General features: G+C 38.3%; 1 protein-coding gene and 1 pseudogene across 1 annotated transcript; one reads left to right on the top strand and one right to left on the bottom strand.

Moving 5' to 3' along the window:
• Nucleotides 1-36,709: 36,709 nt before the first annotated feature.
• On the bottom strand, nucleotides 36,710-39,025 carry LOC110864117 (annotated as a pseudogene).
• A 5,662-nt stretch (nucleotides 39,026-44,687) lies between these two features.
• Nucleotides 44,688-47,704, top strand: LOC110865759 (cytochrome b-c1 complex subunit 7-2, mitochondrial). Its single transcript, XM_022115072.2, has 4 exons — nucleotides 44,688-44,964; nucleotides 45,026-45,183; nucleotides 45,945-45,992; nucleotides 47,402-47,704. The coding sequence occupies exons 2-4, from the start codon at nucleotides 45,055-45,057 to the stop codon at nucleotides 47,468-47,470; spliced, it is 246 nt and encodes an 81-aa protein (XP_021970764.2). The 5' UTR covers nucleotides 44,688-44,964; nucleotides 45,026-45,054; the 3' UTR covers nucleotides 47,471-47,704.
• Nucleotides 47,705-72,089: the final 24,385 nt, after the last annotated feature.

The following is a 72,089-nucleotide window of genomic DNA, read 5'->3' as shown; positions in this document are numbered from 1 at the left end:
TCACTTCGATCGACACACACGATTCGCATTGCTCTTCTATCTCAAAATGGTAACAAGTCGCTGCAATCTATACGACATTATGTTACGATATACGCTTATACTATGCTCGACATGCCATACGATTATACAATACTACTTGATATGTTATACTATTCGATATATTACACGCAATTGACACGCGAACTTTGAATGATAGGTTTCTGTATTCTGACCGCATCTGTGATTAAATGGGTATGTGGTTATGTGCATCCGTGCCCTACGTGCCTATGTGCTTATGTGCTTTTGTGATTCTGTGTCTTACGTGATTATGTGCGTATATGAATCTGTGACTACGTGCTTATGTGTTATGTGATATATGTTTCAACGTGTTCCTGAGCTTTAGTTAGAACTAGACGTGTGAGGAGAGATTCGATCTTGATGTGTCTGAGACCTACGACGATGTCTGTTGCAGACCATGTCGTCATCTGGACACCAAAACCCTCTTACTCGCCAAGAAAAGAGAGACAGACGTCTTGCTGCTATCATCATCAAGCAAGTAGCAAAGGCTGTGAGCGAGGTGTATGAGAACGTCAGCAAATCATCCGAGGAGTCGCGAACGGAAGCTCCCAAAGATGCTACCAAGACTGTTTTCAGCTTTAAACAGTTCAAGGCATGCGGACCAAAGGAATTCACCGGAGAAGATGGCCCAACAGCTATGTTTCAATGGTTTGATTCCATCGAAGTCACTCTGCGCCAAAGCGGCTGTCCAGAAAATCTCCGTATCCTAAACGCAATCGGCGTCTTCCAGTCCCGAGCTCTAGACTAGTGGACGGCCGAGCGAAACAAACGCGGGAATGATGCAGCTTATGAGCTGACATGGAAAGAGCTGAAAGCCATTATGATGGACGAATTCTGTCCTCCCCATGAACGCCAAAAGCTGGAGGACGAGTTTTGGAACATTAAGCAGAAGGATGGAGACAACGCTGCCTTGACTGCTCGCTTTAAACAGCTCAACATCATTTGTCCTGATCAAGTCAAGACGTCAGACATGGCCATCAAGAAGTACATTCGATCTCTACCCGATTGTGTTGCCGATTTTGTTCACGCCGTGAAGACCTCATCAATTGAAGAGACTTACTTGCTTGTCGCCGAGATCAACGACAAGCGAGTGAAAGCTGGTTTCTGGGATAAGCCCTCCAAGTCTCTGCATCAAGCCACCACTGCATCGACCGCCAAAACCACCTCTGCTCAACCATCCAAGTCATCACGCCGCAGAAAGAAGCACAACAACAACAGCAGCTCCAGCAACAAGAACTGTGCTGTCACTAGCACTGCTGCTCCTCTGCAAGCCGTGCCGGCTCAGCAGCAGTCTCATCATCGACTAGCACCAGTTACTCAAGCGCCGCCAACAAAGCGCGCATACACAGGTCCCCACCCGCTCTGCCCGACATGCTCATATCATCATCCGGTGGGTCTTGCATGTCGTTTCTGCGCTCACTGCAATCTGTATGGTCATTTTACTGCCAACTGTCGCTATGGTCCCCGTAACACCGCAGCTCCTGCCACTTCACAACAAGCCCTACTCCCAGCCCCGCAAGGCCAACACGCAGCTCAAGCACCCGTGATCAATGCTCGAGTCTTCTTTGCATGTGGTAATCCTAACCCTAAGCGCAACCGGCGTCTTCCAGTCCCGAGCTCTAGACTGGTGGACGGCCGAGCGAAACAAACGCGGGAATGATGCAGCTTATGAGCTGACATGGAAAGAGCTGAAAGCCATTATGATGGACGAATTCTGTCCTCCCCATGAACGCCAAAAGCTGGAGGACGAGTTTTGGAACATTAAGCAGAAGGATGGAGACAACGCTGCCTTGACTGCTCGTTTTAAACAGCTCAGCATCATTTGTCCCGATCAAGTCAAGACGTCAGACATGGCCATCAAGAAGTACATTCGAGCTCTACCTGATTGTGTTGCCGATTTTGTTCACGCCGCGAAGACCTCATCAATTGAAGAGACTTATTTGATTGCCGCAAAGATCAACGACAAGCGAGTGAAAGCTGGTTTCTGGGATAAGCCCTCCAATTCTCTGCATCAAGCCACCACTGCATCAACCGCCGAAACCACCTCTACTCAACCATCCAAGTCATCACGCCGCAGGAAGAAGCACAACAACAGCAGCAGCTCCAGCAACAAGAACTGTGCTGTCACTAGCACTGCTGCTCCTCTGCAAGCCGTGCCGGCTCAGCAGTAGTCTCATCATCGACCAGCACCAGTTACTCAAGCGCCGCCAGCAAAGCGCGCTTACACAGGTCCCCACCCGCTCTGTCCAACATGCTCATATCATCATCCGGTGGGTCTTGTCTGTCGTTTCTGCGCGCACTGCAATCTGTACGGTCATTTTACTGCCAACTGTCGCTATGGTCCCCGTAACACCGCAGCTCCTGCCACTGCACATCAAGCCCTACTCCCAGCCCCGCAAAGCCAACACGCAGCTCAAGCAACCGTGATCAATGCTCGAGTTTGCTTTGCATGTGGTGATCCTAACCACTTTGCAAACATGTGCCCGAACAGGGTTGTGAAGCAAGAGCCCCAGCAGCAGCAACAAGCAGCATGCGCCAGAACCTTCAACATCAATGCTCGCCAAGCCCAGGCTGACAACAACGTGGTTAATGGTACGTTCCTTGTGAATGGTATTTATGCATCGTGTTTGTTTGATATTGGAGCCGATAACTGCTTTGTGTCATTTGAATTTGAGAAGCTCCTTAGTCGTAAGCGCTTTTATCTCCCCTCGTCATTCGAAGTTGAAGTCGCTACTGGAAGAACTGTCGCCGTTAATTCTGTTCTTCATGATTGTACTCTCGAGCTCAACAATCACATATTCCCAATCGACCTCATTCCGATGCAACTCGGAAGTTTTGACATCATAGTAGGCATGGATTTTCTTCACGAGAACCATGCTGAAGTTGTGTGCTTGGACAAAATGATTCGATTCTCGTTCGCGAATGGTGACTTATTATGTGTCTATGGCGAAACTGCTTCGAAAGGTCTCAAGCTCATGTCGTGTGTCCAAGCTAGCAAGTACCTCCGTAAGGAATACAGAGCTTTCTTGGCCAACATTGTAGTAGCGGAGAAGGAAAAGAAAAGGAAGACAGAAGTGAAAGACGTACCCGGGGTCCGTGAATTTCCTCATGTGTTCCCTGATGATCTTCCTGGACTACCGCCAAGTCGTGATATCGATTTCTGTATCGACCTCATTCCTAGAGCTAACCCCGTAGCCAAAGCCCCTTATCGACTCGCGCCATCCCAAAATGTGGGAACTTTCGAACCAACTCCAGGAATTACTTGAAAAAGGCTTTATTCGCCCGAGCACCTCTCCTTGGGGCGCACCAATCCTTTTCGTTAAAAAGAAGGATGGGTCGTTTAGGATGTGTATCGACTATCAGGAATTGAATAAGTTAACCATCAAGAACCGTTATCCTCTACCTCGCATCGACGACTTGTTTGATCAACTACAAGGTGCTACGTGTTTCTCGAAGATCGATCTACGCTCAGGCTATCATCAATTACGCATTCAAGAAGAAGATATACCCAAAACCGTTTTTCACACTCGATACAGCCACTATGAGTTCGTTGTTATGCCTTTTGGTTTAACCAACGCACCCGCGGTTTTCATGGATCTGATGAATCGCGTGTGTAAGCCATTTCTAGACCGTTTCGTCATCGTGTTCATCGACGATGTCTTGATCTATTCCAAAACGAAAGCCGAACACGCGCAACATCTACGTTTGGTTCTCGAGTTACTCCAGGGGAATCAACTCTACGCCAAGTTCTCCAAGTGCGAATTTTGGTTAGAAGAGGTTCAGTTTCTGGGTCACATCGTGAATAGCCAAGGTATCCATGTCGATCCTGCGAAGATTGAAGCAGTTAAGAGCTGGATTACGCCATAGAACCCGTCTGAAGTCCGTTCTTTTCTCGGATTAGCAGGATATTATCGACGATTTATCGAAGGATTCTCCAAGATCGTTGTGCCGCTTACCGCTCTTACTCATAAAGACATGTCTTTTGTTTGGGGAACTGAACAAGAGTCTGCTTTCCAAACCCTCAAGCACAAGCTTTGCAATGCTCCTGTTCTCACATTGCCCGACGGAAACAACGACTTCATTGTCTATTGTGATGTTTCCAACCTTAGTCTTGGTTGTGTTCTCATGCAACGGGACAAGGTTGTAGCTTACGCTTCTCGACAGCTCAAAATCCACGAGAAGAACTATACAACCCATGACCTCGAGCTAGGCGCGGTTGTTTTTGCGTTAAAGATATGGCGACACTACCTGTATGGTACCAAGTGTACGATCTTCACCGATCACAGGAGTTTACAACACATCTTTAATCAGAAGGAACTTAATATGCGTCAACGCCGATGAGTAGAACTTCTCAACGATTACGACTGTGAGATTCGTTATCACCCGGGTAAAGCAAATGTTGTTGCCGACGCGCTCAGTAGACGGAGTTATATGCTCAGCATTCGTAATACCCAAGCCCAGTACGATCTCGAAACCCTCATCCGCGAAGCCCAACATGCTTGCTTTAATGAACGCACCTTGAAGAAGGAGAGAATCTATCACGATGGAGCTCAGCTTGTAAGCAAATCGAATGGGATCTTCTATTTTCTGGACCGAATTTGGATCCCTAAGCGGACCGAATTGCGAAAGATTTTAATGGACGAAGCCCACAAATCCCGATATTCTATTCATCCCGGTGCCGATAAATGTACCAGGATCTTCGCTACAAGTACTGGTGGCCGGGCATGAAAAGGGATATCGCTCTATATGTTGGAAGATGGCTGACTTGTGCAAGAGTCAAGGCGGAACATCAAAGGCCCTCTGGCTTACTCGAACAACCGCCAATTCCTATATGGAAGTGGGAGAGTATAGCTATGGATTTCATTACGAAGCTTCCGCCCACGTCATTAGGCTACGACAGCATTTGGGTTATTGTCGATCATTTGACCCAATCAGCCCACTTTTTGCCAATACGGGAAGACTACAAGGTAGAACGATTAGCCCGAATCTACACCGACGAGATCATTTGTAATCGTGGTACGCCTCGTGACATCATCTCTGACCGTGATGCTCGGTTTACCTCGCGATTGTGGGAAACGTTTCAAGCAGCTCTTGGTACGTCGCTTAACTTAAGTACCGCATTCCATCCTCAAACCGACGGACATACTGAAAGAATGATCCGTACTCTTGAAGACATGCTCCGTGCGTATGTCATAGACTTCGGCTGTAATTGGAACAAATATCTGCCGCTAGTCGAATTCTCGTACAACAACAGTTATCATACCAGCATCCAGATGGCATCATTCGAGGCCCTATATGGAAAGAAGTTGTCGATCGCCTATTGTATGGCACGAGATCGGTCATTCGCAATTAACCAGTCCCGAGCTACTACAAGAAACGACTGACAAAGTCCTTCAAATCCGAGACAACTTGTTGAAAGCTCGGGATAGACAGAAAAGTTACGTCGATAGAAGACGCAAGCCCCTGGAATTTGACGTTGGCGACTACGTACTCCTAAAGGTATTACCTTGGAAGGGTGTGGTCAGATTCGGCAAGAAAGAGAAACTATCGCCTCGATATGTTGGACCTTTTAAGATTCTGGAAAGGATCGGAAAAGTCGCCTACAGACTCGAACTACTGGAGGAACTTAGTATCGTCCACCCGACTTTCCATGTGTCAAACCTCCGAAAATGCCTGGCTGAGCATGATCTGATTGTACCTCTCGACGACCTTCAAATAAACGAAACGCTACACTTCGTGGAAAAGCCTGTCGAAATCATGGATCGCCAAACCAAGCAACTCAGGCGCTCGCGCATTCCTATTGTGAAAGTCCGATGGGAAGGCAAACGAGGCGTAGAGTTCACTTGGGAACTCGAAAGCGACATGAAGGCGAAGTACCCGCAGCTGTTTAAGTGAAAGTCCAGAGAGAGAAAGTTCTCAAACGTAATTCACGGTGTTGTGCAGCCTAATTTCGGGACGAAATTCCCTAAACAAGGGGAGGCTGTAACACCCCGTGTTACCGAAAGTCAAAGTCAAAGTCAAGATTGACTCCTTTGACCGTAGTTAGTCTATTTTGTGTTTTTATGTTAGTTGTATTATGTGGAGTATATGCTAAAAATCGAATTAATCGAAGTTTATTTATCGACGCGAACCGCTTTACAACTGTGAATGATAGGAAGTAACAATGCGATAAAGTCAATCAATCGATAATCAAGCTAAACTAATCATCACCGAACTCGAGACTCAAATTACGCGAATTTTGGTTGTTATTATACGTGTGTGTGTGCCTTATGTGTTACTTGTGCGTGTTTACTTTATGTTGTGTGTGGAAATCAATCGAAACTTGAACCGAACTCGAAACTCAATCGAACTCAATCAAAATCGAATCATGATAATTGGGGGAAAAGAGATGGCGTAAGATACAGACGCTTGTATGTTGATATAGTAGTTGGGATTAAAAGTAATTTGATTAGGAAACTCTATTGTATTCTCATAAATCGCAATCGAAATCGAAATATCAAAAATCGTTGCACCGAACACTCGAATCAGGCAGCTGAACGATCAGGCTCTCAGCCGATCAAACAGCCCAGCCGATCGGACTACTGTCCGATCGGACAGGCTGTCCGATCGGGATGCCTGGCCGATCGGCCAGCCCTTTCCTCTTTTGGAAGCCTATAAATACCCCTGTCATTGTCATCTTTACCACTTTTGGAAAGCTCTAACCGACCAGCTCGTGCTCTCATCCTTTTTTTTCAGATTCCTTCCAATTCTGGTAAGATTTCATCCTAAATCTTGTACTTTCTTGATCTACACGCACTACTACACCTTTCTATCTTTCAAATCTTGATTTCTAACCGTGAAATCATCAAGATTCAAGTACTCTAGGATGATGTCATCATGGTGTTCTTGAAGAACTTCATGTTTTGGCTTCAATCCACCAAGAATCACTTGGATCTATCCGATTTCCACATAAACAAACAAGGATCTTTCGTAGATCTAAACAATTACACGGTGAAAAGGATTGAAAGATGGTTTTCCAACTTTCTTTCAACTCTTTTACACTCAATGCTTTCAAAACTGATAGGAACGGAACTTGTGCCGACTTGCAACTCATTCCGGTGACTGCATGACTCAAGATCTGGAATTCTATCCAGAGGTTCACCGATTTCGGGTTGAACGTTAAACTCTGTTCTGAACAGTTCACCGACCGGATTTGGGTGATTCCTGTCCGAGCAGGAGAAACAAGTAAGAACGAGGGTTCTATGGTTCAACTTGTTGTCAAAACACCTCGATATAACGACAAACAATCAGAACAGCCAAGTGTTAGACGAACAGGCCGACCAGGTCAGGAAGCTGACCGATCGGACTGACTGTCCGAACGGACAGCCTAGCCGATCGGACAAGCCAGCCGATCGGCTAGCGCATGGCCCCACACTTAAACAAATCAATGAAGTAAAGTATTGAACGAAGTGCTTTAGATCGGTCAAGCCGTCTGATTTGAATTACTCTTCGGATCATGAGATACTATGCTTCAACACCTGATCGATTTCCGACATGTTCAACACGTTGGAATGCCACCCGATCGGTCAACCCGTCCGACCAGGTGACACCCTGATAAGAACTTGTTTGCTGAAGTGCCTAACCGATCGGGCAGCCGACCGAATGGACAACCGTCCGATCGACCGACCTGAAAGGTAAAGATACTTCAATGTTTTCAAATGCTATTCAGGCTAACCCTACTCTCAAGTGCTCCCTTCAATCCATCAATCACTGTGAGTATACTCGAACCCTTTTTGCTTTAGCACTTTTGGGTGTTACATACGTTACTTATTCTAAATCACAATTGAACACACTACTCAATTACTTGAACGCTAACTGTACCGCATGTATTACGTGACTAAATGAATGCTTGTTGTTATGTTTACACGTGGAATGCCGTCTACCTGCCTTAACGACGATAGTCTATAGTTTGGACACAGCACCCGTTCACCCGGGGGTTGTTAACGACAATTACTTGCATGGATTACGGTGGTAATCATGTATTGCGAACTGCCTCGGGCAGTCAACCCACAGTCATTGGTATCGATAGATCCATGTCGATAATTAACATGCTTCGTTTTCCTCTGTGTACGTGCTGGTTATGCGTAAACTATTTCGAACTCTATATGCTATTATCAAACTTGTATGCTCAACTTTACATTTTATGTATTGACTTTATTTTAACGTATGTAACAGGTGTTTAGGATGCTTATCTGCTAGGGAATCGAGGCTAGAATAAAGCTCTAGGGCCTAACAAATAGTTGTCTGTAGTGGTCAAATTATGGGTCTCTAGAAGCAGATAAACAATTGCTGTATTTATATTTAAATCTGAGTTGTCGGAACAGAATATTTGACTAGATGTTATCTGTAATAATTTGTTTGCTATTTGAGGTACGGTATGGGACGTATTATATAAATTGAATAGTGATAATAGTTGTTATGGAAACTTCTGGACAATCTGTTTCGCTCAGTGCCATGCCCCGATGATTCCGCCATCGGTTGGGGTGTGACAGGTATAGTTGTAGAATCCAGAGATGTGGAATTCTTTGAGAACAAGTTTTCTAGAGATGACGAAAACTCAAATTACACCACAGCTTCTAGTACTTCTGGAAGAAGAGTCCAGCCTTCACCAATAGTTGAAGAACCAAGAAAAAGTACTAGAGTTAGAAAAGAGAAAAGTTATGGAGATGATTTCTTTACTTACCTGGTTGAGGGAACTCAAAAGAAAGTGACGAGAGAGGTCATTTTCGCTGTAAATTTGGATGATGATCCTAAAACTTTCAGCGAAGCAATGTCATCTAGAGATGCTCCTTTGTGGAAGGAGGCAGTCAATGATGAAATGGATTCCATTTTGGGAAATGGAACTTGGGAGTTAGCTGATCTACCCAAGGGAAGGAAACCTATTGGATCCAAATGGATTTTCAAAAAGAAGTATCATCCAGATGGATCCATCTCTGCCTATAAAGCGAGATTAGTTGCTAAAGGGTATAGGCAGAGAGAAGGGATCGACTATTTTGATACCTATGCACCTGTGGCTAGAATTAGTTCTATTAGAACTCTAATAGTGGTGTCTGCTTTGAAAGGGCTGTACATCCATCAAATGGATGTAAAGACAACATTTCTAAATGGGTATCTAAATGAGGAGATCTATTTGGAGCAACCAGAAGGATTTGTGATGCCTGGACAAGAGAACAAAGTGTGTAGACTTATTAAATCTCTGTATGGTTTGAAGCAAGCTCCTAAACAGTGGCATGAGAGATTTGATACCACTGTGACTGCTTTCGGGTTTCGACACAATAGTGATGACAGATGTATTTATACTAAGTGTGAACCTGGTTATACAGTCGTGATTTGTCTCTATGTTGATGATATGTTGATCATTAGCACTCACCTTGAAGGTATTTCTGAAACTAAGAAATATTTGTCCTTGAACTTTAAGATGAAAGATCTAGGAGAAGTTGATACCATTCTTGGGATCAAGGTGAAAAGAACTGGAAGTCAGATTTCTCTAAGTCAATCTCATTACATATAGAAAATTCTGACTAAGTTTCAACACTTAAATATTAAAGAGTATAATACCCCGTTTGATCCAAGTGTGAAACTTAAAGTGAACTCTGGAAGAGCAGTGGCTCAACTGGAGTATGCGAGTGCTATTGGAAGTATGATGTATGCAACACATTGCACTCGTCCTGACATTGCTTTTGCTGTAAGCAAACTGAGTCAGTATACTGTCAATCCAGGGACAGAACACTGGAAGGCAATGGGTAGAGTACTTAGATACCTGAAAAGGACCAGTAACTTAGAACTGACATACACGTCTTCTTCCAGAATACTCGAAGGTTATTCTGATGCAAGCTGGATTGATCACACCAGTGATTCAAAATCTATAAGTGGGTGGATTTACACTCTAGCAGGAGGAGCAATTTCTTGGCCGAGCAAGAAACAGACGTGTATTGCCCACTCAACTATGGAAGCTGAGTTGATAGCACTAGCTGCGGCTGGTAAGGAAGCGGAGTGGATTAGAGATCTACTTACTGACATCCGTCTGTGGGATGTTCCAATGCAGTCCATTCCCATGTATTGTGATAGTGAGGCCACACTATCTAAAGTATACAACGCCAGTGTATAACGGGAGGTCAAGACACATAGGTCTTCGGCACAATTATGTTAGACAACTGCTTGAAAGTGGTACCATCAAAGTTGTCTATGTCAAGACGAGTAAGAACTTGGCAGATCCGTTTACTAAACCTCTGACGAGAGATTTGGTTGTGAATACCGCGTGAGACATGGGTATAAAACCACAATAGAATCGTTAGTGATGGAAACCCAACTTGAACTTAGTGCTCCTATTTCTCAAGTTTAATGGGTAAAAACGAAGTCACTTAACGATAGAAGGTACTATCAAAATTTGATAGATCCATGTGAGGTATGATAGTACGTCGTTGCCGAGAACAAGGGTGAGCTTATGCTCTTAACAAAGTTTTGGAGGCATCCAAGCAACGTGGATGATGTAAAACTTCGCCTATATGATCTAGGGGTGGTGCCGCCTCAAGTGAAGATTAGTGGTTTGTCTTCTAAAGGGTCATGAAAAGGATTTATAGCGCACGACCATATTTGCACTCAGTGAGAACGCAAAGTCAGCTGGTGATGTGTGGGGGTAAACCGAAGGGGGCTATCAGGTTAATGGTTTAATTCCATAAGACACCATCAAATCTGTCTCTTCTTGTTTATCAACATAAACTGGGTTTAATCTTCGTGACACCTAGTGACATCATCAGTCTAAGTGAAAGGAAACATTCCAACTTGGTGGGGGATTGTTGTAAATTTTATAGGATAACATACAAGTTGGTATGTTTCTTCCATCCCACATTGGTGGAGGGAATGAAGTTTGAGTGGTTTATAAGGGATTACTCCTTATGGGTCACCAAAGTGTTAAATGGGTTGAGAAGTGGATGAAGCCCACATGCGAGCCGAGCCGAGCCGCGAGCTCGCGAATGGTCGCGTTTGAGGCGCGAATGGGCGCGTTTGAGGCGCACTTTCCACTTCGCACGTACGCATCATCCTGAGGAGCTTTTATTTTTAGCTAAGGTCCGGTTCAGGTGGGTCAGATCTGTGGACCGAATGAGATAAGAAGGAGATAGAGGTGAATTCGAAACAGTGGGGGTTATCCCATTATCTCTAGTAATTCGAATTCGTGTGGGATATCTCCAGCAACCGAATTTGGTTCTGGATGGTTATCCCACTCCCGTTTTTCTCATTCTCTGGTATGATCACAGACAATAAATAAAAGCCTCCTGCTAATCATTCGCATACACATATTTTCGCAGCCTCCTCCCACCTTTATGTGCTCGATTTCGTTTCCAGCTTCTGTGTTTTTCTGGTTTCCATTGCTGTTGGAATACCAGATCAGTTCTGCATTAAATCCTGGGAGTTTACGCTGCAGCTCACAGCAATACAAGCGCGTAAAATCCTTTAAGGACAGGAATCATCTGTGCAGTTCAAGGATCTTCTTTCTTAATCGCCAGGTTGGTTTTAATTTTTGCGTGTTCTTTAAATTCGTCCGAGAACGGGACAGTCTCCTTCTACCTTTCTTTAATTAATTTGTTCAAGTTGGAACAAACTGGTTTGGCTGATAACTCAATAATTCATAAAGTTTGTATTAATTTACTGTTTGATTGAAATATTTTCAACATGATGAAGATGAGAAAATAAGAAAACTTCAACACTTGGAAAATGCTCCTAGAATGCTTCCAACACTTGAGTATGCCTTAGATCATCTTCATATGCACTTGTAACTCTTTAGATTTGTTATAAATAGAATATAGCTCAACAGCCTGCCTCTAAAAAGGTATTACGCATCATTTGTTTTTTTTTTTCTTTTGCAATTTGAATAGCCCATAACGAAAAGGTAATTAATAACAAATAGATGTTCGTAATGAAAGAAATGAAGGAAATTAAGGTGAACTCTTTTATGTGGGTAAAAAAAATAGAGTGAAACTATCCTTTTTAAATGGGATACATTTTGTAATTTTAATTTTTTTAAATTTCCCAACGTAGTGGTTATGTACTTCATGCTTCTAACTCTTAGAGCATTCACACTGCTGATGGTGTGGCATGGTCCAGAAGAGGGCACCGCAGACCACCCCGCAATGTGGGTGGTGTCTGAGCTATGCTTATTATATATTAGCCAACACCCTATGATCTTATTCAATGAAATATAATAAAGCTATAGAGAAATTTGTAGGAACTAAGTTTACTTTTTATTAAAATATATTACAAAATATATAATAACGAGACTATCGTTATTTGTGGGAAACTATTCTAGTACAATACCGGTTACATAAACCAAGTAAATAAAAGTAATATACAATTTAATTGTATCAATCTTGATCCAAGTCGATGTCTTTAGAAAAACTGCAACCGCACCTTCTTGTACGAAACTCCGCTGCAAGACAAGCAAAATATGGTTGACGCTTTTGGTTGAGGCACGTGTTCGACACGCTTCCCTTAAAACAGATTCCGCGCCTCCTCTCAGACGGTCTGTCTCCCAGGGTACAACAACCAGAACAGTATGTGTACTGCCGGAGATGGCACTCACGCCCGAGATCACACCGGGTATCAGGGTGTTTAGAATTGTTGATGGAAATATGAAGTTGTGAATAATTTAGAGAATGCTCTTCTCTAAAATCTCATAAGATGTAGAGATTGCTCTTGAGTATCTTTCCTTATCCTCAAATGAATAAACAATATTCATTTTATAAAGAGATACATCAAGACTCATTCAACCCCTTAATGTTTGTCATAAATAAGGTCATTAATCTTGTAATTAACAAGATAATTAATCTTGTAATAACAAGAGTTTAAACTCTAAATTAATGGATATTAAGTGGTAGTAAAAACAAAACTGTCATTCAACTTATGGCACCAGTGGAAACCGTCTAACATTAACTCTCTAGTAAGTAGACTGGTTTGAACGGTCTAGTGCGCATGCAGGCGCGCTGTGACACTCTAGGTTTTCCGAACGAACACCTTGTAATATTTTTGTGTATATATATGATATTAAATGAAAACGTGATCTTTGTGCTTGATATGTGTTGTATGTATGTATTATATATATATGTATGTGAGTCGAGACCATGACTCGCAACCACTCGGTTGCGAGTGGGCCACTCGGTCTCGAGTGGGCCGTAACCGGTTTGGGCCGAAACCCCCAAGCCCAACTCGTGATCCCTTGTATAAAATCCCACCCTTCCCACACTTCCTTCATTTTACACACACAAACACTCCTATTTCTCTCTCACTAGAAAACCCCAAAACAACAATCCTTTCTCTCCCAAATCTCGGTTCAAGCTTGGATCTCGGTCAAGGAATCTCGGACTAGAAACTCGGTCAAGATCATCACTCGGACACTCCATTTTCTCGGTTCCTTTCTCTTTGTTTTCGGCTTCTTCTTTACAACCGGTTAGTGTTACATATGTGTAATGGATGCCTTGTATGTTTGATGTATGAAATGTTTATGAACTAGAAAGTGCTTGGTTAGAAACATTATGCATGATTTTAGGATGATTTGTGAAGTTTGACTATATGTGAAAACCATTTATGTATGAATACTTGCTAACATGTTTAAAATAACTAACAAATGGTAGTCTAAGAATGATTATGGCTAACCATACTATGCTTCTTTATTTCTTGCAAAAATGATGATGTTAAACATAAGATTTCGGCTATATAATGTATGTTTTCTTGTTTTGCATCATGATCTTGTCAAAAATATGTGATTTTGGTTCATAAATGGATGGTTATGTTGACATGAAGACCCTAGAAATTTTGAATATAGGATGAACTTGTTGAATGTGGTTTGAAGATTTCAAAAATGGCAAAGTTTGATCTATTTTTACTAATAGTCAGATTAGGCAAAGTGTTAGTAGAAACCTTATTGGCCATTTCTTGATTTGGGTCTGATTACATGGTACTATTTGGACTGATGTATCTGCATCATCACGTGTACATGAAAGGGACAGCATTCTGACTCGCAACCACACGGTTGCGACTCGCAACCAAAGCATGACAACTCGAAACCACACGATTGCGACTCGAGACTACGACGGTTGCGACTCGTAATCACAGCGTGACAACTCGAGACCACACGGTTGCGACTCGCAACCACAGCGTGACAAGCCGAGACCTCCTGGTTGCGACTCGAGACCATCTGGTTGCGACTGGGCTGTCCATTTTGGTTATTGGGCCATAGTATGCTTGATATGGGCTACCTGTTGACTGATCTGCGTGTTACTGTTTGACTGCTTAAATGCTAGGGCCGGCCCAATAACCCACTGTCTATATTTCTATGCATGCAACGTGATAGTTATGTGTAAGTTCTTACGTGATTGCTTGTACGCCAAACCTGACCTATACCGGTAACCATGTTAGGACGTGGTGACCAACGTGTTTGACAAGTAACCCAATCTGCCGAGCAACCCAAGGTGAGTTCACACACTAAAAGCATGCGTCCCGCGGAGGGACACGAACAACTACCAACTTTGGGAAAAACATTTTGGACCCATTACTCCGGGGGAAACAGAATGGGTAATTACTATCTCCGGGGGAGATACGTTTGGATATTATTTATAAATCACAACTAGCCATGCTAAACGAAACTCTATCACCTTAAGTCCCTGCTTACATTACCGATTAATCGCCGGGGGCGAACGGGTTATTAGTTGATAGCGCTATTAGGTTTGACAACCTCACACCGTGACCGGGGGAGATCGGGCGTGAACTAGTAGACCTTGCAACATGGTCAATGACGATAGACATTGACTCGGGGCACGAATATTTATATTCCGTCAACAGTTTCGGTATCTACAGTTTAGTGAGCTTATAGGTGGGGTGGCTCCCCACAACGTGATTATAAATGCTTTATCTAAACAACTTAAGTTTTTGGTAAACTAAAACTGGACAACTAGTGAACTCACTCAGCATTATTGTTGACCCCCTTACTGCATGCTTTGCAGGTAACCAGTGACTCAGGAGCTGCCGCTTGGGGATGTGTAGTGTTCGTCAAACCCGTGTGTTGGGTTAATTATTTTGAACTAAGAACTATCTTTAAAACTACTTTGGTTTATGCTTCCGCTGTTTTGTTAAACTAATTATCGAACTTAAACTACGATGTTGCCAACTACTTTGGATATTAAATATTTCTACTATTAATTCAATGCTCAGTATAATTGGTGGCTGGATCCTGGTCAGTCACGCCCTCAAAGCGGGTGTTATCCGCAGGTGGATTTTGGGGGTGTGACAGATTGGTATCAGAGCCATTGGTTATAGTGAACTTGGTTTTAAAAAAAAAAAAAGGGGGAAAAATCTTTTGGAGAAAACCAGACTATAACCTGTGACTCGCGACGACACTACACTCCAAGTGCAAGGCTCGACACACTTGACCTCATAGCTCGGACCAGTGTTTACTTGTTTGCTTACCTTATGTTTCCTGTTTTACTATACGTACTGGTGTGCCTAAATTAGATAGATACACCTCTCTCTTCTATCTCATTCTCGCTACATTACGACATCACACTCATACTGTGTTTTCTGGTTATGAAGACAATGAGTGGACGGGGAAGAGGAAACATCAACATGACGCAGGCTCAGTTCACAAACCTGCTCAACACAGTGGCTGCAGCTTTCGCAGCTCACCCTATAGGTAAGCTCGTTGTTTTAGGATGTTTAGATCCTACCGCCACATCGCCTTTTATCCCTAAACCTATACGCTTCGCTTCTCACGAACAGGTCAGCATGCACCTGCGCAACCACCCGTGTGTACTTTCAAAACTTTCATGGATTGCAAGCCTCTCCCTTTCAACGGCACTGAGGGTGCCATAGGTCTTCTGCATTGGATTGAGAAAGTTGAAGCTGTCTTTGCTGTCTGTGAGTGTCCCCCTGCGAATTGGGTGAAATTTGCTACTGCTACGCTTGAAGGAAACGCGCTTTCTTGGTGGAAGGCGCAAATTCAGATGTTTGGATTAGAAACTGCTAATGCTACTGCGTGGGAGGATTTCAAGGACATGATTAAAGAGGAGTACTGTCACCGGGATGACATCCACAAACTTGAGAACGAGTACTATGCGCTTAAGATGGTTGGGTCAGAAATTGAAACTTACACCAAGCTGTCCAATGACTATGCTGCTCTTTGCCCAAACATGTCTCGACCTATGTATCGCAGAATCGAACTGTACATCAAGGGTTTGGCTCCAGAAATTCGAAGCCATGTAACTTCAGCCAACCACACTACCATTCAGCCGATCGTTCGACTTGCTCACAAACTCACTGATCAGGCCGTAGAAGAGGGCAGGTTGCCCAAAAGGATCAGTGCTACTGTCGGGAGTTCTAGTGACAACAAGCGTAAGTGGGAAGGAAATCAAAGCAAGGATGCTAACCCCACTCAGGCCCCAGCACAGCAAAGGAAAACTGAAAGCAACAAGGGCACTCAACAACAGGGTGGCTATCGCGGTAACCACCCCAAGTGCAACAAGTGCAATCGACATCACAGCGGGCAGTGTGTGAAAGGTCAGTGTCAGCGATGTAACAAAATGGGGCATGAGGCCAAGGACTGTAGGAGTCCACGTCCCGTGGGGCAGAACCAGCAGCAACAACATCATGGGAACGCTAAGGGTTGTTTCCAGTGTGGAGCCGAGGGGCACTACAAGAAGAATTGCCCTGAACTGAACCAGAACCGCAACAACAATCAGGGAGCTGGAAACAACGATCAGAACAACAATGCTGGGAATGGTGCTAGAGGAAGGGCTTTTGTGATTGGAGCTGGGGAAGCAAGGAATGACCCCAATGTCGTGGCGGGTAAGTTCCTACTCGATGATCGTTATGTTTCTGTATTATTTGATTCCGGTGCCGATGCTAGTTATGTGTCCCTACGTATTAGTAAGAAGCTTAAGCGTCCGCTTTCGTTACTAAGTTCTCCTTATATCGTCGAGTTAGCTAATGGTAGAAACATCGAGGCCTCACACGTTATCAAAGGCTGCAAACTAGAGTTGTCTGGTCAGACATTTAGTATCGATCTTTTCCCTGTTACTCTTGGAAGCTTCGACGTCGTTATTGGTATGGATTGGTTATCCAAGCACCGCGCTGAGATCCTCTGTCAAGAGAAAGCAGTTCGTATTCCCCGTCGTTCTGGCAAACCCCTCATTGTACAAGGTGGCAAAGGCGGAGAAATCTCCGGCGTTATCTCCTTCTTGAAGGCCCAGAAGTGTTTACGAAAAGGGCACACCGCTATCTTAGCACTTGTCACCAACACGCAGGAAAAGGAAAAGAGGATTGAAGATTTTCCGGTAGTACGTGACTATCCCGAGGTATTTCCTGAGGAACTACCTGGACTCCCTCCCCACCGTCAGGTCGAATTCCAAATCAAGCTAGCTCCCGGAGCAGCGCCTATAGCTCGTGCGCCTTATCGACTAGCCCCCGCAGAATTGAAGGAACTCTCTACTCAACTACAGGAACTATTGGACAAAGGGTTTATTCGCCCTAGTTCATCACCCTGGGGAGCACCGGTACTCTTTGTTAAGAAGAAGGATGGCACGTTCCGAATGTGCATCGATTATCGTGAGCTGAACAAGGTTACCATCAAGAATCGTTACCCTCTCCCGCGCATCGACGACCTATTCGATCAGCTGCAAGGATCGAGCTACTATTCTAAAATTGACCTGCGATCAGGCTACCATCAGCTAAGGGTCCGTAATGAAGACATCTCCAAAACTGCATTCAGAACTCGTTATGGTCATTATGAATTCCTCGTTATGCCCTTTGGAATGACCAACGCGCCCGCGGTATTCATGGATCTCATGAACCGAGTGTGCAAACCCTACCTCGACAAGTTTGTGATCGTGTTTATAGACGACATCCTGATCTACTCGAAAAGTCAAGAAGAGCATGAACAGCACCTACGCCTTATCCTCGAACTCCTTCGCAATGAGCAACTGTATGCCAAGTTCTCGAAATGCGACTTCTGGCTTCGAGAAGTCCATTTCCTTGGACACGTGGTTAACAAAGATGGAATTCACGTTGACCCTGCAAAGATCGACTCTATAAAGAATTGGCCTACCCCTAAGACTCCGACCGAAGTCCGCCAATTCTTGGGACTAGCAGGGTACTACCGAAGATTTATTATGGGATTCTCCAAGATCGCTCAGCCTCTCACGGCTCTTACTCAGAAGGGTATGGTTTATATATGGGGTGAAGCTCAGGAAACCGCGTTTCAGAAACTAAAGGATAATCTCTGTAGTGCTCCTATTCTCTCATTGCCTGAAGGCACTGACGACTTTGTGGTTTACTGCGATGCATCCATCCATGGGCTCGGTTGTGTGTTAATGCAACGCGACAAAGTTATTGCTTACGCCTCTCGACAACTTAAGACGCACGAAAGGAACTACACTACGCATGACTTGGAACTAGGAGCAGTGATCTTTGCGCTTAAGATATGGAGACATTACCTGTACGGTACCAAGTGCACTATTTACACCGATCACAGGAGTCTCGAGCATATCTTCAAGCAAAACGAATTAAACATGCGACAACGTCGATGGGTCGAACTTCTGAATGATTATGAATGCGCCATCAAGTACCATCCGGGCAAGGCCAATGTCGTGGCAGACGCCCTCAGCCGAAAAGACACTACGCCCAAGCGCGTGCGAGCATTGCAACTGACCATCCAGTCTAACCTCCCTACCCAGATTCGAAATGCTCAGATTGAAGCTCTGAAACCGGAAAACATCAGGGCTGAGTCCCTGCGAGGATCGAGACAACGACTAGAGCAAAAAGAAGACGGCGCCTACTATGTGGCAGGGCGCATTTGGGTCCCACTTTACGGAGATCTACGAGAACTAGTGATGGACGAAGCCCATAAGTCCCGTTATTCAGTACATCCTGGTTCAGATAAGATGTACCACGACTTAAGGACCACTTACTGGTGGCCTGGCATGAAAGCCCACATAGCAGCATACGTTAGCAAATGTTTGACCTGTGCAAGAGTCAAAACTGAGTATCAGAAACCAGCAGGCCTACTCCAGCAACCGGAAATCCCAAAGTGGAAATGGGAACAGATCTCCATGGATTTTGTCACAGGACTACCTAGATCCCAACGCGGGAATGACACTATTTGGGTGACAGTAGATCGATTGACTAAGTCTGCACACTTTCTGGCCATTAAGGAAACAGACAAGTTTTCTACCTTAGCAGAAATCTATTTAAAGGAAGTAGTCTCCAGGCACGGGGTGCCAACTTCTATTATTTCCGACCGAGACGCTCGTTTTACTTCCGAGTTGTGGCAAGCTATGCACAAATCCTTTGGCTCACGTTTGGACATGAGCACCGCTTATCACCCACAAACGGATGGGCAGTCTGAACGCACCATCCAAACCCTGGAAGACATGCTTAGAGCATGTGTGATCGATTTTGGCAAGAACTGGGAGAAGCATCTACCGCTGGTGGAATTCTCCTACAATAACAGCTACCACACTAGCATTCAGGCGGCACCTTTTGAGGCATTGTACGGACGTAGATGCCGATCACCTCTTTGCTGGGCGGAAGTCGGTGATAGTCAACTCACAGGCCCAGAACTAGTGGTTGATACAACAGAAAAGATTTCACAGATCAGGCAACGCATGGCGGCAGCTCGTGACCGTCAGAAAAGCTACGCTGATAAGCGTAGGAAACCGTTAGAATTCCAGGTCGGGGACCGGGTTCTACTTAAAGTCTCACCCTGGAAGGGTGTGGTTCGTTTCGGTAAACGAGGCAAGCTGAATCCGCGATATGTTGGACCATTCGAAATTACCGAGAAAATCGGTAAGGTTGCTTATAGATTGAACCTGCCTGCAGAGCTGAGTGCAGTGCACAATGTTTTTCACGTGTCTAATCTGAAGAAGTGTCTGTCAGATGAAACACTCATAATTCCTTTCAAGGAACTCACTATTGATGAGCAGCTACACTTTACTGAGGAACCGATTGAGATCACGGATCGAGAGATCAAAACCCTCAAACGTAGCCAGATACCTCTTGTGCGAGTTCGTTGGAACTCACGACGTGGCCCAGAGTTTACCTGGGAGCGGGAAGACCAGATGAAGTCTAAGTATCCCCAGTTGTTCCCAAACGAAACCCCCAGCACTGAAGCTACAACTGAATTTCGGGACGAAATTCCAAACTAACGGGGGGATGATGTGACACCCCGTTGAAACACGCTAGCTTGGCAGTGGCTGCCTTAACTTTCGGGACGAAAGTTCTTAAAACTTGGGGATAATGTGACACTCTAGGTTTTCCGAACGAACACCTTGTAATATTTTTGTGTATATATATGATATTAAATGAAAACGTGATCTTTGTGCTTGATATGTGTTGTATGTATGTATTATATATATATATGTATGTGAGTCGAGACCATGACTCGCAACCACTCGGTTGCGAGTGGGCCACTCGGTCTCGAGTGGGCCGTAACCGGTTTGGGCCGAAACCCCCAAGCCCAACTCGTGATCCCTTGTATAAAATCCCACCCTTCCCACACTTCCTTCATTTTACACACACAAACACTCCTATTTCTCTCTCACTAGAAAACCCCAAAACAACAATCCTTTCTCTCCCAAATCTCGGTTCAAGCTTGGATCTCGGTCAAGGAATCTCGGACTAGAAACTCGGTCAAGATCATCACTCGGACACTCCATTTTCTCGGTTCCTTTCTCTTTGTTTTCGGCTTCTTCTTTACAACCGGTTAGTGTTACATATGTGTAATGGATGCCTTGTATGTTTGATGTATGAAATGTTTATGAACTAGAAAGTGCTTGGTTAGAAACATTATGCATGATTTTAGGATGATTTGTGAAGTTTGACTATATGTGAAAACCATTTATGTATGAATACTTGCTAACATGTTTAAAATAACTAACAAATGGTAGTCTAAGAATGATTATGGCTAACCATACTATGCTTCTTTATTTCTTGCAAAAATGATGATGTTAAACATAAGATTTCGGCTATATAATGTATGTTTTCTTGTTTTGCATCATGATCTTGTCAAAAATATGTGATTTTGGTTCATAAATGGATGGTTATGTTGACATGAAGACCCTAGAAATTTTGAATATAGGATGAACTTGTTGAATGTGGTTTGAAGATTTCAAAAATGGCAAAGTTTGATCTATTTTTACTAATAGTCAGATTAGGCAAAGTGTTAGTAGAAACCTTATTGGCCATTTCTTGATTTGGGTCTGATTACATGGTACTATTTGGACTGATGTATCTGCATCATCACGTGTACATGAAAGGGACAGCATTCCGACTCGCAACCACACGGTTGCGACTCGCAACCAAAGCATGACAACTCGAAACCACACGATTGCGACTCGAGACTACGACGGTTGCGACTCGTAATCACAGCGTGACAACTCGAGACCACACAGTTGCGACTCGCAACCACAGCGTGACAAGCCGAGACCTCCTGGTTGCGACTCGAGACCATCTGGTTGCGACTGGGCTGTCCATTTTGGTTATTGGGCCATAGTATGCTTGATATGGGCTACCTGTTGACTGATCTGCGTGTTACTGTTTGACTGCTTAAATGCTAGGGCCGGCCCAATAACCCACTGTCTATATTTCTATGCATGCAACGTGATAGTTATGTGTAAGTTCTTACGTGATTGCTTGTACGCCAAACCTGACCTATACCGGTAACCATGTTAGGACGTGGTGACCAACGTGTTTGACAAGTAACCCAATCTGCCGAGCAACCCAAGGTGAGTTCACACACTAAAAGCATGCGTCCCGCGGAGGGACACGAACAACTACCAACTTTGGGAAAAACATTTTGGACCCATTACTCCGGGGGAAACAGAATGGGTAATTACTATCTCCGGGGGAGATACGTTTGGATATTATTTATAAATCACAACTAGCCATGCTAAACGAAACTCTATCACCTTAAGTCCCTGCTTACATTACCGATTAATCGCCGGGGGCGAACGGGTTATTAGTTGATAGCGCTATTAGGTTTGACAACCTCACACCGTGACCGGGGGAGATCGGGCGTGAACTAGTAGACCTTGCAACATGGTCAATGACGATAGACATTGACTCGGGGCACGAATATTTATATTCCGTCAACAGTTTCGGTATCTACAGTTTAGTGAGCTTATAGGTGGGGTGGCTCCCCACAACGTGATTATAAATGCTTTATCTAAACAACTTAAGTTTTTGGTAAACTAAAACTGGACAACTAGTGAACTCACTCAGCATTATTGTTGACCCCCTTACTGCATGCTTTGCAGGTAACCAGTGACTCAGGAGCTGCCGCTTGGGGATGTGTAGTGTTCGTCAAACCCGTGTGTTGGGTTAATTATTTTGAACTAAGAATTATCTTTAAAACTACTTTGGTTTATGCTTCCGCTGTTTTGTTAAACTAATTATCGAACTTAAACTACGATGTTGCCAACTACTTTGGATATTAAATATTTCTACTATTAATTCAATGCTCAGTATAATTGGTGGCTGGATCCTGGTCAGTCACGCCCTCAAAGCGGGTGTTATCCGCAGGTGGATTTTGGGGGTGTGACACGCGCCTTAGTTGAGCCTACACTACGCTTCCGTGGAGACACACCTTTTTGCACCACGCGCTAATTGGATGCCACTACGCATACCAGGACGCCACCTGGTTATGTGCCATCCATATTCGTGCGCCACTTGCAGTCTTCGCCATTGCCAATGACGTGCGCCATGCGCCATGCCAAGGCATCCACCTACGCCACCCAAGGGTGCGCTATAAGCGGACCCGCCATGTATCTGACCACGCGCTCATGGGCAAAAATACAAAGGCGGCGTGCGAAGTTCAAAACGCACCACATTGGGCTTATAGCCCACATCACGCGCGCATATGTGCAGGTGTGGTGCACCCTTTGGTCCCCACTAGTGTTTGCCTTCAAGGAGTGCTCCTCCTTATATACCACTTTAAGTTTTGTCATTCCACCTATGTGGGACAAGGTGACAAATCTCAATCCATTTTTCTCATCTTTGTTTGTTCCAAACATACAACTTCAAGCTTCGATATCTCATTCATCTTAGCTCTATTTGGACATAGTTTGAACACAAACCCATAAATAATTATTTATACAACACATATATAAATATTATTGATGTCCAAAATATTTAGTGAAAAACTCATTTTCACTAAATTTCCAACAATCCCCCACATTAATGGAGATCGATGAAAACACCCAAAATTCCCCGATAAAACCTCGACAGTCGAGTATTGCAGGATAGGTAGGTTTTGCCTTTGAACCTTCCTTTGTGAAGCATACTTAGTCTACTAGGGTTTTGTAGACGTGATGTCCTTGAACAACCCCCCATTTGTGTAAACGACAATATACATTCACACAATACTTTCCCTAGCCGGGCCATCCCCTCACTATCGTGTCCTATAATGGTCATGGAACACTTTCCTGGTTCTGCGGGAGCTCTAGGAATTATGCCCTAATTCCATTCGAAGCGACCACACTTCTCTCCAACATAGGTGATTTCCCTTTAAATCATTAAAAGCATTATGGTTTACTATATGATTTACACAAATCATAAAACCACATATTATGCTTAACCTCACAACAATGTCACTGAATATTATAGGAATGGACTAGGACGTATTTAAACACCCTTTTATAGTTTTAGGGGGATATATGAAACATATAAACTAGCTCATATATAAACATATATATTAGCTACGCCCCCACAGTGACTACCCTTCGGTTCATGATTAAGTTGGCCTATTGAACCTAGATCTTGGGATCTCCAGTCAACTAGGTTAGGTTTCCCTCATGTCCCTTTTTCCATGGCTTTAGTCCCATTCCACAACCTGATCTCTTATAAACCCACTGGTTGTTGGATCCAAAATTATCTTTGACTTCGCTAAGTCACCAACGATAATTTAAATTGCGATCAGTTGTTCTAACGTGTTCTTGACTCACTAGTCACTTTTGCCTTTTAGTCAATTCATAAGACTTATAACTCGTGATCTCAACCTGGATCCAGTTATGTACCTTGTCTTAGAATGACATGAAACTCAATTCATGGCTGGACACGTTTTCACCATGCCTTTGGTGTGTCATGACTGACATCTTACTAGATTTTGAATCTAACCAATTGGCATTCGAGTCCAATCTACTTGATTGACTCCATATAACCATTGTGTACTCCACTTGGTCATGCATTTGCAATATATGCAAGTCACCCCCACATTTAAGTGTAACTGGATAGCATCCAAATGGGGTGATGAAAGGTTCTCCCTTTCATTTCGAGTTTGAGAAAACTTCTCAACTACTATTTCCACATTCAAATGCAAGTCACCCCCACATTTAAGTGTAATTGGATAACATCCAAATGGGGTGATGAAAGGTTCTCCCTTTCATTTCGAGTTTGAGAAAACTTCTCAACTACCATTTTTTCATACCCTAAAGGGTTTGTTTCTTAAATGGTTCCTCCCCCCACATTGCTTGCATTTTAATGAAGTTATATTTATAGTTTTGTTTATCACAAAATTCGTTCTTGTGTCATCACATATTTTGAATGTTTAAAGTTAATTTAATCTCCGTCGAGCATATAAATTAACAAGTATTAGTCTAGCATGCTTTAGACCACAATACTCTAGCATGTGAACAGAAGATGCATCATTCTGAATCTTCACAACCTTAAGAGATAACGCACTATCTCTTTCGAACATTCGTTTCTTAGTTTAGACACAATAATGAAATTTATTTCACCATTCCAAAACCATCGGTTTTTAGGAAGGCCTCAAAACCATAGTTAACTCCATCCATTAGGATCATAACTCGTTTGCCTTTTTATCTCCAAGGCTTCACCATTGACTTCCTAAAGACTTAAACATAAGTCTTAATCCAAGTCACTTTGATGAAAAATCTTTGTATAAAATCACTTGAGTCTTGAGATATTGCCAATTAGATTGACTCTCAACAACAAAGCATTCACGTATGCCTATAGTGATATATACATTTACATTGTTGTTTCATTAATACCATGTATTGGGATACTCTCTCAAATTGAGGACCAAGCCTCCACATAGTTTAAACAACATTGATGGTGGTAGAAGCATCTACAAGTCCATCACTATTGTAAATTTCCGTTAATAAATTTGCTAAATTTATTAAAATCATTTACAATGATAACATATATTTCTTTCATATGTTATATTCTTTGAAAACTTACATGTGCATTTCCATGTTGATGCTCTCAACTTAGATGACATATCTTGTTTTCGTGCATTTCATCTCAAACCATGCACCGCGTTTCTCACGAACTCGTTATACGTTTGATGTTTGATGTTTGATTTGTGACTTATTACATATCATGATCACAACCCGCTCGTTGTGTCCGTGTAAATTAATTTTTACACTTTGTACCAAAATGTGTATCCTTTTGACAACTTATTAGTAGTCAAAATAACGGATACACCAATGATATCTAAACATCAAATCCCAAAGTGTTATTATTTTCAACACACTTTAGAACGAAATAAACGCAATTACATCGTTCTGTCATGTTTTAAGGTACTCCCCCAATGGAACACGTATAACTTGTTTCGTCTTGAAACTCTAAACTTGTATAATCACAAGTTGTCCAAAAAATATAAAGTTGTTTACAATTAACTACTCGGAAGTAATTGAGCAACTTATTATATTTATAACAACATCGAGTTGTTTTTCCCCAAATAGTCTATTCGAGACTATTATATGGTTGAAGACGTTATACTTCTCGTGGAAGTATCGAATCACTTATACTTTGCAAAGACATGTTTTATTCGTTCAAAACATTTCTCATTTTTGCAAGTGTTTTAATATTAAACTATATATTTACGTTTTGATTACAAATCAAGACAATAAACCTTATAATAGTTTAATAAATAAAACAATTTCAAACTCGCTCGTTTGAAAATAAAATGAATACACATCGTTTTAATAAATGGTTTATCATATTCAAACCATTTCTAACCGATGTTAGATAATAACGATTACCAATCGTTAAAATGAGTGGTTTGTATGATAACCAATTCTAATATGCTAATTAGAATTTAAATGTTTAACAAACATTCAAAATATTCGGTTTTTATAAAGTAAACCGGTTCTAACGCGCTCGTTAGAAATAAAACGAATACAATTATTCACTTTTGGTTTAAATGGACGTTTTCTAACACGCTCGTTAGAAATGAACACAAATCTTTTCTAACACGCTCGTTAGAAAATATATAAAACGATTACAAATCATCTTAAATAGTTTATCATAGTTAACCCGGTTCTAACCCGCTCGTTAGAAATTAACGATTGCAAATCGTTAAAATAGTTGGTTATAAGATAAACTAATTCTAATACGCTCATTAGAAAATTAAACGATTATTTATTGTCATAAGCCGTTTTGGTTTATATAAAATAAACGTTTTCTAACCCGCTTGTTAGAAATAAATAATTGACAAAGTCGTTAAATCGTTTCTAACACGCTCGTTAGAAAATAAACAACTATCAAACTCTTTAAATCGTTTCTAACACGATCGTTAAAAGTAATCGATTACAAAATTTGTTTCGAAGTTTATAAAAAATATAAACTATTTCTAACACGCTCATTAGAAATAAACAAATAAAAATCGTTTAAACGTATGTGGAAAAAATTCCGTTTCTAACTCGCTCATTAGAAATTAAATAGTTTAGACAAAACCGTTACAAGGTTTATTATCCAAAATAACTGTCTCCAACACGCCCTCGGTAATTAGTTGAAATAATAATATTTTCTAACACGCTCGTTAGAAAATCTAAACATATATTTTCTAGCACGCTCGTTAGAAAATCTAATCGTCTTTTAACAAGTTAGTTTTACACAATCATCGTATCTAACACGCTCATTAGATATAAAAGATGATATTAAAACTTATTATTCTATAAAATTCTAACACGCTCGTTAGAGATAAAAAGTTTTAATCTTGTTATTCTTTCAACATCAACATTTATTTCTAACACGCTCGTTAGAAAATATTAAAACTTGTTATTTTATAAAATAATTACTTTCTAATATGCTAATTAGAAAATCAATATATTTCAAGACATTTGAAACCAAAATTAATATACCAATTAAAGTTTCTAACCGTTTTAAAACAAAGTGTAAGAATACATAAATGTTTTAAAACTTGTAATTTTTTTTAAATAATTATTTTCTAATACACTCATTAGAAAATATATGTGTTTCAAGACATTTGAAACCACTATTATTTTACCAAATTACATCTAACATTCTCCTTAGAGAATTTCCAAGGTTCATACACATTTTATGGGCTTACAAAAATTACCAATTTCTAATTCGCTCATTAGAAAAATTAGTATTCCAACCATTCAAAATACATATTAATTTTTGTATAAAGTTCGTGTTATCTAAACATGAACAAAACCCATTATCTTCTTGAATCGAATTGTACGGTTTTATAACACGGTATTCGGATTAAAGATTGTACTCCAATCATCAAAATTAATCCGACTCATTGTACTAAATAAATATTTCCCAAAATATTTATAAGATTTTAGCAAAATCTCAATTCAAATTTTAACTTTCGTGAACCTAAATTCTCGTAGAGAAGGGATTTAAGATTGTAGCAACAATCTTCACGAAAGTCTGTTTTAAGATTGTAGGAACTAAGTTCACTTTTTATTAAAATATATTACAAAATATATAATAACGAGACTATCGTTATTTGTGGGAAACTATTCTAGTACAATACCGGTTACATAAACTAAGTAAATAAAAGTAATATACAATTTAATTGTACCAATCTTGATCCAAGTCGATGTCTTTAGAAGAACTGCAACCGCACCTTCTTGTACGAAACTCCGCTGCAAGACAAGCAAAATATGGTTGACGATTTTGGTTGAGGCACGTGTTCGACACGCTTCCCTTAAAACAGATTCTGCGCCTCCTCTCAGACGGTCTGTCTCCCAGGGTACAACAACCGGAACAGTATGTGTACTGCCGGAGATGGCACTCACGCCCGAGATCACACCGGGTATCAGGGTGTTTAGAATTGTTGATGGAAATATGAAGTTGTGAATAATTTAGAGAATGCTCTTCTCTAAAATCTCATAAGATGTAGAGATTGCTCTTGAGTATCTTTCCTTATCCTCAAATGAATAAACAATATTCATTTTATAAAGAGATACATCAAGACTCATTCAACCCCTTAATGTTTGTCATAAATAAGGTCATTAATCTTGTAATTAACAAGATAATTAATCTTGTAATAACAAGAGTTTAAACTCTAAATTAATGGATATTAAGTGGTAGTAAAAACAAAACTGCCATTCAACTTGTGGCACCAGTGGAAACCGTCTAACATTAACTCTCTAGTAGGTAGACTGGTTTGAACGGTCTAGTGCGCATGCAGGCGCGCCTTAGTTGAGCCTACACTACGCTTCCGCGGAGACACACCTTTTTGCACCACGCGCTAATTGGATGCCACTACGCATACCAGGACGCCACCTGGTTATGTGCCATCCATATTCGTGCGCCACTTGCAGTCTTCGCCATAGCCAATGACGTGCGCCATGCGCCATGCCAAGGCATCCACCTACGCCACCCAAGGGTGCGCTATAAGCGGACCCGCCATGTATCTGACCACGCGCTCATGGGCAAAAATACAAAGGCGGCGTGTGAAGTTCAAAACGCACCACATTGGGCTTATAGCCCACATCACGCGCGCATATGTGCAGGTGTGGTGCACCCTTTGGTCCCCACTAGTGTTTGCCTTCAAGGAGTGCTCCTCCTTATATACCACTTTAAGTTTTGTCATTCCACCTATGTGGGACAAGGTGACAAATCTCAATCCATTTTCCTCATCTTTGTTTGTTCCAAACATACAACTTCAAGCTTCGATATCTCATTCATCTTAGCTCTATTTGGACATAGTTTGAACACAAACCCATAAATAATTATTTATACAACACATATATAAATATTATTGATGTCCAAAATATTTAGTGAAAAACTCATTTTCACTAAATTTCCAACAAAATTTTAGCTGAAATATAGTAAAGCTATAGACTTATTCAATGAAATACAGTAAAGCTATAGAGAAATTTTAATTGAGTTATTCCATTTTCTTCTTTCTGGTCTAATCTATGTTTATTATATATGAGCCAGCCAACGCCCTATGATCTTTAAACAAAATATGATGGTAGTTTGAGGTTATTAGAGTATGGAATTTTTGAAGTTAAGTTTTAGTTTAATACGAATCTAATCAAGGTTTGATTCACTTTATTTCTTTCAATCTCTTGTTTTATCTTTTAATTACCTTCTAATTTTTATAAATAAAATATTAAGCTTTTGAGTGTGGTGCGTGGAAAGGGGCATGGTCTTACGTGGCCTTGAGCCACGACGTGGAAAACCATATAGGCCTTGGCGTGAAGAATTCCACTGCTAGAGAAGTGATGGGTAAGTGTGCCATGGAGGAGGTGGACGGTGGACCATGCTTGAAGGTGCCAAGCAAGGAGGCGTATTCAACAGGAGTACTAGAAAGCAAAACAACCTGCACCGCATATGTGAAAATCATGTGACGCCTATGTGGCGCTTTCACACCCGTTCTACAATTAGAGCACACCACATAGCCTTATACTTACTTACATACGAACATTCTTTTACGCTCAAACTTAAATACCTAAAATTCTTATTTGTATAAGCTCACATTAATCTATACTACTATATAATAAAAGAAACCATTTTTTGGACACGTGTCATCATATTAGGCCATGTCTTATGGATAATTATTATTTTAGTTTAATTTCTTCTAATTAATTATAGATAATTCTCCTACTAAATATTATTTAGTTTAATTATTACTTTTATATTTATCTATTTACTTCAAATTCAAACTTAGTTATCTAATTTGATATTAGAGTAAATTACGATTTTGGCTCCTGTGGTTATATCACTTTTACTCTTTTAGCCAAAAAAAAAATTAACATCTGAGCACTCAACGTCTTTTTTTCTAACCCTTTTGGACCCCAACGTCATTTTTTCTAACCCTTTTGGCCCCTAAAAGTAAATGGATGGTGTTAGTGTTTGGGGCCAAAAGGATTAGAAAAAAAGACGTTGGAGGCTCAGACGTTAAAAGATTCATTTTTTGGCTAAAAAGGTAAAAGTGTTATAACCATAGAGGTCAAAATCGTAATTTACTCTTGATATTAACTATATATTTGAAAGTTTTGTTTAGTTTAGTATCAAATAGATTTTACGAAACTTAAAATAAAATTAACTAATATTATTTATCATTTCTACATTTACAAGTTTTAAATAAATGATTAAATTTGACTTCGTTACATTTACAAGTTTTAAATAAAGGGTTAAATTTATTGATACTTCGTTAACAAAAAAATTATTATATCAGTTTTATTACATAATTTATAAATAAATTTGTCGGAATTGGTACCGACATTTTATCACTCAAAAAGATGTTGATTTACTTCTTGAATAACATATCTTCTTTTCAAGAACCATCTTCACAATCACCATATCCATCGCGTACCGAGTATTATCCATTAGTATATTGAAAGATATGATTTTTTTTATTATTGGTATATAAAATTAGATTTAGTAAACCCGTGTAATACACGTGGTTTTTTAAAGATATATTTTTTATTATTTACTATACAAAATTACATTTATTCGACCGGTGTAATACATGAGATTTTTTAAGATATAACTTTTTATTATTTGATATATAAAATTAGATTTATTCAATTCGTACAATACACGGGGTTTTTTAAGGATATATATTTTTTATTATTTAGTTTAGAAAATTACATTTATTCAACCCGTGTAATACACATATTTTTTAAAGACGTAACTTTTTTATTATTTGGTATATAAAATTACATTTATTCAACTCGTGTAATAAATAAGTTTTTTTTTAAAGATGTATTATTTTATTATATTTAGTAAACAATATTACATTTATTCAACCCGTGTAATACACATGATTTTAAAGATATAATTTTTTTATTTGGTATATAAAATTATATTTATTCAACCCGTATAATATGATTTTTATAGATATAACTTTTTATTATTTAGTATATAAAATTATATATATTCAACCCGTGCAATAAAGGAGTTTATTCGACCCGTGTAATACACGAGCTTATAACCTAGTTTAACTTATAAAAGAATTTCTACTTGCATTAATTAATGTAATATATACAAGCATTTCTATTTCTATTTACTTGACGATACAGTTTCAACAAAAATTCTACTGATAACCAACAAATATTTCGATGATTTAAGCAAATTTTGATGATTTAAGCAAATAGAATGAGAAACCAGATCTGTAACTAACAAGCAGGCAATTAATTTAATTTTTCTAACTGGCGAAATTGCTTACAATTTTAATAATAAGAAAATAATTGGATGTTTTAAGGAAAGAGAACTGAGGCTCAGATCTGTAGTTTGAAGATCAGGCAGGCAAGAGGGACGATCACCGCCATGGCTACAACACCGGTTGCACCGTAAGAGCAAACAAAATAACTAAAAAGCCCTTGTTGTTCCTCTCACATACCATCCGGGTTGCCCCGCCAAGATACGGGTCGAAGTTAACCAACCCCATGGCTGATTACGATGCTCGGATATACAGAAATCATTATCATCATCGCCTTCTCATATTCATCTTAGAATTTGTGCATACACAAACAAACAAACAAACAAACAGTAACATACATACATACTTTCATAACAGGGATGGTAGATACCAAAGGAGATGTGGACAAAGGGATAATCAATTAAAGGGTCATCTTATTGGTACACCACAAGATCGTAGCAGGTATATAAAAAAAGAAGGAAAAGAAAAGGACGGAAAGGGTTGTTAATTTTAAGTCAAAATGGGGATGAAATCATGGGCTCAACATCATAAGATCAGATCAGATCCGATGATGACGTGGCAAGAGAGGGGCAACAACCCTTAGAAAACTCCCCGTCTCTCTCGCCGGAGCCTCGTTTCTCCGAGCATCTTCTTCAGATCCACATTTTTTGGGTTGCTTGTCTTCTGTAACTGTGTTTTTTATGGAAGTACCATAAAATTCCATTTCTGTCCTTGAGATACTAACGAACGTGGGTTGGGGGTGGGCTAGGACTGGGCTGGGCTGGGCTGCACAAGAAGCGTTTCATAGTAACCTTATAAGTCAACTAATCTATTTGTGATGGAAAATGAGATAATTTTTTCAGAATAAATTAGGTTAGAACCCTGTGTATTACACGGGTTGAACAAATGTAATTTTATATGTTAAATAATAAAAAGTTATATTTTTATGCACCTTATATATTGTACGGATTAAATAAATGTAATTTTATGTATCAAATAATAAAAAAAGTTATATCTTTAAAAACCATGTGTATTACACAAATTAAATAAATGTAATTTTGTATACTAAATGCTAAAAATGCCGTATCTTTAAAAAAACCCGTGTGTATATATATATATATATATATATATATATATATATATATATATATATATATATATATATATATATATATAGAGGCCGGTTAACGTACAATACCGCTTATCATACATTATGTACGCGATGCCCTCAGCCGTACGATCTTCAATCGATCAAACGCGAGCGAAACTAATTTAAATGATTAAATTAATCATTTTAATATATCTAAATCATACCAGGAAGGTTAAACGTCATTGCGAGGTCATAAATCTCTGTAATTGACCGATGATAGTTCAAAATCAAACCCTAAATCAAATTCAAAAACCTGAAAATCTTCTTCCCCAACCTCCCTTCGTTCCTTTTAGTGCGATATCGATAATAAGAACTACTAATTTGGGAGTTGTAAGGGTCAAACGGAAGAAGACTGACAATGATCGACCAACAATCGAAGAAGATGAACAGTAATACACACACAGATTTTTCACATGCGATATTCAATTTTCCACATGCGATTCTACACACCCCATGCCATTTTTCACATTACCCCATGCCATTTTTTCACATGCGATATTCAATTTTCCACATGCGATTCTACACACCCCATGCTATTTTTCACATTACCCCATGCTAGCCATTTTTTCACATGCGATATTCAATCTTCCACATGCGATTCTACACACCCCATGCCATTTTTCACATTACCCCATGCCATTTTTTCACATGCGATATTCAAATCTTCCACATGCGATTTTGTCCATCTACACACCCCATGCCATTTTTCACATTATCCCATGCTAACCATTTTTTCACACCAGATCTGCACCTGATCGAACGGCTGGGATGATCGCGTACGTATCGTATGATAAGCGCATTTGTATTTTACTCTTTACCTATATATATATATATATATATATATATATATATATATATATATATATATATATATATATATAGGGTAGGGTTCATGCGAGAACTACCCTTATTGCGAGAACCGCGAGAACCAATACGAACAGGGGCAATTTTGTAAATACCAAACAACTTTTAAAATATTGGACTTCAAGCACAAACTAAATTACATTTAATACATATTTTCACATCCACTCTCTCTAACCTCTGATTACATCCAGATCTCTCAACATTTTCTCAACATTCAACCTGAATCTCTCAACAATTATCAACAGTCCGTCCCTAAATCTCTCAACAATACTGAACAGTTCATCGATTACATCATCGTCTCGAATACATCATCACTTCACCGTCATCAGTTCGGGATATTGAAGCATCTGGATTGAGAATTTATCCCAGATCTGATATTTTACCAGCAGATGGTCATATAATCGAGGTTAGTTCCCAAAGTTCATCCAAAATTAGTCCTATAATATATATTATGAACTTGATCATCGATCGTACATTCTTCATCCATTCGTAGTTAGGGCAACATGATTATAAGCATTGTGCATTTTTAATCCTTTCGTAATTAGGGCAACGTGATTATAAGAATAGATGATTCAATGAATGTGTCATAGTAAATTTGAGCAAATAAAGTTAATAATGTCATTCATGTGCATAGTGAATTTGAGTAGATTTGTTTAGGATACATGTAGATGATTTTGTGTAATTAGAATATGCTGGTGTTGTTGTTTTAGGTAATGCACACGTGCATAGTAAACTTGGGCTGTTTTGTGTAAGATACGTGATTTTGTGTAATTAGGATTTGATGGTGTTATTGTGATTTTGTGCAATTAGAATATGATGATGTTACTGTTTCATGTGATGCACATGTGCATAACAAACATGAGCAGTTTTGTTTAATATACGTGTTTATGATTTTGTGTAATTAGATTCTGTTGATGTTGTTGTTTAAAGTGATGCATATGTGCATATTGAATTTGAGCACATAACATTGAACTTTACGTATGGATTGATTTTAAATATCATTATAAGAATATGTGATGCACATGTGCATTTTGATTCACAAGTGCATAATGACAATGACATGTGATGCACATGTGCATACAGATGCACAAAGTGCTAGATGCACAAATGCATATCGTTTATGATGATGAAAAAAAAGGTGTTTAATGAACATACTAATTGAAATTACATTTTGGTTGTATTATATTTCAATTATTACTGTAGGTAAAAAACGGAAACAAGCGAAGAAAGTAACATTTGTGTTGAGATAGAATGACGAAGGGGCAACAAAACTACCTGATGATAAGGAAGGTGAATACAAAAGTGTTTAAAGAAAAACCAAAAAAGGTTGGTTATTAGTCGATGATGCAGTTGGTAGTATATGCACATGTGCATCCAATTGTTACTTTCATGTTGAGCAATGTTGTTTGATGTCATGTGCAGTTATTCCGGGAGAAAGAAATACAAGGAATAGGACAAGTAAAAAAAGAAATACAAGGAATAGGACAAGTAAAAAGCACGATGTGATGGATAACAAGGGCGACGAGACGGTGGAAAACTTCCACCATTAATGAAAGAAAGTTGCGTAGAACGTGTTATATTGAAAATTATGGTTGTTTTTGTATGGTGATTTATATATTAGTTATTTTTTATTGATAATTTAAATTTGTTTATTAGATGATGACAACTATACGATCGTTAATTCATTAATTTGATGTAATATGGTATAGTATATGTTGGAAATGCACATGTGCATAAGGTGAATTAGTATGCATAGTGGTGATATATGATGTGTTTCCGGATGATTATAATCAGTTTACAATGTTCTCAAATGTTATATGGTGGTTAGTATAGTACATATTAGACATACACAAGTGTTTATTGTTGTGACATAAATGATTATGTTGCCAATGCACATGTGCATATTTATATATTATTATGCATAGTGGTAATGTATGATGGTGTTTGGTATAGGATATGTAGTTTACAATGTTATATGGTGTATGGTATAGTATATGTTGGAAATGCACAGTTACCTATTGATGCGATATGATGAGTGGCATAGTTTATGTTGGCATTGCACATGTGCATAACGTGTAGAGGTAGTAATGTATAATGTTGTTTGACATATTATATGGTGGGAATGCACATGTGCATAATGTATACGTTGCGATGTATAATAGGTGGGTTGAAAATGGAGTACATGTAGTTAAAACATAATGGAATAAAAAACCATGCATCGATAAGTTTAGATGGTATGGTTTCAATGTTGAAAATGCACGCGTTGGGTAATGCACATGTGCATGATGTTGAAACAGTGGACATGTTGGTAATTTATGTTAATTGGTCATGAATACAACAATGAATACTACACCGCTAAGTAGATAAAAAATAAGTCTAAACAAGGAATGTAAAAAAAAAACAAGTGATACTCAATTTATAAGTAGTTCAAGTATTTTTCGGTTGTCCTTCTTTTGAACATAATATGTACTGATGTGTACAATGCTCAATGTAGGATTGTTCCTATATATAAACAAAAAATAAAATGAATAAAAAGAGGATATAAATATCATAAGTAATAAAACATATGGAATGTGTACGCACAATGTTTAAACGGTCAACGAAGTATACATGGTCAACAGTTTATCGGTGATGATCCTAGTGGGTCAACAGTTTATCAGTGATGATTATAGTGGGTCAACAGTTTTTCAGTGATAATTATAGGGTGTTGGAGTAATAATTATAGGGTGTTAGCGTTACGATGCACATGTGCATAGGAAATGTGCTGATGGTTAACATATGATTATAGGGAGATGATTAAAGGGTGTTGGCAATGTGATGCGCATGTGCACGGTTGTGTATTAATGGTTAACAGTACTATTAGTTATGATTATGGGGTGTTGTTAACGTGATGCACATGTGCATGTTCATGTTAATGACGGTTAACAGTTTACGGATGACGAGTATGGGTGTTATCAACATAATGCACATGTGCACGATCAGTGACGTGCACAATCGGTGACGGGTATGGGTGTTATCAACATAATACACATGTGCATGATCGTTGTATTGATTCCCAAGAACCATTACAATATACTCTATTGGTTTCATTAACGGATGATAACAACACAAACCTTTATCAACAAAAACTCGCATTGTGTTCAGGTTCTATTTTTCTTCAATCTACATAGAGAATGATTTACATGCACTTAGTTCCAAAAGACACGTTTGAATATCTCACTGTACAAAATACTTGTGACAACTAAATAGAATCTCTACGAGGTCAAAAGCAACATATTCATTCATCATAATCTGAGTTTGAATCCTCATCAACTCGTCATGTTCCCCATTTTCCTGCAATTAAGGTTTTGCTTGGTGAGTATAAACACAGTTGCTGCAATACCTATATTATATAATATGGTAAAATAAAACTGATGGGTGGAAACAGTATTCTACATTAGCAAGAATCACTATGGGTATGAATGAGTTTGATAGTAAGTTGGTACTGCAACAAGTATAATTAGTTAATTTCTTGATACATGTTGCTTGGGTAGGTCAGACACAACGTGTAACGGGTCAACACAGGTCGGGTTAAATGCTGATTCTCATATATTTTCCCTAAAATCTGACACACCCTTTTACTATCAATCTATTTTTACTCCATCAAACCAAACACCACTATGTTTCAAAGTAAAGAACAAGAGTTACGGTGAGAATAAAACATGCGCACCTTTCTCTTAGCATAGTCTGCCAAAGCTTTCTCAAACTTTGCTCGTTGTTCTGTCACAACGTTATAGTACTACACCTTCTCCTATAATAAAATACCACATGCCAAAAGATATTAATACTGAGGTGTCGTTGCTCAGCTACACCCAAATTTGATGGAAATACCAAGTACGTAGACACAATTTATAACTAAATAATAAAAGTAATCAATATATGAATACACACGCAAAAGATGACTCTTCAGCTAAGTTACAAGATACTACTTCAAACCACTCTACTTTACTTTTTGAAACAACCACCAAACTACCAAAATGCAAAAACAAAAACTATAGTTTAGAAGAATAAACAATCTGGAACTAAAGTCTAAAAGCACCAAATCCGGTGGTCTTTTTAGAATGTAGATTCCCACAATTTGTTCAAACTTAAACCCACGTGTTCTTGCAAATTGTGCGTAAAATCATGAAATAACTTTGACAAACTGAACATTTTGATGTTGCTTCCTGTCACTTACATAATCCATAACCAAATCTAGCATTACCATAATTTATCAAAATTTCTCAATTTTAAGGAATCCATATTTTTTGTTTATATGTAGAAAGTACCTCATTTGACCTCGTGTGAGTGACCATGATAATCTCTAAACTTATCAAAATTTCTCAAATAATTAATAATGTAATAAACAACTGAAGATACAAAATTTAAAACAATACAAACCTCATAAGTCATGGTCTTCCACTTCTCTCCACAAGCCTTGCCAATCTGCAAAATGAGTTCGTAGGCACATACATGTCAGGTGGCAGAACAAAGAATACGATTTTGTTGAAAAGTTATGTAAAAAATAGTCGGATGATGAAGAATAGGTTATAGTGAACACCTCATGCATTGACTTGACATCTGGATTTCGCTCTTCGCATTGACTTGACATCTGGATTTTGCTCTTGGAATTCCTTACGAAAATCCTCCCTTCAATATTTGAAATCATAATGGTTACACAAAAAAGAAAACCATGATACATTAACGGAGAGCGTTATGAGAAAGAATCAAATGGTTATGTAATCCTAATTTTTTTTAATGTAGAATCCATTCAGAAAAATATTAAGATTATTCAAACACATGTTTAACTATTTGTGACAAATGACCGATAATTGCACTTAAAGTAATCCATTCCAACAGTATCACTACTTTCGCTACTATATCCTCTGGGATCAAAGATTAGAAAGTTCAAATTCTTATTACTACTGATCATGCATCAGAATGTAATGGGTGCAAAGGACCCCATAGTATTACTTTACTTTCATGCATTGCAAGTGGAAAAAGATTGAAAGCTTATATCAAATGAGTTGACCTTATATAGGATCCACTCATGTTCCACAAGGGCCACTAACCTATGAGTACTATTTGTGTTTGCTTTTTGATTAGCACAACTTCATAATTGCTGTTGGTTTCATTCTAGGGTTTAGGGAAAGTTTATATACATCCAACCAATCTCTTTCTTCAAGTCACTAAACCCCAGAACACCTAGATTTTTCCCAATTTATACATAAATCTATACATCCAATTCAGTTGGAATTTAAAGTGCACACACATACACATATGCAGGGGATTAAATCACAAAACTAAAAGAACACATACAGGAAATAGAAGAAACCATTAACTTTAATAGGGACCCAGTTAAGCCACTCGAAAACCTTAAAATCCGACCCAAAGCAAGCTTCTTCCAGGACTTTTCTAGCCGCTTGAACTGTGAGCCCATCAGATTGACGAGGAGGGTATATATGTGATGAATCAGAAGATGCCATATGTATCACAAAGGGGTTACAAGTGAAATTATGTTTATTTGTAAGTGATAGAACAAATAGCAATATAATCAGAGTGAGTAGACGTATAAGGACACTTACAGTGGGAATTGGTAACAACATAGAAATTGGTAACAGAATGGATGTAATAAAAAAGTATGTAATTTGTTGTGATTACCGGATAAATGATGTATTCAACCGAGTAATCGTAGAAGGAGGAGCCGAATTAGTTATTGCAATGGTGACTTATTAGCAGATGTATGAATGTCACTGGATGAGTTGTCGTCGGAGGAGTTGTCAGCGAAGGAGTTATCACGGTGGTGGTGCGGTGGTGTCGGTGGTGTCGCGGTGGTGGCAGAGGTGATGTGTCGACGCGGCGGGGTTATCAGGGGAGTGGTAGCAGTGAACGATGATTTGAATGAGGATGTAAACCCTAACTATTTGAACAGAACGAAGATGGAAGATGTAAACCCTGTTAGATGGAATTTCACTTTAATTACAAAAATGCCATGTGTTCACATTGGTTCTCGCGGTTCTCGCAATAAAGGGTGGTTCCTAACGGATCCTTATCCTCTCTCTCTCTCTCTCTCTCTATATATATATATATATATATATATATATATATATATAGGGTAGGAGTTGGCTACAAAGCCTACTTTTCCTACAAAGTGTAGGAAGCAATCTCCTTTAGACATGTGGCATTTAGTTATTTTATACAAAAGGGTATAATGGTAATTGGATAATTATTTTAATCATGGAAGATTTATTATCCTAAACAAATTAACGAGTTATTAAAGGAAAATGCATATCTCCATTGATTTCAAAATCGACTATAATATTTTATATCATGATGATCGCAAATTCATATTCACATTCCATTATTTCTTTAAGGTGTGTTTTATCAGTTTTTTGTTCTTCACTCTGTGTTATATCAGTTTTCACATCCCCTCGTTAATTTCGAAACATAAAACACATCTATAATTTTCTAGACGTTGTCTTTTATCTGTTTCTGGGCTCTTCACATTGTGTTATATCTGTTTTCATAATTAAACACACCCATTGCACATAAAACACACCAGCGTCTGATATAAAACACAACAGTGTCTGAAATACACAATATAAAACACACCAATGTTTGATTCAATGTTGACATACTAGGGTCTTAAATACACAATATAAAACACATCAGTGTCTTAAATACATAATATAAAACACACCAGTTCGGAGCTGTGAGGTTTAAAACATAGTAGTTTCCGAGGAGAGAAGATAGAAAGAGAGAGAGAGAGAGAAACTTGCGAAAATGATGGGGAAGTTATGGTATGACAGTTATTTCTTTATTTTAAATGAATTAAATGACACATTTGTCCTCAATTAATTAAATTAGCCTATTTTTAAGACAAATATATTACCAAAATGCCATCAATATAATCTCAACCATCAAACACACTCATCTAATGGTCAAGATCACTTCCTACACTTTGTAGGAAAAACACACTTTGTAGAGGAACCCCACCCTATATATATATATATGTGTGTGTGTGTGTGTGTGTCAAGGATAGATTAAGTGTACCAAATAATAAAAAAATTATATCCTTAAAAATCCCGTATGTTACACGTGTTGAATAGATTGAAAAAGAGTTATATCTTAAAAAACCATGTGTATTACACATATTAAATAAATGTAATTTTGTATATTAAATACTAAAAACGTCGTATTTTTAACAAACCCGTATATAGTCGGGTTAAAAATCTAACAAACAATAAAAGAATTATATCCTTAAAAACCTTGTGTATTACACGTGTTGAATAAATCTAATTTTACATAGCAAATGATAAAAATTTATATCTTTAAAAGCTTCGTATATTACACGGGTTATATAAATATAACTTTGTATAGTAAATAATAAAAAAAAAGTTATATTTTTCAAAACCCCACATTTTACACGAGTTGAATAAATATAATTTTGTATACCAAATAATAAAAAAAGTTATATTTTTAATAAATTAGGATAACATTTAATATTAGTTTATTATTTATATATATATATATATATATATTTAATATAAAATAAGTAGGAAAGAGACATATTTGTTTTAAAAACATATTAAATTAACAATTTAGATTTAAGGATAATATTTTATTAAAGTATGATAAGACTTAATATTAATTTATTTTTTATTTAGTTAATATAAGATAAATATAGATTTGAGGATACATTCAATGAATGTCACGTGTCCAAAAGTTGGTTTCTTTTATTATTGTAGATAGAAGATTATTATTTTGGCGCATGTAGTTTAATCCGTTTAAACCCTTTCTGTCCAAAAATAATCTTTTAACATACCAGACCCTACGATTGCATTTTCTAAACAGTTTTGGCCCCTAACACTAACTATGTTAATTTTTTCTAGTTAATCATAAGGGTATTATGGTCCTTTTATAGCTTAGGGGCCAAAACCATTATAAAAATTCTATACAGGTTCTTACTAAAAATTCCAAACCGAGTGGGTTTCTGTGAACTCAGTAATTGAGGCTAGATCAAGGGCGGACTTAAGGGTAGCCCAAGGTGGGCGGGCGCACCCCCGGGGAAAAAAAATTTTAGTGCTAAGTTCCGTCAAAAATCTCATCCGCACCCCTTGAAATTTTTCGTCCGCACCCCTTGGAATTTTCCGTCCGCACTCCCTTGGAATTTTTTGTCTGCACCCCTTAGGTAAAAAGTGTTATCAATTTATATTTTAAATTTTTTTTAGTAAACTCTTATTTTTTTTAGAAACACTACCTAAATTATATAACTTTTAATACCTAAATAACTAAACCCAGATACCCAATACCTTTAACTAGCCCACTACTAAGTCTTAGCCCAATAAACAAACCCAACAAATCAACAATATTTCAAACTAAAATAAAATAAACAAACCCAAAACCTTACATATTCTCTCCCGCTCTCTATCATCCCTGCACGCACGCCAGCGATTGTAACATCAGCCACAACAGCAGCCACATACCTCCGTAATCAGCCATCATACCACCGCTGATCGAACACGGGTAAGTTTCTTTGTTATTTTTGATGATTTTTAGTTGATTTTTTGATGATTTTTGGTGGGGTGGGACGAAACCGGTAGCCACCGGAAGTGAATTTTTGATGGCAGGAGACATGTGTGCTTCGATATGTTATTTTGTGGTGGGTTATATATGTATATTTTGTTAGTGATGATGATATTTTGTCTTTTTGGTGGGTTATATACGATCAGACCTATGTTTTTTTTAATGGTGTATATGATGATTAGATGTTTTTTAGTGTGATTTACATTTTAATTTCTAGGGCTTGAATACTTGATACATTATGTAATATCTTATGGAGCCATGAACTTATAGATCAATTTGTTTGTGATAGCCGATAGGAACCATGAGTAGGGACATTATGACATGATTTCTCAAGAGGAAAGTTAATATATCTTCCGAATTCGTTGATGTGGATACTCTTCCTTCAGATCCTTATGATCGCAAGCCGATTGAATTATATTTTACTCGAACTGACCCGATACAAACCAACCTGATACGAACCATTTTTTTTTACTTATATACCTTGGGGCCTAAAATTTTTAAAAATGTTCCGCACCCCCATGAAAAAATTTATGAGTCCGCCACTGGGCTAGATCCCCCTTGCGCATAACTAAGAATTATAATGACTGATATTTATGATTGTAATGTAAAGATATCTTATATAATTGCACCACCATGACTTAAATATGTACCCGTTTAAAATGAGTTATGAACTAGTGATAGTTATTCTCTTAACTTCATGACTTAGATATAAAATCCTACGCAAAGAAAAAAAGAATATATGCGACTCTAGTAGTTCCTGTATGAATTGGCAGCTAACATAGCTTGTCAATAATACGTAACTGAAAAGTGCATATATGATCCATGCATTTTTATACACGTTATTGCATTGCATATTAAGTGTTTATTGAATGTACGGATATCATTATATAATTCAATATTTTGAGTTGTTTTTATGTTTGGCAGGTTCGAAGAGAAAATAAAATTCACTAATTTGAGTTGTTTTTATGTTCGGCAGGATCGAAGCGGTAAAAACTAGAAGGTTGAATGTATATAACAAACCATGGGACATGGGTAACTCACGTTGCCCTTTGATGCTCCGACGGTAGTGTGAATTTTGGAAAAATTTGACGTGTTTTCTATTTCTTTAACCCTATAAGAATTTTCTAGATCCGCCACAGCCGTGGGACATCAAATTAAAAGATCATTGGTGTCAAACCGGAGAATCGGGAGCTGACTAAATTTGATGGACTTACTTAGTATCAAATTGATGTTAAGTGAATTCGAGTGACTACTGTGAAGTAGAGATGAACATATGGTATTTGGTACCGGTATTGTAGTGATACCGAATTTCCCATACCGATGGCACTTGGTAATTGGTACTGGTACTTTACAAATACCGAAGAGTAAATTGCCAAAATCGTCCCTAAGGTTTATTTAGATTTGCCAGATCCATCGAAAAAGGGTTTTTTTTCTCACCTGAATCACAAAAATTTAAAAATAGTTGCCAAATCCATCCAAAGAATTAACCCTATAACAAAACTAACTTAAATAGAGGGATAATTTGCTCATTGTCTTTATTTATTTAGTTTATCTTTTTTAACCAACTTACATTTCCTTGTTTATACCATAAACCCTAATTTCCATTTCATACTAGTGTCAATGAATTCACTTTCACCACATCCAGTGGCGAAATTTGAGATTTCTGACTGAAGGGTCGAAAGAATCTAAAAAATAAAATACTATGCCAACAAAGTTAATCAATGTGTTAAAATTTAATGCCTACAATAAATTTCACTGTGTTTTAAATTGTTACGTTTGTTGTTTTTCTATATATTACCATGCTAAAAGAATCTAAAAGATTATGTCTAAATTTTAAAACATAACATCTACATAAACTTCTCACAATTTTTGGAAGTTTTGGACTTTGTAGTCAAAACTTACCCTCTATTAGTTAACTTTTATATTATAAATTATACTTTCTTAAAATTTCAATAAATTATATATATTTTTTTAACGACCAACAGAGTAGGCACGGCAGTGAAATTACCAGTAAAATCCGTTTAGCTCAAGGATCGAACCCAGGATTCTCTGGGTCTCCTATCATTGCCCATCAGTGCCTCACTCTACACCAAGTGAGAATTGAACCTGCATCTCCAAAGAGAAATGCAAGCCTTTCACCACATGATCTAGAGATCGTTGGCTCAATACATTATATATTACTTTAATCTTTTACATTATAATTTTAAATTTTTTTAAGATATCAATAAAAATCAGAAATCATAAAGAGTTGTTTAACCCATAGAGTAAACTTTCGTTATGCTCCCTGTGGTTTGGTCATTTTAACGGTTTTACCCCAAACCAATTAAAATTGTCATTTTCCTCCAATAGTTTGCTATGGTTTTTCCATTTTGCTCTCTGCGGGGGGCAAAATAGAAAAACAGATAATTGGGATGGAGTTAGAGGAAAGGAGCAAAATGGAAAAACCATAGCAAACTATTGGAGGAAAATGGTTATTTTTAAAGGTTTAAGGCAAAACCGTTAAAGTGATCAAACCACAGGGAGCAAAACGGAAATTTACACTAACCCATATTTGAGAACCCAAATGGATATGTGTTGGAATTTTTAAAACGAAAACGAAAGTTGGGTGGATATATAATTTGAAAATAGTATTGGGCCTGGGCTTTAAAAACCCATTTAACGGCCCAAACATCGAACGGCTACACTTTTGAAGCATATCGGAGGCCAGCCAGAGGTTGAATACTTGAATTGAATCAATTGAATGGCGACATCAAAATTTGTAAAGCGATTTTAGATCCAAAAACCAACTGGTTCGCTGCTGTGCACAAGAAAACAATCGAAAGTCGCCTTCGCAAATACGGTAAGATTTTCAACATATTTTGTATATTTTTAGGGCATTTTGGTAATTTAGTGATGTTTAGGTTTGCGATATGATGATTTGTATGATCCGATGGAGTCGTTGGATATTAAGGAAGCGTTGAATAGGTTGCCTCGTGAGATTGTTGATGCCAGAAACCAGCGTCTGTTACGTGCTATGGATTTGTCCATGAAACATGAGTATCTTTCTCAAGACCTTCAGGTTTGTATCTTTTTGATTTCTGTGGTTTTTGATTGTTGGTTTATGTGGTTCTCTATTGTTTAGGTGATTGATGTTGGTTGTAAAGATACAATTGTATTGATTAAACATTTTAATTCATGAGTTAAATGTCATTTTAGTCCATGTGGTTTGGGTCATTTTGCCAGTTTAGTCCAAAGGTTTCATTTTTCACCTGTGGGTCCAAAAAGGTTTCGCCGTTGCTATTTTAGTCCACTGCGTTAACTTCATCCATTTTTTCTGTTAACGAGAAGGCCAATCGGGTCATTTTTTATGGCCGAATTGCCCTTCTAGTTAACAGAATTACATATAAAATGACCGAATTGGCCTTCTCGTTAACAGAAAAAATGGATGAAGTTAACCCAGTAGACTAAATTGGCAACGGTGAAACCTTTTTGGACCCACAGGTGAAAAATGAAACCATTAATGGCCAACCACAGGGACTAAAATGGCATTTAACTCTTAATTAATTGTTGTGATTTGATATAATGCACGATTAGACGCCGGGCGGCATATAGTTAAAATAAGCATGATGTGCGGTTCTAGGGGGGGGGGGGGGGATTTGTTGTCCAATAGGCTGTTTAGGTTTTACATATAGGTTATTTAGATGTTAAACTACATATTTGGGAAAAATGATATTAATAAAGTGTAGGAAAAGCGGTGCGGCTCAAGCGTTTTAAAACCAAGTCTAATATTAAGAGCAGTTTGTAAACTGTGTGTGATGTATTTTGTTATTGTTACTACAGGCCCAGCAGACCCCGTTTAGGAGTTATCTGAGTGACATGCTTGCCCTGGTAAGTGGATAATCATTTGGATATATATATTTACATTAGAAACTGTTTATTTCTATTGTGCTACTTGTGGTTTCATGTCCTTGTATTCTTGACTTTTGCACACACATCGACTATTGTATTCTAGTCATATGACTGAATGACTGTCCTGGTTATGAAATGTTGGTTTGCCAATTTTTACTTTATTATTTCATCCTTGCTAGTTTTTTTTTTTTTTTTTTTTTTATGTAGGCAAGGTCACATCTGAAGATATTGAAACAGGACCTGTAGAAAAGCTTTTAAGTTTAGTTAAAGTAGCGTGGATATGTTGCATGTTATCTTTTCTTACGCATTCAATCATTAGACCATCCGTACTCGAGCGTGTTTTGGGCGTTTTTTTGCCCAATCTCGCCCAATCACGCCCCCATACGGCCCCCCGGGGCATTTTTGAATCAAAAATTGCATTCGGTGTGATATTTTCCACGCCCTTGCTCCCATTTGTTGTCCAATCACCCTTCATCTTCCTATTCTTTGTCCAATAAGATTTTTTGATGGTTTTTGTTTTGTTTAATTATATTACATCTCATTTAACATAATGCCTCACATCCCCACTACACCCACTTTAGAAAACGCCCCATAATGCCCCATTGCTGATTGGGCTGCCACATGGCACAAAACGCCCAAGGGTAAAAGCATTACCACTACACATTGTCTTATAAAGGGCATTTAAGGCAATAGAGTATTTTTTTTTTTTTTTTCATTAATAGAGCGAAAGGATGGTTTCTTTGCTGACTAGCATGCACCAGCTATCAAGCGGTGGTTTGTAACTTTATAATTTGATGACATTAACTTTATTGGTAATGAAGAAGTTAAAATACGATGACATTAGAAAAAAAGATATGCATTAGGATGTATCATTTCTGTTGAGCAAGTCTGCAAAGGTTGATTGTGATATGGATCTATGATTGGGCCGTTAGTGGGTCTCATTTTAAGTGTTGGTTGGGTTTTTATTTGGGCCTTAGGATGGCAATGGGATGGATTTGGATTGTCCAGTTTGTTCGGCCCTAGTTAGTATTGTGTTTTGGTTTGGTTTGGTTTGGTTTGGTTTGGTTTGATTAATGTTCCAGGATTGGCCAATGTCTTTGTATTCCGTATTTCCATCAATCTTTTTATTAATATTTTTTTCCGGGTACCTTCCCTTTACAAAAAAAAGGTTAAGTGTAATGCACATTTAAGTATCTAAGAGCGGCACTAGAGGAACTAGCATAGTTGTATAATGAAATGAAATCTGTTGCAACCGCAAAAGCTTTTGGAGCTTGGGATCCTAAAAGTAAAAAGAAATGCTGTTAAAAAAGTAAAGCATCTTTCGTCCCTTATATAAGTTATTGTTAATTATCTGAAACGAGGTTTCGACTTATGAATCACTACTGCAGGTCGAGAGGGAGAAAGCAGAACGCCAAGCCTTGGGAGCATTGCCTCTCCAGCAGCGCACCATACCCTAGTTTCTTTCTTTTATCATCTCCCAATCACTTGGCGTTTTGAACTATAGCTGTAATAATACTGTTGTTACTTGCTTGATATTATTTCCATTTATGCTCGGCCAGCATGCTGTTGATGGTTCATATTTTCAATATCGTCTAATGATGTAAGCATATACATGTGTCGTCGCATGTAAAAGTTTATGAAACTTAAATGGTTTCTTTTTTTGACTTTGATTCAGAATAATTTGTTTGCCATTGTCGTTGCTTGCATGTTTCCAAAATGTTATTCTGTGATTTCAGTTTACAGTAAGTTTAGTTACAGCTTAAAATCTTTTGCTATGCATACATTCAAATACTTCTTGGTATGGGCTGATTTAAGATATAAGATTAATGAGTTGACAATACAAATCAAGTCATAAATCTGATTAATCCTAAGAAGGTGGGGTATGGTGGGGCGGGGGTTGGGCTTGGGTTGGGGCATTAGTTGACACGTGGTTTCGGGGGCAGACATGGGCTAAACCCACATTCAACACGGTATGGTAGGGCGGGGGTTTGGTGGGCTTCGCTGGGCTGACCCGCTGGGCTATTTGAATATTATTTTAAACAACAAATTTAATTTTTTTAATATTTTTAAATAAAGAAAATTATAAAAAAAAAATCCTAACTTTTATATTTGTTTTTTATCTCTTCTCTCAGCGCCAAGACTAGTTGTAACTCGTCACCTTGTAGGTGATCAATGGGTTGGGATAGAAATTTCAAATCATCCCGTTTTTGTTTCTGGGCATCTCTAGCGGCATCTCTAGCTTCTTTGCTCTTTCGTATTTCGGCCCTTTGTTGTTGAAAAACGTTGAATGTATCCACCTTGCATGAAATGTCATCCAACTAGTCGCTGTATATTCCCCTATGCGAGCCCGAACTCCTAGCTGAAGGCGATGCCGTACCAGATCTTGATTTTTGAGCACGCCTTCTTGCGGCATTTCTTCCATAATCAAGCCGGTTTGGGCTTGGCGAATCATCCAAAAGGTCCTCAAACTCTTGATATCGTGCATCAGATTGTGCTTGGGACAAGGCCCTTGACCTTTTGGAAGACGAGTTACTTTCGCTACCAATGGGGATATTCGCCCACTTTGGATGGAACTTACAAATCTCCCAACAATGCATGAAACGGAAGTCGGTCCCCACATTTGATTTGAATGTGACCACTGCATTTGTCACAATGTCGGCTTCGGTTTCACCACTTTTTGGGTTTTGCATTGCTTTATTTAAAATAGCACTATATTTTGTAAGTTGGGTGCTTATCTCGCTCCACTTCGAGGAACAGCTATCGTTTTCACGATAAGCCTCCCTTCTCATTTCTTCATGGAATACTTTACTAACCGCTTCCCACAGAGCGGTTCGATGTTGAGAATTTCCTATTAATAAAAACAAAATTTAATATATTACAAAGTTATATAAAAAATAACCATTAATAAAAACAAAGTTTAAGAATACCTAAAGTTGGATGTTGAGATTGTTGACACCAAGCCCTCGTCAATGCAACTTCTTCAGCAACGTCCCATTTTTGTTGTTTTCGTTTGACGGTTTCAACTGCTTTATCCGCCTCGGTTTTTTTCTTATGACTTCTCTTTTTGATGGGTTTTGATGCGGAAGGAGCATCGTTGGGTGGTTGAGTTTCGGGGACGGTTTCGGTTTGTGAAAGGTCGATGGAGGTTGGTGAAAGGTCGATGGGTGATTGTGTAAACGGGGTAGGTATCGAATCATCGGTGTGTGGGAAATTAGTAAACACACGATTCCCGATATACGATGCGTAACTCGCTTCAACGGGCATAGAAGAGTGTATGAAAAATGGACGAGGCATTGGACGAGTGGGTGGTGGGCTAGGATTATTTTCTTGGAATGCATACGAGTTGTTCGGGTCAAAAGGACGGTTGTAAGGATGCATTTTTTCTTTTTGTAGAAGGAGAATTGAAGATGTATAGAAGATGTGGTTGAATGTGGTAAAAAATGGAAGAAAAATGTGAGTTTTACAGTGAAAAATTAATTTTTTTTTGTTTAACATAGCCGTTGGCCAACGGCTAGCCCAACGGCTATTTTGTTTTGGCCATACACAGCCCGCCATGTCAGCTCGCTTCCCCCGCTCCACGCCCGGCTTGAAACCCAAGCCCCAAGGGCCACGCCCCAACCCAAGCCCACCCGGGGTGGTGCCTTGGGCGTTTTCCCCCAACCCACGCCCCAACCTAAGCCCCGTACCCCATGGCCTAATAGCTACACGGTAACATGTGGTTAGTATTACAAATTTTGTATGATTGTGAAAAATAATTCTGCTGTTAAATTAAAACCAATTAAATTAAACTAAGAAAGATGAACAAACGACACAAAAATACTATGATAAAACAACGAGCACTCACATTCAGCTTCAGAGTTTATGTATAACGTGACTTAATTAACTACAATAGAAAGTTTTGTGTAGTTAATTAATGAGAGAAACCCAGTTTTGGGAGTCTCTCTCCCTCACATGTGTAGCGCTCTCTGAGTGTTGGAATAAGTTATGTTTGGTGTGTCAGGGGTATAGTGGGTATGCTTTATAAAACGAGCGCACCCCAAATAAATACTCCCAAAACACTGAAAGTTCTCTTTAGAGAGTGATTGTACATGGTGCTATGGCAAAGCTCGTGAAGGGCAGTTCTGCAACCAGTTCCTGTGAAGATCGGTGGGCGGGAAAATAAACCCTGCGACTTTATCTTAATAAGTCATGTTTATTTATAGCTTTAGTCTAATAGAGGGGGGGGGGGTCATTTGAGAAGAAGATTTAATTGAGAAGAAAAAGAACAAATGATAACATTGTAAAACATTAAATAATTTTTCTCTAATCTCATTTATTATTTTCTTTGACTAATTAATTAGTTATAAATATAAAGACTATCATCCTCCACAATAAAGTTGTTTTGTCTACACACATCAAAATTTATCCTACACGTACCGAAATTTATCATACGCTTTATAATACACAGCTCGTAATTTGTCATACACTAATTAATTTTTTCTTTGAAAAGATATATATTTTGAAAATAAGTTACAAATTCAAGGCAAATTGGATTTAAATAATCCCAACTCACTGTTATTGGCCAATAATAATCCCAACTCATTTAATCACCAATAATAATCCGAACTATTCACTTTTGTTTGTAAAATAATCCCAGTTAAAAAAACACTAACTAGGTTAAAAATTTGCTGATGTGGCATCTGATGTGGCCCTTTTAGCTGATGTGTCATATGACGTGGCAATTGATGTGGCATTTTTTTGATGACGTGGCAGCTAATGTGGCAGTCTACGCGGCATTTTTTGATGACGTGGCAGCTGATGTGGCAGTTGATGTGGCATTTTTGATGACGTGGCAACTGATGTGGCAGGTGACATGGCAAGCCACATCAGCAAATTTTTAACCTAGTTAGTGTTTTTTAACTGGGAGTATTTTACAAACAAAAGTGAATAGTTCGGATTATTATTGGTGATTAAATGAGTTGGGATTATTATTGACCAATAACAGTGAGTTGGGATTATTTAAATCCAATTTGCCCAAATTTAATGGTTCTCAAATAGATCGAAACTTAGGAATTTTACGTGAGAGAATTGGTGTAAATTTGTAATTATGTAGTAGCTCGTTGTGCCGTTGCCATCCCGGTTTTGGGTCAGTAGTTTCTAATAAAGTTCACTTTTCAAAAAAAAAGTTACAAATTTAATGTAGTTAAATATTAAAGAGAAAGACTACAAATTAATGATCTATGTAAGTTTACAAATATACCTTACGCTAATATTTAATACAAATAATAAATGAAGCATTCTTATTAGTTGAAATTTCTTCTCTCTTCTTCTTACAAAAAAAATTCTTTTCATTTGAACCCTCTACTAGTCTAATATCCGGGATAAGGATTGGAGAATGCGTAGCTGATCGATGTCGAAAGGTCGGTCAAAAACAAGTTTAAAATTTGGTCCTAAGTACCTTTACTAGCAAGGGTAAGTAGGGTCGTCTCCACAGGGAATATGTGGTTAGTGTTGATTGTAGAAACCTAGATTAACTAGAACTAAGAAAAACTATTGCTTTGATTGCGTTTTGAGATTTTTGATTGAGAATAATTAAGAAAGTTATCAATTTTAAAGAAAAGCAACCCCCTCCGGATTTCCGGTTCAATGATTCACCCAAACCTGTTTAATTAGATAGATACCAAAAGGTCTTGTTAACGGTTTAGTTTGATTGATAATCAAAGACAAGTTTTTAATAATAACCTATGCAATTTAATTACCAAATCATAAGTGCCAAGAATCCACCCAATAACCAAACTACTCACGATGCAAGAAAACCGAATGCGAATGGTAAAAGATGAATAATTGCAACACTCACAATTCTTTTAAACAAAACTAAACCACAAGTATTCTTCAAGTTATGAAAAACAATCCAAAAAAACTAAATAAACAAGGTTTGAGTTTCACATACATGAACCATCCACCCGGAGGTGGTCACAAAAGAATCTAGCCACTCATAGTCATGATTTGATCTTCTTGGTTGTCTTGGATGTTTGATTGCATGAAAGATTGATGAAAATTGAGGTTGGGAACTCAAAAATTCATCCTTGGGAAGTGGAAAACGGCTAGGGTTAGGGAATATCTCGTTTTGAGGTTGAAGATATCTTAAAATAAAGTGAAATCCTGAATTTTCGCGTGACTATCTGCTGTCAGCGCAAGGTTGCGCCCCCCCTGGCACAAGGTTGCGCCCCTGACTGACTAGCATCTGTATTGCGCCCAAACTGACACAAGGTTGCGCCAAACTGGTTTCTTCTTGCGCCAAGTACTGGTTTCTCACCATTTTTCGCATTTTTCAACTCCTAACTTGTGTGTAAGCTTCTAACCTTCATAAATCTTCCCGAAAACCTCCCGTTTAGCTTCAATATCCATCCGTTAAGCTTTGGGTACCTACAAATAGAAACACACTCAAAGTAACCATGTTTTATGATGATAAACACTTAAAACCTTATATTTACACATGTTAAAACACGGTTATTTACCCTTCTATCACATCCCCACACTTCACCTTTGCTTGCCCTCAAGCAAACCGTTACGGAATTACTCACCATCGTAACAATACCTCTAAACCCCTATACCGATGCAACCGTTTAAGTCCCAAGTCATACCTGTCCCATAGACTAACACAATCGAGATTGACAGTCCGACAAGCAAGTGATGCAATTTATAAAACTTAAGACTTGTCTATTCAAAACTAACATGCTTAGGATTACAACACATGCTACACGCCTCTCACAATAAACTCTCCTCTCGGTTTAATATCTGAACTAGCGTGTAATGTGCTAGCATTTATATCACTCAAAACCAAACATGAAATCCTGTAATCATAGGCTTGTATAACAATCATACCTCCACTGTATCATATAACACGGCACGCATCAAAAGGACTTCCGGTTTTGGGCTTAGGCTAAAGGTAGGAAATTTTTGGCTTATATTTATAGATTTTTATGTGGCAAACAAACGACCAAACCGTGACAACTTATTTACAAAACGTAACATACTTTTGGGTTGGTTTCTACCCAAGAACATAGACAATATTCACAACACTTTCTTTTTGTCTTTTTCTTTTTTCTTCTTTTTTTCTTTTTTTTTCTTATTTTCTCAATTATTCAAAATTGTCATCCACGGTCGCTATCAAACAATTAATGTTAGGTGGACAAACGAAAAGGTAAATAGGCTCAACAGGGCTACTAAGGGTGATGGTTCGGTAAACATAAAACAAACACAACGGGTGTACGGGATATCCTAATGCCTTTATCATTCACGTGCACATGTCAAACCACAGTCTCAGCATGCATCAAATCATACAAGTTCTAACACAGAATAACATGCAGCCTGCTCTCAACAAATGAAGTCATAAAGTAAATCATTCTATCAGTCTACAGGCTCAAAATTCTCACCAAGAAAGGGTAAAAAGGTTGCCGACACGTAGCATATGCAATCTAAAACATGTTACCCTTAAATAGACATCTCTTTTCAATTCTTTTATCCAAAAAACACTTGTCGGACCTACTCTCATGAAACTTAAAGGAACGACCATGACAAGGGACTATGTTAGTTTACTACCGGCAAGGAACCCATTAGTGATTGAAACATTCGGTTTTCATATCCATTTAGTTTACTTAAGGCGATGAAATTCTTTAAAATTTTCAAAATTTTCAATTTTCATCGTTTTCAATCACTTTCCACCTCTTTTAAACTATGTCCCAAGCCTTTGCCTTCCCGGGTTGCCATATCCCCACACTTGGGCGACATTGTCCCCAATGTATAGTGTTTTAAAAACAGAACCCGGGAATACCAACTAACAAACCTCATGAGCGACCGTTCCTAACACAATTAGCAAAAACACATACCCTGAAACACTAAAGTTTAACACCACCAAGAACACGAATAAAACTGCAATAATAAAAGTGGAACAGACTCCCCTGGTTAAAAGCATAGAAGCATCATGCGTCATGTTCCACCACGACCGTATAGCATTTCATTCGCGGTCGTGTCCAACAAGTACTCGGGTCAATCTCTACAATTAGTGTTCAGATCATCCCCGTCCAAATGGAGATTGAGTATAGACAGTTTGACTGAACTCTAATCCGTGCATAATCCGTAACTACAACTAGAACGTACTGGGACTTCACCAAACATCCCCACTTGGACCATTACATCCGTAGATATTAATAACCTGATTACCTGCAAAAGTTCTCACGCAAAAACAAAACAAATTTACACTACTCTACATCCTCGGGCTGCCTCCCGAGAGCGCTAAGTTTATAGGTCTTCAGCCAGACCGTACCTGATATACCCTTATGGTGGTCGAGTGGGATACTTGCGTCCCATGGCCTCTACGTAGGTACCCCGCCAATGCTCTAGTAAGTCGTCCACTGTATTCCACATTGGACTGAATAACTTTAACCTCCTTTTTGCATTATCAACTTCAGGCGGTTTCTTTTTCTTCTTCTTCCCTCGTGGCGTCCCTTTGTCTGTTTTAAACTCCTCATGCGCCACACTTTCCTTTTTCCTTACTGCTTTGCTCCCTGCCACTTCAAACCTGTCAACCAAAAAGCACTCATATTTTGTTTGAATCTCCTTTGCAGGAGAGACATTCTCATCACCATTTTCAACTTTTGAGCGTTCACCTGAAATAAAAGGATCAGTAGCATTTGAAAACACATTTAACCGTAATTCGCGATCACCAAACTTCATACTTACCGTTCCATCAACGCAGTTTATAATTGCATGAGCAGTCGCTAAGAACGGTCTACCCAGAATGACTGGAGGGTGTGTGTTCTTTGAACTTGTGGCACAATCAAGAACTAAGAAGTCAACTGGGTAGTAACACTCTTCTATTTTCACAATTACGTCCCTTACAATCCCCCTCGGACACATGGGAGTCTGATCAGCCAACACCACGGTGGTGTTGACTTTTTGTAGCGGACCAAAATCATATTGGTCATACAGACTCCCTGGTAGAATACTGACACACGCTCCAAGATCCAACAATGCCCTTTTTATTTTAAATTCACCCACTTGTACGGAAATAATGGGTGCTCCTGGATCTTGGAGTTTGGGGGGACGGGTACCCAATAAAACGGCATTCACGTTTGTAGTCAAATCAAGTTTTTTAGGAAACTTGTGAAGTCGTTTTTGGGTACTTAACTCTTTCAAACACTCCACATGATCGGGACTCTCTTTAATCGCATCAAGTAAGGGTAGATTAATTTTAGCTTGTTTAAAGCTTTCCCACCTTTCATCCCTTGGTGGGTCCCGATCATGTTGAGAACCCGATTCAGTATTAACATACTCCACCACCTCCTCAACTACTTGTGATGGTGGAGCTACCTCAACGCTACCAGTGTCAAAAGTTGGACGAACACTTACCGCATTGATGTGCACATTTCTTCCATTCTTTAAGCTAGATGACTGATGTGCTGGATTAACTGTGGTAGTGCTTGGCAACTTACCTGGATCTCTTCTCAGCTGAGCTAGATCTTCTGCTAGCTGCCCCAACTGTTTCTGCATTGCTTCCGAAGTTTTGTCTCTAACCTCATTATCCTTCTGAATATCCTTCATAAATGACATGATTGCATCTAGCTTCGAATCACTCGAGTCGCCTCCACCACCTGAAGAATTACCTTGCTGGTTGCCTTGATTCCTCCAACTCCCTTGATAATTGCTTTGATTTTGCTGTTGGTTGTTGGCCTGAGGCCCTTGATTGTATTGGCCTCGAATCTGGTAACCTCCTTGTTGGTAATTTCCTTTCCGATTCTGATACTGTTGACCTCCTTGGTTAGGTACCTGAAAATGGGGTTCAACTGATTAGCAGAATTACCATAACTAAAATTGGGGTGGTTTCGCAAACCTGGATGATATGTATTCGATTTCATATCATATTGCTTTCGTTCACCATAGATTTGATTCACTTCATCTGTCTGACCACCCAACACAGCACATTCTCCGACTTGATGCCCTAACTCTCCACATTCAGTGCACACCGAAAACGTATTGGTGGTTTTAACTTCACCCCCTTTTCCAAGGTTCATTTGAGCTAACAGACGCTCAAGCAACAAGTTTTGATGCCTCAGCTTCTCGACCCGTTCCTCAGCTTCATAATCAACCGACTTCGCTGAACTCGATCTTGCCCTCCTGCTAGATTGTGCCTGTCTCTTCGAAGTGGCACTTTGTCTCTCCAAGTATGCCCAATCTGCAGCCTCTGTGTTTGTAAGAAACGTACCATTACTAATGGCGATGAGATCTCTTACATCATCAGGAAGTAGGCCATCATAAAACGCCTTAATTAATTCCCATGTCTGAATTTCATAATGTGGGCATTTCCTAAGCAACTCCTTAAATCTTGTGAATGCCTCATGGAACGCTTCCCCTGAATGTTGCTGGAATGCTCTGATTGCATCCCGAGCTTCACTGGTTCTATTCATGGTGTAGTACTCCTCCAAAAACACTTGTTGCATCTCTTGCCAAGTGTAAATTGAAACAACATCAACTTAACCTCATCCTTTGTAAACCCGAACCTCCTATAGTTTGGCAAATTGAATCGAAGCTTGCAATATGCAAGTATGGTTCTTCAGTTCTTTTTCCATAGAATTCCGGCAAATGGCCTAAGTATTGAGGCCTCACTTCGAAGGGTCGATTATTATTCCCCACCGGTGTAACTATAGCTGATGAGTTAGGCACTACAACTGGTCGACAGTGACCTTCAACGCCTTGAATTGGTGCCCCTTGAACGACTTGTGGGACACCATCCACAAACTGTATCTGATCGCCCCTAAACCGATTATTAGCTCTTCCCGCATTAAACTGTGGGACTCCATTATGAACTTGATTTTGTGGAATCGGTTGCGGGATGTGATGTCTTTGATTGACCTGTTGTTGTATCGGGTGTCCTTGATTAACATTATACCCTTCGTCGTATCTGTAATCAGCATATCTCCCATCATACTGGTTTTGATAATCATCATCTTCCCAACCGGATTCCCACGTATGAACACTGCCTTCTCTTTGGTTGGGATCCACATCATACCCGTGTTGATGTTGTGGTTGGTTAAGACGAATAATTTCCCCATGTCGGAGATTTAGATTTCCAGGTTGGTTTTGTGAGCCTGGGTTAAATTGTGGAAATGGTTGTGGTGGTGGTTGATTCTGGTTTTGGTTATTAGGCTGGTTGTGGTTCTGGTTTTGATTTTGATTTTGGTTTTGAGGGATTGGTGGATCTGGAATGGGAGGGATTGGATCGTTTTGGGCTTGGTTTTGTGGCTCTTGATCAGCCATTTCGTGAGATGCTTGTTCAAGATCTTGAGCAAATGTTTATGACTGGGCTTTAGTTTTCACTGCTGAACGGAGAAGAACGAGATTCTGTCGAGCAGTCTTCTTAATTTCTGGATCAAATAAGAGCGGTGAGGATTTCTTTGAAAACCTGGTATGCATGCAACACGAGAATCACCTGCACACAGATAAACAAGAAACCAAGCGTAATACAGAACAAACAAATAAAAGACACACAAAAAGAAATATTTTTGGTTTTTTTTGGTTTTTTGAATTTTTTTTAATAAAAACAACTACTAACGCTAAGCGCACCGATTCCCCGGCAACGGCTCCATTTTGATCGATGTCGAAAGGTCGGTCAAAAACAAGTTTAAAATTTGGTCCTAAGTACCTTTACTAGCAAGGGTAAGTAGGGTCGTCTCCACAGGGAATATGTGGTTAGTGTTGATTGTAGAAACCTAGATTAACTAGAACTAAGAAAAACTATTGCTTTGATTGCGTTTTGAGATTTTTGATTGAGAATAATTAAGAAAGTTATCAATTTTAAAGAAAAGCAACCCCCTCCGGATTTCCGGTTCAATGATTCACTCAAACATGTTTAATTAGATAGATACCAAAAGGTCTTCTTAATGGTTTAGTTTGATTGATAATCAAAGACAAGTTTTTAATAATAACCTATGCAATTTAATTACCAAATCATAAGTGCCAAGAATCCACCCAATAACCAAACTACTCACGATGCAAGAAAAGCAAATGCGAATGGTAAAAGATGAATAATTGCAACACTCACAATTCTTTTAAACAAAACTAAACCACAAGTATTCTTCAAGTTATGAAAAACAATCCAAAAAAACTAAATAAACAAGGTTTGAGTTTCACATACATGAACCATCCACTCGGAGGTGGTCACAAAAGAATCTAGCCACTCATAGTCATGATTTGATCTTCTTGGTTGTCTTGGATGTTTGATTGCATGAAAGATTGATGAAAATTGAGGTTGGGAACTCAAAAATTCGTCCTTGGGAAGTGGAAAACGGCTAGGGTTAGGGAATATCTCGTTTTGAGGTTGAAGATATCTTAAAATAAAGTGAAATCCTGAATTTTCGCGTGACTATCTGCTGTCAGCGCAAGGTTGCGCCCCCCCGGCACAAGGTTGCGCCCCTGACTGACTAGCATCTGTATTGCGCCCAAACTGACACAAGGTTGCGCCAAACTGGTTTCTTCTTGCGCCAAGTACTGGTTTCTCACCATTTTTCGCATTTTTCAACTCCTAACTTGTGTGTAAGCTTCTAACCTTCATAAATCTTCCCGAAAACCTCCCGTTTAGCTTCAATATCCATCCGTTAAGCTTTGGGTACCTACAAATAGAAAACACTCAAAGTAACCATGTTTTATGATGATAAACACTTAAAACCTTATATTTACACATGTTAAAACACGGTTATTTACCCTTCTATCAGTAGCCATGATGACCAGGCTTGAGTATAAACACGGTTGTTCACCAAAGTATCCGATCACGTTAAGCAACCAAATGATTATCACATGCATACTAAGATCAATGCTCAATCGTGCCAACAGTGCATAGGCTAAGCCTTATTATGTGTAAAGGCACGAATATGCCAACTAAAACGTTATCTATTACGTACTGTAAGCCTTACAATTGCGGTCCGCAGTGTCTGACTTGGATCAAAGTTTTTAATTTCTATTATGAATTGTAAAGGTACTGCATTACAACATAGAAAAAGTATTCGAATTAGGTTCCAGACAATAATGACCCATATTATGACCCGTAACGAGCCTTTTGTCTAAAATTCAAACTTTCCGTTTAAGCGTTTAAAACGTGATTCCAACACAACACAAAACCCATAGATAATTTCAGCCATAAAACACATAAAACCCACAAATAATAGAGTGAAGATTACTAAAACACCATATTCAAATCCTAATAGTCCATAAAAAATTCAAACACACCATCGTAGAACTATGAATATAAAACACAGTAGTAAATCAACCTAAAACACAATAATGTTTGTCACTCCATAATCAGAATCTTATCATCCAAAACACAACACAAAACCCACATATATGATGTTTTAGTAATATTAATTATGTTATTTGTGGGTTTTCGATGTATTTTATAGTTGATATTATGGTATTTTATGACTTTTTAGAAAATTTGGACTCTGTAGTCAGCTCCTATCCTTATACTTATATACATAATTGTATAGGCTATTGTTTCTCTAAATATTTGTAAGAGTGAATTGAAGGATTGTCCTTTATCTTTATACCCATTTGCAGGCGCTGTCCTTTATGTTTAAAATTGACGAGTTTTGTACTTTATGTTTTCAAATCATACACGTTTTGTCCTTTAGCCCTAACCCAGTTAAATTTTTCTGTCAAATCTGGTCATGTGCAATGCACATGAGGGTAAGATTGTCTTTTCACCTTATTCTTTAAAAATACATATAAAAGAAAAAAAAGTATTATATATCATAACAAAAACCCTCTTCTTCCCCACCAAATCTTCAACAGATCCCACCATTCTCATCCCCCATCTTCCCCTTCAATTCCACATTGAAACGATATTACTTCTGTAATTATAATCAACCTACGATAAAGAGCTTTCAAACTATAAAAAGTGTTTCAGTGTTTAGAAGCTAATAAACCCAAAATAATGGTCAAGGGAAAAATTCACAGGTCAAATGAATGGAATATGGGTGTTTTGTTTGAAGGGATCTGAACAGGCTATCATTGGAAGGGGTATTGGTATCTAAGATATGGAACCTCACACATCTGAGATGCTTGTGAGTGCCGCTGGATAATACTATCATGAGATTGCTTCAACTCCACAAGATCAGATCGATATCGAATCCGGTTTTGTAACCAGGTCGACAACCTTCAAACCAATTCTTACTCAATTTTCTCAAAAAAAGGAACTGGGTATTTCAACCAGCCACCACCACCACCCACCCACCCACCCCTTACAACCCTCCGGCGACACCATCAACCATCGCAACCCCCCTCTCTGTCTCAATCCCTCAGGCAACACCAACAATCAACACCATCAACCATCAAGAACCACCACTGTCTCCACCGCACCATTGCTCCACCTACCGCCATCAAAGTAGACGCACCAACCACCATCATCTCCGGCGAACAAAAACAAGCAGTCGATTTTTTTTTTTAATTTGCAGATTGGTTTGAAGGCTTGAATCGGAGGTTGATTTGGGTTTTATTTGTGAGGCTGTAAATTGATTGTGGTTTTTTTTTCAACCTGTATATTTGTGTGAATACAGGAGATGTTTATGTCTTGGATCTCATGCTATGATGCCAATTTGGGTTTTATTTGAAGGGGAAGATGGGGGATGAGAATGGTGGGATCTGTTGAAGATTTGGTGAGGAAGAAGAGGGTTTTTGTTATGATATATATAATACTTTTTTTATATGTATTTTTAAAGAATATGGTGAAAAGACAATCTTACCCTCATGTGCATTGCATATGACCAGATTTGACAGAAAAATCTAACTGGGTTAGGGCTAAAGGACAAAACGTGTATGATTTGAAAACATAAAGTACAAAACTCGTTAATTTTAAACATAAAGGACAACGTCTGCAAATGGGTATAAAGATAAAGGACAATCCTTGCAGTTCACTTTATTTGTAAATACTATCATATATTATACACGGGTTATTGGATTTTATCACCAACAATTATTGGGTATTGGTCGCTGCCACTCTCTAAAACATTCCTAAGATCCCTATGACACCCCCAAAAGTATAGTACCAAGATCAAAAGTTAATGATCAGTTAACGACGTGGTAATAGAACATACTAAGTGTTAAATTGGAGGTGACGGACGTCAAAATGATAGTTGGGGGTGGCAGCGGCCAATAGCCAATGGTTAGGGGTGATAAAATTCAATAACCCATTATACACCAATTCAGAAGTAAACCCAATTAATATAGGAAAAACCCTCTTGTGAAAATCGAACCCAAAACCTATTGGTCCTAAAGCCTTATTCCACCTTTAAAATGCTACTCGGCTAGAAATCCATGAGGAATGCTATATGATGTTTGTAATATTTGACCAATTAATTCATCAGTTAATAACTATGCTGTTAATTGGGTTGTGGCTTTATCACCAACACATTCATGGGATTTGTTCTCAGTGTGTGGTTGCAAAAATAGATATTTAATTTAGCCATGAATTGAATAAACACCAACGAAGGTTTATTCATGTTCGTTAATTTACTTATACGGGCAAACAATCCGTTTTCTTCTTTGTGTCCATTTGTGAAGAAAAAAATAAATATGTTTGTATTTAATTATGTGTGTACGTTAATATTCTAAACAAACACGAAGAAACATAAATAAACAAGGAACATAACAATGAAACAATTAAAAGCAAACAACAAAATCATGTCAAATATCATTAGTAAGTTTCTAAAAGTAAATGTCCATCGAACAATTATACATTCTGTCTCGTATGGAAGTCGAAAGACTTCAAGTATTATGTCATTATTTGAAACTGCCGATGATAGGATTAGACATCAATATTCATAAAAGGTAAGAATTCGTTAATAAGTTAACATAGTGAAAACTTGGTAAATGTTTCACTTAATATTTATATTTATATAAAGGCTATGCGGTATGGTGATGGTCCTCCCTGGAGGATGATCCGTCACATAGGATCAACGTAGGATGGGTGTGAGGATGGGGCAAAGAGGATGGAGGTATGGAAATGGGGGGATGGACCTAAAATATATATGTATATATTGGTGTGTGAGAGAGGGAGAGGACTTGTTTTTGTCTTCTTGTGGAGCGTCCCCATCGTCCCATATTCGACGCCAAGGACGAAGCCGGGGGCGGGACGGTGTTGGAGCGGCGCCGGACCGAGAACGGAGGGGGACGACCCCCCATAGCGTGTAGTCTAATATTGAGATTGTATTTAAGTTTTGGGGCTGCTTTGGATTAACAGCAGAGCTAAAGGTATAAGCATCAAAGAGGAGCAACGGAAGGTTCTTAACATTATGTAATCTGCCTTGTTTCTTTGTATGTTTTGTTAGCTAGCCTCTAGCCAGTGTTGGTTGAATGAAATTAGTCTTTGAAAAAAAAAAAAAAAAAGATGGGCATCTTATTCATTGAGAAATGAGAACCAGTGATTTGGTGTTAAATTTCAATTGTCGTTCTGGTCTGATATATGCTTATTATCAATCCTAAGACCGTGCGTAGTGGTGTAAATGTGAGGCGTTTTTTGGATGAAAACGCCAAACGACACGCTGGATGGGGGAATGAATTGACCAGTCACATTTAACCTTTTTTTTCTTGTCCAATAGTTTTTTTTTTTGGTTTTTTTTATTTTATTTAAGTTTTACATCCCTTTTAACATAATGCCCACATCTCCACTATACTCATTTTAGAAAATGCCCCATAATGCTCCATTGCTGGCTCACTGTCACATGACGCAAAATGCCATGGATGTGATGTTAACCAGGTCTAACTAATGCCTATAGCCTACAAATTATTCATACATACAGTTTTAACTTTAGTACTCAAAAACCAAGTAACTCAAAAAGTCAAAACAAACAAAAATGTGATAATATTTTTTAAACAAAGAGAATGAGGCTCAGATCTGTAGTTTGAAGATCAGCCAAGAGCGACAATCACCGCCATGGCTACAACCCCGGTTGCACTATAAGAGAGCAAATATAAGGACTAAAAAGCCCTTGTTGCTCCTCTGACATGCCATCCGGGTTGCCCCGCCAAGATACGGGTCGCTGTTAACCCCATGACTGACTACGATGCTCGGATAACAATCCATACAGAAATTAGTATCATCATCGCCTTCTCAATTTCAACTTTACCATCGAAATTGTAAATACACAAACAAACAACAACATATATACATGCATACGCTGCTATATATGTATAATAGTTACCGTGTGTATGATGGTGTATACATTCCAGAAATTGTTCTTCAAAGATATGAAACACAGGGACCAAAATGGCAATTTACTCTAAATAAATAAATAAATTTCTGAAAGGGTTGTTGATTTTTAGCGAGAATGGGGATGAAATCATTGGCTCAACATCATCAGATCAGATCAGATCAGATCCGATGATATGTGGCAAGAGAGGAGCAACAACCCTAGAAAAACTCACCGTCTCTCTCGCCGGAGCCTCATTTATCCGAGCATCTTCTTCTTCAGATCCCCAATTTGGGATTGTTTTTATTCTGTTACTCCGTTTATAGTGGTGCCATATTCCATTTTTGTCCTTGGGCTTGGGCTGGGACTGGGATGGCAATGGGTCGGGTTCGGGTCAGGTATTGGTTAGGGGTGCAAACGAGCCGAGCCGAGCCCGAGCTTGACCAGGCTCGAGCTCGAGCTCGATTAACTTATGTGAGCTCGGGCTCGAGCTCGGCTCGATTCGAGCTTTGTTTTCAAGGCTCGAGCTCGGCTCGTTTGTATTTTCTCTAGCTCGAGCTCGGCTCGTTTACTATGTATTATTAATATATTAAATACAAATAATATAAATAATAGACTTTTTAGGCTCACAAGCTCGATAAGTGAAGCTTGGGCTCAGGCTCGTTTACTAAATAAGCTTATTTTTAGGTTCGAGGTCGGCTTGTAAACAAGTTTGAATAAGCTCGGCTCGACTCGGCTCGTTTACACTAAGGCTCGATAAGGCTCGGCGAGCCTAACGAGCATCACATGCGAGGCTCGAGCTCGGGCTCGATAAACAAACGAGCTTTATTTTAGGCTCAAGCTCGGCTCGGGCTCGATAAGGCTCGGCTCGTTTCGAGCTTTTTCTCGAGTCGATCTCGAGTAGCTGCGAGCCGCTCGGCTCGTTTGCACCCCTAGTATTGGTAATCCCATACTCGGTTATAAAATCAAGTCCCATATCCGACCCAATACGGGTATCAGGCATACTCGCGGATATCAGGTATACCCATTAGTTCGTTAAAATATACATTGGGATTTCTAAATACAGTTTTTTAGTATTGTAATTATTATATTATTTTATTTATACATCAACTACTAAAATTAAAAATGTACATTACCTACATATAAGTTTTATCATAAATTAATAACTTTATAATACTTATACACTTACATACATACATATACTTCACAACATACAAAATATAAATATTGTTATCAACTCCATGTACTAAAAGAAAATTTATTTTTTCATATTATGAACATACTAAAATAAATTACTAATAGACAATGGTTAATTGAAAATAAAAAAAATTAAAAAATCGGGTATGTGATGTCGGGTAATCGGGTCGGGCATCACTTAATCCCATACCCGCGAAATTTTTTTAAAAGTAATCACATACCCGGTCTAATACCCGTCGGGTATCTGGTATACCCGTCCCATTTGTGTTAGGTTTCGAGTATACCCGCCAGACTCGAGTATTTTTGTCATCGCAAGTTTTACTTACCCCATAACAATGCTTTTATTTGATCTTTTATCTTCGTAAAAGGTTATAAATCTTTTGTAATAACAAAAACATTCACAGATTTTAACATTATAATATATTACAAAACAAATTTCATTTTACATAATTATATCTCTTTTTGTGGTTTCTAAGATTGAATTGTTACTTTATTGATTCTATCAACGTTGCTGACAATAGGAATGTATCATGTATGAATGTAGAAAAAAGTACAAGCCATTGAAAATGGCTAATTCTATACACACCCCCCTCTTTCTGATTATACCCCCCCTTGTGAGAGGAAAACTGTCGGTCCCATGCAGGCCCCACCTGTAAGTATGTAAGAGGAGGGGGGTGAAAAAAGTAGATAGGGGGGTGTAGAAAGTAGCACCCTTGAAAATCCCTCTTCGTATAATGTGATTGTTAAGTCATTAGGGTGTAAGGGTGTTAGGAGTGGTGCGGTAAATGGTGTCGGCAAAGGCCTTTGCCGCGCGGTAACACCGTCGCCGAGTCCTTTGCCGCTCGGTTTCTTTGATCAGGCGGTGAAGGAAAGCCGATGCGGGAATCATGAGAGAGAGGGTAGTGTGAGAGAGAGAGAGGGTAATGTGGGGTTGGGTCCATTCTAATCTCAACCAATCACATATTTTTTTTCTTTTTTCTTTTTAAATAGTTGACCACTTCATCAAGTGTTTAAACCATTGCCAACATTTTGAGCATAGTTTATCACTTTGACATGACACACTCTCATTGGTTGATTTTTTAGTTTGTCACTCTCAAGTGTTTAACCGCTCATAACACCCTAAGGAGTGGTTAAATACCTTAGAGTGGCAAACCAAAAAAACAACCAATCAGAGTGCGCCATGTCAATCAGTCAAAAGTGTTTAAACTTTGCTGAAAAATGTTGTCAATGGTTTAAACACTTGCTAAAGTGGTAAACTTTTTTTATTATTTTTTTTGTACACTAGTTTATTTGATATTTAATTTAATAAATGTAGAATAAATACATTAAATTAAAAAACAATAAACTTACATAAATTAAATTAAAAACATCAAAATTACATTAAATTAAAAAACAATAAAATTACATTAACCTGAAATAAACTAAACTAGTCTTCGTCGGAATCGACCAAAAGGTGGGGTAAATCTTGACTTGCGAGATGATCTATGAGATCGTGTTTTAGTCTCCAGTGCGTGTCTTCATCCATCAACTCGCCCAACACCGTATCGTATAGAGCGGGCTCGACCGGAGGATCCCGAATGTGCACCGGTGCTATCGTCTTTCCTTCATGAGCGTCTCATGCCCCTCCTCACGTTGACGTTCAATATATCTCATTCGGTTAGATGTGCCCGTGTCTTGAAGTTCGGCTTCTTCGATGAGATTTTGAGAAAAAAAAAAGAATGCTACTATCGGATGAATCGTCGCTACTCATGGGTGGGAACCATAACGGGAGTTCATCCTGTGACAACTGGCACAAAACCGGTAATTTCTGTACAATTTAATTATTATTTAATATCTGCAATTATGTGCTTAAATGTCAACATTGTCTGATTACATGTTATACATGTGAATTCATGCACGTTTTATACTTCAAATATTGCTTTATGCATTAATGATTAGCGTTGTGTCAGAAAGACTAGTAAACTCACCGGTAAGACTCAATGTGTCAACAATTCTGCAGAAAACAGTCAGATAGTAGAATTGGGGCTAGGAGTAGGTCCAACGTCTAAAATACATTAAAACCCAAGAATGTATACAAGGGTTAACATATAGACTTTCCAGAAGCTAAAATACGCACTGAAAAGCACCCGAAACACACTTTAAATGTTGAATTTCATATATTTCAGCAAAATTCAGCATTGTAACAAGTTTGTACCATGCAAAAACATGACTAAATGGTCCTGAATGCTTTCCTAAGTGTCGGGAATTAAAAGTGTCACAAAAGGGTACTTGGAGATCACTAAACGGAATAGTTTGACACTTTAACGAACCGGTATCTAACTGAACAACCGGACACTACCCGAAACATCAAAATTATACTAGAAGCATTGTTTTAATGTTTCTGAACTAGTTATGATCCCCGAACACCATAACACCTCTTATAACATAATAACACATTATATCCCTAATCAAGACACTTGAAACCTAACTTATTTATACAATTAGTGATTAGAATTTACACTTTACCCCCCCCACCCCCTTAAAGTGGACGGTCATGGGTGACCCCACCAACAAAATATCCCCTTGATTCACCAAGATCCCATTTGATTTTCCTTAGATTCACTAGAGATCTTGCATGTACTATATGAAACACTATACCCATTGGTTAATACATGAATTATGGTTATAAGTAAAGCAACCTATTTCACCTTCTCCACACCAACGCATCTTCTTCCTTTCCTCCCATTCTCGGCCGAGATCACCACCCTACACCACCATCATTCTTCAATCAAGTTCATCCATTCCAAAGTGATCCCAAGGTGTAAGGAGCCATACAAAGAAGCTTGGTGGTCTTGGAGATTGAAGGACCTCTCTCGATTGCTTTTAACCATCACATTTGTCACCCACAACACCAAGTGTTCTTCCCTAGCCTTGTGCTAGTAGTAAGACCCTTATGATCCCTTGTTATTTCATATTTAGTTGGTTAAAAGATGATAAACATTGTTAATCTTGAAGAACACTAAAGAACATGATGATGATGCTTTAACATAAGCTTATTATCATATGAAATCTTGTTGATTTGTAATGATTTGTTTCTTTATGATTGATGATTTGTGTTAGTGATGTTAGACATCATAAGAAACCTACTAGATTGTGATTAAACACATGATCTAGTAAGTTAAGGTGGTGATCTTGTGAAAGACCAAGATCATCATGCTTTATATCTTCATGAACTTGAATGATGAAATTGGTTTTCATATGTAAAAATGATTTAAACAAAATGCAAATCTTGTAAATAGATGATTACAAAAATAATTTTCTCAAGAAACCAAGTTTATTTATGAGATTTACAAAGTCATGGTTTCTAAGCAAACTAATCATATTTTTTGTTTTTAAACAAGACTTGAAACATGTTTGTAACAAGAAAAATACGAAAGAAATAATTTTTAGAAAAATCATCTTACAAGTTGTAAATGACTAAATCTTTCAAGAATGTAATTTAGAAACAAATAAATATGTTTTTAAGGGTAATTAAACCTACTAAATAACATGGTAAGTTACTACAAGTTTTTTCAAAACTTCAAGTTCATGATGTAGTGTAATTTACTTGATTTTGACACTCGATAAGTGTTGAATAAGTTGATGATTGTTTGTGAGGATTTTAAAAGAAAATAAACACATGTTTTGAAAACATGGGAAACCTCCATTTTTAGGGGAAACCATGTCAAAATTTCTTTAAAATTTTGACACTTAGAAAAATATATGTTTTGGTGAAACTTATTCCCTAAAAATTCATCCAAAAATATTTACCAAGGTTTCCCTAATTTTTATGTAAGCTTCAAGTTAAGAAATGATGATTTCTTCGAGATAAAAATTGATATTAAGTATGTAAATCTTTGAATAAAATATATATTTATTGGTCACCAAATTTTGTGCTAAGTGTATGTAATATGTATTGTATGTGATAGTGTATTAGGACTTGAAAATACACTAAATACTCCTAAGGAGTGAAAATACAAAAATACTGTAACACCTCGAAAATTCATGTCCAATAATGTATTGACACGTGTCATAAGCTTTGAACGTGTGAAAGAGTACGTATGAAGGACTAAAGTTGACAAACAGAGAAAGTATGTGAATATAAAGGTTCAACATGTCAACAATGAATAAATATACTTTAAAATAACCCTACATGATGTTTATATCCTTAAACGAATAAATCATGGATCATACGAAGCTAATTGTGAAAGAAAGTGAGGAATTACAAACTGCGGGGGCTAAATGTGTCAACATGTTTAAAGTATACCTCTGAGTGATCTTTTAGCAGACCCGAAGCTTTGTAATGATTAATTATACTCACAAGAATGTGTGACAAAAATTTCACAAGGTTTCGATTAAGTATGAAAAGTTATGACAATATTCGTATATGAGGGATTAAAAGCGTCAATATCGAAATTTAGGACCTTTCGGTGAACGTATGAATAACCGGGGAGTAAACAAAGTTGGTTTATGACTTGGGGTCCTTAAAAGTCAAGCTTGGGGGTTTATAGTGCAAGAAATGAGCCAAAAATCAAGTTTGGAAGGACCAGGGACCAAAATTGCAATTATTGAAACTTTGTAACCGGATCAGAGGGGCCATGCGGCCTGCGTAAGATCCTTATAAATCCTGAAGCGGGCCGCCTGGGACTACCAGATGCAGAAAATCAGGACAGCTGGCTGTTAAAGCTTTGTAACCGACTTAAAATGGTTGTTTTTGATTCTATGGGCTTGTTTGCTGGTATATTAAGGCCTAGGGACACTTGTAATGATCCCATAACATCCATAGACCTTGTTTGGCATGATCTTGATGATCAAAGAAGCCTATATAAGGGCCATGATCTTGGGTTCTTGATTGCTCATTCATTTGGAACTTCACAACTCTTTGCTTGGAGGTTCCTGGAGCTCAAGGCTCATCCATAGTGATCATTAGTTGAGCTTAGGACTATTGTAAGTATGCTTAACCTCCTTTAATTCAGTTTTGCTTAGTTTATTAGCGTAATTAAGAAGCTTTTAAGAAAATAAACCGCATAATTAGCATATAGCCTATCTAAATCCAATTTTTAATACCAAACTTATTACCCACTGATGTAATACAATATTTTGGGATTTTTTAAGGATTTTTATTTATTTTTAGGCTGAGCATAACTTAGAGTTCTAAGCTTGGTTCGGGAGTTGCCGGTTTTGCCCTTTTAGGCTATAAAATGAGTTTTACAAATCCTTTTAACCCCAAACCTTTTTCTACTGATCTAATATGATAAATAAAGTATTTTGAGCCTTCGGGAATAATAAAATTATCGGCTTTCCTTTGAAAACCTGGAAATGGCTCCAAATCGTCTTTTTAAGCGTTTTTAACGCGTAGTATGTATTAAAACCATTTTATAAATATAAGGTTTGATGCTTACTGATATTTTTAGTAAATATTTACATTCTAACAGTAAGCAAAGGTCTTAAGCTCAGATTTCCGATTTTGACCTTTTAGGCTTATGTGAAATTACCAAGATGCCCTTAAGTTGCATAGTTTGGTTATAAAGGATAGATTTCACATATAAGTTATACCTTACTGATATAACTTAGTAAATTGAGTATTTTTACTGATTACGTCAGACTCGAAACTCAGAAACATATTTAAACCCTTTTTATAACCTTTTAAATGACCAAAATGCCCCTGCGAGGCATAAATTGGTTTTAAATTCGTGTTGGGCATAATAGAAGACATCCTACTAATGTCACAACATATTTAAGGCATATTAACTTGTGGAACATGTTCATGACTCTTATGGTTACCCGTTACGCATGTTTCGCGTTCGGATCGGCCTATGTGACTAGTTTGCATATATTAGCCGAAACGGGTCAAACCATATCGTTTTTGTCTCAAAATCCAGAATGTGATTGAGTTACCCATATTAAACAAGCATACAAGCTTGTCGAGTCAAAACCACATTCTAAACCGGTCTTCGCTTTATCATGCGTTGAACCGTGTCTTTCTTTTGAAAACTAATCGGTCTAAGTATAAACTTAATTAAAGACCCGTTAGGATTCTAATAGGTTATTAAAACCTTCGTTCCAGATTAGGAGCCCAGTAAAAGCTACGTGCACTTGCTGTATTTGAATTATACTATTGCTCAGGTAAATACTCTTAACTTATTTTCCCTATACGGGCTTGGGATACGGTACTATAAAAGTACCGCTTGGTCGGGTGTATGTAGTCATTTAAATCGTATTGTGATTGATGTATTTACATAACCTGTTTGATATGTATTATTTTGTGTATGGCCTTTGGGGGTTAAATGACCATGTCCCGGATATCCTTGGCATCATTCATGAAATGGCCACGACCTAAGCACGGGGTGTAGGCGTACACCTGACAGTTGCATTATGTAAAAACTGGTATCCCACTATAAGGAATCGACCTTGTGGGCATTATACCTGTGGCGTGTCAGTTAACTTAAGTCCGGCCCTACAAACCGGCCCTAATGGACGACAAATGAGTAAAACTGTATACAAGATTATTTTGAATAATTGTCCTAGGTTATAAAATATTTTTGCCGAAGTGCATTTAAATAAATTTTCAAACTCTTTTCAAAATGAGTCAGTTAAGTTGTATTACCAGTGCAAACTGACGTATTTTCCAAAAAGGCTAAGTGCAGGTGCTAGACGAAATAGGTTGGCTACACCAGGCATCATTACTCAAGTCTCGCAAGCTTTAGATGTCAAAGTCTGTTGAACAGTTTTCCTTTTTATTTGATCCGCCTGTGGATCTGTTTCGACTGTGTTGTAATACTTAAACATTACATTTTGTTCAGTTGAAATAAATCTATATCTTTTACTTCCGCTGTGCATTTTATATGTTGTGTTGTTTGACTATGATGATATCAATGACGTCACGATACTCCCCACCGGGCCCACCGATGACACGTGGAAAATTAGGGGTGTGACAAATACACACACAACATGCTTAGACAAATACAAGAAAATATATTTATGAAAATATTTTTCTTAATAGACTATGTAACTTGGACAAGTTACGAACTTAAAATGTCTTCTTGGACGAAAATATATAACTCGGGTGAAAAATACAAGACACTTATATTTATTTTTGAGAAAATAATATAAGTAAGATACATAGTTAAAAATATAAATTATTTTTAACGACAAAGAACACATACATAAAAGATGGTGACTTGTACTTGTGCGATACAAGTCTAGTGACTAATGTTAATAAAACACGTATAGGTCACGACGCTATATAAGCAAACCCGGTGAAGTTTACGGCGCAAGAAACGCAAAGTGGTGAGTTCATGTCCCCACTTTTAAACTTTTTTTACATGCTTTCTAAATTTGGGGAAAATACATGTGTTATGGTATGTTGGATACAAAAACTAAGGAATGATACTTTAGATCATGTCACGAATAGGGTGTCATAAGCACCATTAATCAACAGTATACCTAGACCGCAGAACAAAAGGTTAGATCTAATGGGTTTCAGGCAGCCACACTCTGGGCCACGTGCTACCTGGAGTGCTTTTGTGTCTCTAGTCGTGAATCGACAAGTAAAAATGCCTATGGTTTGGATGCTTCCTATGTCGTGTCACATGTTAATGCCCGTGTAAACCATTAGCGATCTCGATTTCCTTACATTACAGAA

Source organism: Helianthus annuus, chromosome 6 (genome assembly GCF_002127325.2).
Source record: "Helianthus annuus cultivar XRQ/B chromosome 6, HanXRQr2.0-SUNRISE, whole genome shotgun sequence".
NCBI classification, from domain to species: domain Eukaryota; kingdom Viridiplantae; phylum Streptophyta; class Magnoliopsida; order Asterales; family Asteraceae; genus Helianthus; species Helianthus annuus.
Note: the sequence above shows the minus strand (reverse complement) of the source record. Positions and strands in the feature narration are given on the sequence as shown.

Excerpts from the sequence above, each read along its gene's own strand:
- LOC110865759 (XM_022115072.2), top strand. The coding sequence starts at position 45,055 with ATGGAGTCGTTGGATATTAAGGAAGCGTTGAATAGGTTGCCTCGTGAG. Across the intron at positions 45,184-45,944 it reads ATCTTTCTCAAGACCTTCAG|GCCCAGCAGACCCCGTTTAG; the intron begins GTTTGTATCTTT and ends TTGTTACTACAG. Across the intron at positions 45,993-47,401 it reads TGAGTGACATGCTTGCCCTG|GTCGAGAGGGAGAAAGCAGA; the intron begins GTAAGTGGATAA and ends TCACTACTGCAG.